The sequence below is a fragment of the Zingiber officinale genome, chromosome 2A, assembly GCF_018446385.1.
Source record: "Zingiber officinale cultivar Zhangliang chromosome 2A, Zo_v1.1, whole genome shotgun sequence".
Taxonomy (NCBI): Eukaryota; Viridiplantae; Streptophyta; class Magnoliopsida; order Zingiberales; family Zingiberaceae; genus Zingiber; species Zingiber officinale.
The window spans coordinates 148,034,047-148,095,111 of record NC_055988.1 but is presented as its reverse complement, the minus strand read 5'-3'; the positions used below and the strand labels follow the sequence as shown (position 1 = coordinate 148,095,111).

The window sequence follows — 61,065 nt, the reverse complement described above, 5'->3', positions numbered from 1 at the left end:
GACCTGACTCGAGTTGTATTTTGATATTTGACGAGAATAGAAAAGTTCTATTCTGATGTTTGACGAGAGTAGAAAAGTTGTATTACGATGTTTGACAGAATACAAACTTGGGAGATTGTGGGTGCAATCTTTGGTCAAGGTTGACCTAGTTGACCCAAAGTGAGTCGACCTGATTCGGGAAATCCTGGTGAGTGAAGCCAGGTGAAAGTCCTGGTGAGTGAAGCCAGGCAAGGGAAATCCAGATAGGTCAAGGTTGACCAGACATCTGGTGAAAAGTCCAAGCAGGGAGCTTGGCACGAGTAAAGTCCAAGTATGGAGACTTGGCACGGAAAAGTCCAAGCAAGGAGCTTGGCACGGGAGAAGTCCAAGTATGGAAGCTTGGCATGCGAAGTCGGAGAGGGCTCGGCAGCTCGTTCTCCGGAATAGGTCAGAGAGGGCTCGGGAGCTCGTTCTCTGGACCGGACGTGGAAGTCGGAGAGGGCTCGGTAGCTCGTTCTCCGAACTAGGTCAGAAAGGGCTCGGTAGCTCGTTCTCTCGACCGGACGAAGTCGGAGAGGGCTCGGCAGCTCGTTCTCCGGACTAGGTCAGAGAGGGCTCGGTAGCTCGTTCTCTGGACCGGACGAAGTCGAAGAGGGCTCAGTAGCTCGTTCTCCGGACTAGGTAGGGTTTAGGGCTGGGAGCTCTAAACCTGGATCGGTCTGGTGACCGATCCAGTGATACGCTGGTTGACTGATCGATCTGGTGACCGATCAGTAACTAAACAGTGTGTTTCTGTGAATTACCTGATCGGTCTGGTGACCGATCAGAAGCGAAGAAGATAGGGAGAAGAAAGAGGGGGGATCGGTCTGTGGACCGATCCACCTGAGTCCTGATCGATCCACAGACCGATCAGAGACGAGGCTAACTCTCACAGAGAGTTGGCTGATCGGTCTGGGGACCGATCAGCCTAAGGCCTGATCGGTCCCAAGACCGATCAGAACACTCCTGGACCGATCAGGAGTGTGCCTGATCAGTCCATGCCCTAGCCGTTGCGACACAACGGCTAGTTTATCTGTCTTCTTCTTCGCAGGTTATATATCAAGGTCGAGGGCCTCTACAGAAACAACTCTTCTTCCTCCTAACTGCGACTTGAGCTTTGCTGAGCTCTCGGTTTGCTGAAGCTTCGCGTGAGCTTCGTGCTGGTTTTCTAGCTGCTGGAGCCGTGAAGCTGCTGCTTCATCAACGGACTCCGACGAGAATGCAAGCAAGTGTGTTTACAATTTCTATTGTTCTTGTTTGTTTCCTCTATTGTTGTACTCCTCTGTTTTGCTGTTGCAAAGACTTTGTGGTGAGGTTTCTCCACCCAGAAGGAGTTCATATTAGCCGGTTATCCGGGGTTTCATCCACCGACGGATTGATAGGCTTCGTCCACCTTACGGACACGCCGAGGAGTAGGAGTTTCATCTCCGAACCTCGTTACATCGCTGTGCTTGAGGTTTGATTTCTCCATTTAAGTTTCTGTTGTTATTTTTCCGCTGCGCTAACTTGATTTGTAGAAAGAAACGCAAATTTGAGGTCGGCTATTCACACCCCCCTCTCTAGCCGCCATCCGTCGATCCTAACAAGTGGTATCAGAGCGAGGTTGCTCTTCGTCGGATTAACACCCGGGGGAGCACAAGCTAGAGAATGGATCAACTCGGAGAAGACATCACGATTCCACCCTTCTACGAGTGCTGTGACTTCGCGTATTGGAAGGTAAGAATGAAGTATTTTCTTATGACTAACCTAGCAAATTGGAAGTGTGTACAAGTAGGTTTTATTCCTCCGGTGGATAGAAAGGGAGAACTTCTCAAGGAAAAGAAGTGGACGAAAGAACAAATCAACCAATCCACAATCAACGATGAGGTAACGAAAATCCTTGAATTTTCATTACCTAGTGATATCTTATGTAAGATAGGTAGATACAACAATGCCAAGGAGTTGTGGAACAACTTGGCTAAGTTCCATGAGGAGAGCTCCAATTCAAGTCATGAAGAGGAGTCAAGTGAGCCAAGTAGCTCACATCATGGAGGTAAGGAATTAGAAGTTGAGGGCTACTCAACATCTATGGAAGAAGAGGAGGAGAGTTCTTCTTCAAGATTGGTGCAAGAAGAAGCTTCTACCTCCGGAAGGGATGAAGAAGAGAGATTATATCCATCCTCAACCCTAGGTAACTCAAGCGATTTAATTTCAAGTAAATTACATATAATGTGCTTTGAGTGTAGCGAATATGGGCATTACAAGAGTAAATGTCCAAAGAGGATTAGGAAGACTCCACCGGCACCAAAGGTCAAGGAAGCCGGAGTCCCGAAACGCAAGGGCAAGGAGCACGTGGTGTGCTTCCAAGCGAAGGGGACATTATAGAAGTCAATGTCCGAGGGGGAGGCAACCTCACAAGGACAAGAGACCAAGTACATCTATAGGGGGAGCTAAGGCAAACCCTAAGGTATCCTCTAAGGTACATTCTTGCAATTCTAGTAGGATGCATGCTAGTAGCCTTATTGCTATTGTCAATAATAATAAGCATGATAACGATAGTAACCGATACACGTGCTTAGGTGCCAAACATGTTAGCCTAGATAAGGACAATACTAGGAAAACCAACCCTAGAATTAACTCATCTAAGATTAAGGAAAACCTAGGTAGGAATCCCAAAACAACTAGACATATGCCTAGGTATACCTCAAAGAAAAATGACAAATTAAAACTTGAGGTATTAGAAAAGGAAAATCAAGTCTTGAGGTCAAGACTTGACACCTTAAAAAAGACCCTTAAGAATTTGGAGAAGTCAACTCTAGGGTCTAAGGGTCAAAAGCAAAAGCCCAAGGACATGAGAGGTTTGAGTCACAAACCTAAGTCTCAAGTGGTCAAGCCCACTTATCATAATGTTCTATTCGATTATGGAACAAGACCTAGGGTTAGGAAGACCATCACCAAGGTCACGAGGGGAGTCACCCCTAGAGTTGATCTTGATGAGTCCCAAATGGCCAAGGCTTTAAAGCCTAAGAGGGTCATTAGGAGGGTTGCTAGGGAAGTCATCCCTAGTGAATATTTAGTGAACCCAATGAGCTCAAATAGGTATTGGGTTCCTAAGAGCGTGATTCCATCACGCTAGATGGTTTAGGGTGTGCCAACCTTACTTGAATAGGTAGTTAACCTAATCATGGCAAAAGGTGGCACTTTAGGAATTTTCAAGGTGTAATCAAGCCTTGAAAATGAAATGGAAAGTTATTCCTAAGGTGATTAGGATGTGCCAATCACATTTGAGGAGTTTCCTAGAGTCAATCTAATTGGCACATAGTGATCTAAAAATCTTTAGTATATGATTTTAGGTCTATTACACTTAGGAATATGGAATTTATGGCAAAATGATCAAAATTATCAAAAATGGCAACTAAGGCTAGAATTAGGTATTTTCTATACCTTTATATATTATTTGCCATGTATTGTTTGTCATATGCCATGTCATGACATCATATTTAATTTATTATCATTTGAAATGTCATGATAATACTTAGGTTAGCTATATGTCATGCCTTATTTAAGTTTCATACTTTATGACATGACATCATGACATTGGCACATGTTTTTACTTATGATATTATTTTATGTCATGTCATCATCTCTTGCATTTATCAATTAAATTGATTTAAGGATAAAAACTCAATTTGATATGGAGATCAAATTGTTGTTTAGAAAATGCATGAAAACTTAGATTAAGATATCTCACATCAAAATTGACTTGGATGTGTTTGATACACCTTAGATGTGTGTGAGATATTAGGATCATGAGTTAGGATCAAGGTGCATAGTTCTTGTACCTAGATGAACCTAATTCAAAATGGAGGATCATAGGGAAAGCTTGTGTACAAGTCATGTACACTTAGCCCTAAGATTGTGGTCCTAAATTAAATGGTTTAAAATCATTTCAAAATTGATTTGAAAAACATTGATGAAGCTTTTCTAGTGATAACATTCATCATTGAGCAAGTTGATACAAAGTTTTTGAAACTTTGAGCTATTTCAAAACTTTTCGAACTTTGTATCAAGATTTGAAAATGGAAGTTATTTTCATAGAAAACTATTTTTCCATGATAGTATATGTTATGAGGAATGTATCCTCAAAATTTTATAATTTTTTGGAATTTTCTGTAATTTTGTAGGGGTTTCTGAATTTCGGAAGGAAGAAATTCAGAAATTCAGAAATCAGAAATCAGATATGTGTGACCGATCAGGAGGTTCCCTGATCGGTCCAGGGGATGCTAGATCGGTCACTGGACCGATCCAGGGAAGTGTGGATCGGTCCGGTGACCGATCCAGTAAAGGCTGGGCGTGCCAAAATGCTGATTTTTGACTGTGTTGTCTGAAATTTCAGCTGAAAGTTAAAACACAGTTTGTGTTTTGGATTTCTAAAGGTTTGAAACTCTCCAAGACATTGTTGGTGCAATGGTCAAGGGGGAGTTGACCTTTAGGGGGAATTTTTACTCTAAAGACTTGAGTGATATGGGATTATTACTAAGTTGATTGTTGACTTTAGTATCAAGGGGGAATTTAAGGGTTTCAATGAAAGGTATGAGACTTTCATTAGGAAGAAACTCTTGACCTTGATTCACTCTTTTTGATGTGTGTCAAAAAGGGGGAGAATGGGAGAATGTCCAGAGAATGTTCAAGGAAGAACATTGGAAAACCTAAGTTAGGTTATCGGATTAACCTAACTTGATTATGGTTTTTGTCAAACATCAAAAAGGGGGAGATTGTTGGTGCAACCTTAGGTCAAAGTTGACCTGGTTGACCTAACTCGAGTTGACCTGACTCGAGTTGTATTTTGATGTTTGACGAGAATAGAAAAGTTCTATTCTGATGTTTGACGAGAGTAGAAAAGTTGTATTATGATGTTTGATAGAATACAAACTTGGGAGATTGTGGGTGCAATCTTTGGTCAAGGTTGACCTAGTTGACCCAAAGTGAGTCGACCTGATTCGGGAAATCCTGGTGAGTGAAGCTAGGTGAAAGTCCTGGTGAGTGAAGCCAGGCAAGGGAAATCCAGATAGGTCAAGGTTGACCAGACATCTGGTGAAAGGTCCAAGCAGGGAGCTTGGCACAAGTAAAGTCCAAGTATGGAGACTTGGCACGGAAAAGTCCAAGCAAGGAGCTTGGCACGGGAGAAGTCCAAGTATGGAAGCTTGGCATGCGAAGTCGGAGAGGGCTCGGCAGCTCGTTCTCCGGACTAGGTCAGAGAGGGCTCGGGAGCTCGTTCTCTGGACCGGACGTGGAAGTCGGAGAGGGCTCGGTAGCTCGTTCTCCGAACTAGGTCAGAGAGGGCTCGGTAGCTCGTTCTCTGGACCGGACGAAGTCGGAGAGGGCTCGGCAGCTCGTTCTCCGGACTAGGTCAGAGAGGGCTCGGTAGCTCGTTCTCTGGACCGGACGAAGTCGGAGAGGGCTCGGTAGCTCATTCTTCGGACTAGGTAGGGTTTAGGGTTGGGAGCTCTAAACCTGGATCGGTCTGGTGACCGATCCAGTGATACGCTGGTTGACTGATCGGTCTGGTGACCGATCAGTAACCAAACAGTGTGTTTCTGTGAATTACCTGATCGTTCTGGTGACCGATCAGAAGCGAAGAGAGGGAGATCAGGTCCATGACCGATCCACTGAGTCTGATCGGTCCACGGATCGATCAGAGACGAGCCAACTCTCAGAGAGTTGGCTGATCGGTCTGGGGACCGATCGGCAGGCACTGATCGGTCCCAAGACCGATCGAACACTCTGGACCGATCGAGTGTGCGATCGATCCATGCCCTGGCGTTGCGACACAACGGCTAGTTTATCTGTCTTCTTCGCAGGTTATATATCAAGGTCGAGGGCCTCTGAAACAACTCTTCTTCCTCCTAACTGCGACTTGAGCTTTGCTGGAGTTTCTTTGAAGCTTCGTGTGAGCTTCGTCGGCTGGTTTCCTGCTGTTGGAGCCGTGCTTCATCAACGGACTCTGACGAGAAGGCAAGCAAGTGTGTTTACAATTTCTAGTGTTCTTGTTTGTTTCCTCTATTGTTGTACTCCTCTGTTTTGCTGTTGCAAAGACTTTGTGGTGAGGTTTCTCCACCCAGAAGGAGTTCATATTAGCCGGTTATCCGGGGTTTCATCCACCGACGGATTGATAGGCTTCGTCCACCTTACGGACACGCCGAGGAGTAGGAGTTTCATCTCCGAACCTCGTTACATCGCTGTGCTTGAGGTTTGATTTCTCCATTTAAGTTTCTGTTGTTATTTTTTCGCTGCGCTAACTTGATTTGTAGAAAGAAACGTAAATTTGAGGTCGGCTATTCACACCCCCCTCTCTAGCTGCCATCCGTCGATCCTAACATTCATGACCCAATTTCGACTCTCAAGTAAAACCCACTTGAGATCCATTTACCATGGGTTACAAATTGACTCTTTGACCTCCCCCTAGAGCTCTTAGCCTTAGTTACCTCCCTAGGTGACTCTTCCACAATTGCTAGGCCACATCGGTGCACCTCCGGTGACACTTGGCCTATAAACCTAACCTTCTTAACCTTGGACACCTTGTCCTTGGTTAATTTCTCCTTACCTTTAAATGACTTTCCCTTGTCATTTATTGGCTTCTCCTTGCTATAGTCATATGCAACCCCAGCATAAGACTTTCCCTTAGCCTTGGAGATATTAGATCGGTATCCTAAACCCGATCTATCATTGTTGGGTCTTTGACTACCCAACACCATACCTAAACCCTTAGATCCAACATTGAATCTATCTAGGATTTTCTCCAAACGATCAAACTTTGCATTTAAAGCTTGATTCTCCCTTTCTAGGTTTCTAAACCTAGAGTCAACATGTCCATAATGGACATTCCTAGACCTACCATTCCTAGGCATGTGTCTTCCCTTTTTGGGATTAATGTCTTGGTTCTCCATTACCTTATTCTCCTTAGGTAATGAGAATTTAATTTGCTTAGGTCTATCATGCATAGGTCTCCTAGGGTTATGATCGACATTTACCCTATTCCTATCATGATATCTAAATCCGAAATTTTGCATGGGTAAATAATGACAATTATTCCTAGCATGAATGAGAGTATAAGAATTTAAATTTGAATTACACTTTAAATTAGGGTATACCTCCCTTACCCTTGAAGCTCCCCCTTGACTTAAGCTCATCTTCTTCTTCTTCCATTTCTTCAAATGCTTCAACTTCTTAAGTTCTCCCTTCTTGGGGCATTTGGTGTGGTAGTGGGCCTTCTCCCCATACATGAAGCACACAATGTGCATCCTCCTTCCTTGGGTTTCTTCATTTCTACAACCCATGTTGGTATTTAAATTAATTTGAATGAGTTTAGGAGTTACCTTCTTCTTACCCAACGGACACCTACTCTTGTAGTGTCCCTTCACATTGCACCCGAAGCACACAATGTGATCCTTTGACTTGTCTTCGGTGGAGATGCTCACCAGGTTGACTACTTCCAAGACTTCTTCATCCATCTTGGCTTTTTATTCAACCTTTGAGGATGTTTCCTCATCCACACTTGCGGATGATATTTCTTCATCCTTCTCCTTCTCGGAAGTTAACACACGTCATCTTCCGGTTGCTCCTCCTCCATTTGAGCCACTTCATTCCTTTCTTCGGATTTCTCCTCTTCATGTGTAGGCATGAGTTCTTCACTTAAAGCCATTTTTACCTTGCTCCACAACTCGTGGGCGTTCTTGTATTCACCTACATGACTTATCACGTTAGAAAGCAAAATATCTACCAAAATTGATATTACCTTTGAGTTTGTCTCTGATCGTGAGGTTTGCTCTTCCGTCTAATTTCATGGTCAGAGTCTCTTTCCTTTCTTGTCTTTTAGGACTTCAAATGACTCCTTGATCATCATTATGGCATCCCAATCTGTGTCGAAGAAGACCTCCATCTTCCTTATCCAAATTGTGATGTCTCCTAGGCTTCCTCCTTCAAACTTTGGAGATGCTATCAAGTCGGTCATCTTCTTGCTTCCTCAACAATTAGTCCGAAGGAGAGCGTCCTCGCTCTGATACCACTTGTTGGGAATCTTTGTATAGCTGGTTAGAAGGGGGGTTGGATAGACGACGCCCCCAATTCGATAGCTTCCTACAATGGTTAGCTTGCGTAACGAAAATCTAATACTAAATACAAATATGAAAACTAAACTAAAGACAAGAAGAGAAATACAAACCAATACACGTCGATGTAACATGGTTCAAAGATTAGGGCTCCTACTCTACGGTTGTTCGTAAGGTGGACGATCCCTCAATTCGTCGGTGGATTAATCCCCGAAAACTCCGGCTAGTACAATCTTCCTTGTCGGTGGAGAAACCTCGCCACAACTCGACCAAGAGCACTCGGATTGCTAGGGCATTAGTTGACTACTAATTAGGGTTAACCACAACTAATTTCATCAACCTTAACCAAGCTTCCAAGCCTTAGTTATATAGGTCACGGGTTGGGAAACCCTGCCTATCAATCGACTGGTGAAAGTAGCAGTCGACTGCCCTCTATGGAGATTCGACTATTACAATCCAACTGCTCGATATCAGTCGACTGGTGAAAGTACCAGTCGGCTGCTCTACACTGGTCGTGCAAACAGAAGCATTCTTTTCACTCCCAGTTGACTATACCAGTCGACTGCCATTTCCATCAGTCGACTGTCATTTCAATCAGTCGACTGCTATTTCCATCAGTCGACTGGTAACTCAAGTACAGTCTCTCAGCACTCGGACCCTCACCCTTACGGCTCACTTGACTCTTCGTTGCAGCCTTGACCTCTTGCCTTCAAGCCTACTTCCTTTGACTCTCGTCCCTTGGATGCACCCAAGCCCGCGGCTCATCCCAATGTCATCCTTCTCGTATGCCTCGAAATCACTTCCCTCAACGTTTGTCCTTGCTGTCTTGTCCACGGTCCCTCGGATACTCCATCCTTCACCGGACCCGAAACCATCAACCTAAGTCATATGTGTATCCTACAAACCTACACAACTCAAATACACATATCAAATACAAGGGTGAACCTAACTTAAACCCTTTGCTCAAATACCAAAACGCATGATCGCACGGACCATTGGGATTGCTGCAACAAGTAATACATGTTACGTTAATGAACCTTCCCTCCCTCCTAAACAAGGAGAATATAAATATTTTACTTCCCTTCCCTTTCCCTTCATTCTCCTCCTTTCCCCTTCTGTTAATGAACATTCGCTCACTCCATCCAAACAGAGGGTAAAGTAGGTACGATAATAGAGAGCCTCCTTTTTATGGAGTCGAATATCTCTTTGTCCCTGTCCCACTACTTCAACGACAATAGAAAAATCTCTCCTTATTTTGGATGAAATTTCCTAATTCTTTCTTCCCTTCCTGAATAACTTTGACATTCCATCAGTTTTCCTCCCAGTTCTGATCTCTTCCCTCCATCGACTTCTCATCCCCTCCCTTCGTCAACTCCAGCAGCTCTTGCTTTGTCAACTCCAGCTCCAAAATCTCAAAGGTACCATAAAAGACTGATTTCACCCAATGACGACGCTCCACCGAAAAGAAGACCATTCCATTTACCTGATTCGTTCCGACAACAGTTAGTTGTAGCTCCGCCATCGTGATCCTCCGCTGTCATCACTCCAGCTCCATAATCTTGTAGAAGGTGCCCTAAAGTTGGATTTCATCACTCTAGCTCCAACGGTCGTCGCATCTCCAAGGTTCACCATTGTCACAACTCCGTTGTAACAATTAGCAGGCATGGTATTATTTTAGGACAGCCTTTTAGGGTTTTTATTGAATGGTTGTAATTATATTTGTTATAAGTTTTTTATCCCTAATTGGCATTGGTTTTAATTAAATTTGTTGAATTTAAGTATTATTATTTTTGCAAATGTAGATATAAGCATGATGCTCTCTTTGTCTAAATTGGTACTGTTTAAGTGAATTTAGGTATTTAATGTAAGTTGGGTCTACTTTGAGTGAATTTTGTCAATTTTTTTTTTTATAAAACATGAGTGATTTTCCATTACTTATGCAAATTACTACTATTTAACTTAATTTTATCGAATTTTACTTTTTTTTAGTATTAGGTTGCTATTCAATGACATAATTAAGTAATAGTACCATCAACCATTCCAAATTTGAAACTGTACGATGCAGGGATTATGGACTAAGAGCATTGATGTTAATCTTTAGATCGACCAAGAATCCAGGAAAACTATATTATGGATGTAAGTAGCATGGATGGTTGAAGTAGGCGAGTTCCAATACTAGACTAAATGAAAACACTAGTGATATACATTTTAGGATATTGCCAAGAGTGGAGTCAAAGGTATGAAGTGAACACATTGGTTATCCTGGACATTATCCTGGACACTACAAGAAAAAAGCTAATAGACAACGCTTTTAAAGCATTGTCTTTGTGCCTGAAAAAGCGTTGTTAAAGGCACTATTGTTAAAAGTTTGCTCAACGACAATACTTTTAAAGCGTTGTCGTTTGTAGCGAAGACAACGCTTTAAAAGCGTTGTGTATTTTTTTTTTTGCAAAAACATCATCTTTGCAAAGTTTTAAAAGCGTTGTTGTTTTTGGCAAAGACAACACTTGTGCAACGCTTTAAAAGCGTTGTCTTTTTTTTTAAAAAAATCTATTTACAAAATCATTTTTTTATATTTACAAAACTATTAATTTTCTTTTACCATGTCTAGATTTGAATTTGACATATAAAATAACATTAATTAGCTCAGCTAATGATTTCAAACTCGTACCAAAACAATAGAATTCAATTACAAAGTATTAGTATTTACAGGAGAATTCAACTACACACAAAGACTAAATAGTTCTGTTTCAAAGTAGATAGTGACATTCGAATTTAAAAAAAAAAAAAGCACAAAATAGCTAGTCGGCCTCGAAGACAACGATCTGCATGCTTACTTCTACTAGATATACTGATAAAAAAGGATTGTCGGCTTGAGACTGGGACAAAACACCTACCACTGTGTATCTGCCACAGAAAATAATACCATCAGTATTATGCAAAAGAAATTTTCACTCTTAAAGTTGAAAACAAAGGTCACAGTTCACACCATACAGCAATGAGAAAATTTGGATTGAGAAAGACAGAAGAAAGAAATGGATCTTTGGCAGGTAAATTAGTGCACAAGAAAAAAGGCAACCAAAGCCACACATGATTCTGTACATAGAACCTAGAATGATATCTTGGATTGGTTTTATATTTTACTAGCTACATTTCTTTAACATGCATATTAATGCTATAAATCACATAGATATATTCTTCTCGCATTACTGAAATTCCTTCTCATTGTCAAATGTTTGACATGATAATAAGTAGTCCTCATCTATTGAAAAAGCAACAGTAAGATACATCTATAGACTATATTATTTGTCATTCATTGCATATCATTCTTTGTTTGGCAAATCATATAGCATAAAACACATTATAGTACGTTCACCAGTCATGCTCACCAGGCATCCATCAATACAAATTATTCTGAACATATGGTAAGGTCTCACAATGCATAAAAAAGCGTTGTTTTCTTAGTAAAAGATAAGAAGTTTAAACTATTGTCTTTTAATACCAAAGACAAATAAAAGATAAATGAAAATAAATATATTTTCATTACAGATGAGATAATCATCCAATGACAAACTATATATGCATGTCAACAATTTGCAAGGAAAAGTAGGAAACTCACTGATTCGTAGTCTGGATTTTTGATTCAATCTAACCTAGAGCATGGAAAGTAAAAACACATCAAGTAAACATCTAGTGAAACAAAAACTAGAGCATGTAACAAAACCTAAACTAATTGCATTCAAATAAAGAGCAAACATCATAGGAACATAAATCACTAAACTAACAAGCATTACATGGAATTAAACTAAAAAAATGTATCAACTAAAATCTATATAATGGAAAAGACATTTAATCAAACACTTGATGGGCATGAGTCAATGAAATCATAATGTGTGCAAATTGAAACATAGGAGGTCAAATTAATTCAAGCACTTAACATTCACATAAAACATTACTCAATATGAAAGACAACATGAAGAAAAACATAGAACGAAACCTAAAGCATGAAATGAAATCTACATAAAGCTCTAAAATAGCAAAGACTCAATTAGAATCTAATGATTTTATCATTTTGAGTTCTCACTAAAAGAACTACATATGATACAAATCCAACTATCTAAGCTAAAAACATCCTGCTATTGTAATTTAGAAACGTGAATTCTATTGCAGGATCAAGAAGAACAGGAGCAAATCTCCTTCATTTAAAGCCAATAAGAATACAAACTAATTTTCGAATTACCATCATAAGAAAAACTTTACACTTCTCAATGTGTACTGAGTCAATGTCTCAGCAAGCAGTCAACTCAAGCACAATAAAATGAACGTCCTATAATAAACAAAGATTTCCTATGAGCACAGATGGTGTAGATAACTAACTTCCTAAGAAGCAAGATAACAAATATATCAGCATCAGGTGAACATGCATGGATTCTAATTCGCATAGCACATCTTACTATATCAAAGGAAACATTGCATAGTAGTCATTGTTATACCCCGAACACCAAAAGGTAGGGGAATTAGTTTTGACTTCACTTACCGAACAAGCAGGCATTAAAAATCATGGGTAAGATTCGCAAACACCAAAAATCAGTCTTGCTAATACCATAATTTAGAATATGTAATCACACAGACAGAGAACACACACCAAAGAAAGGAAAACAAAGGGAATGTCAAGTACCTTGCTCCATTATCACCTAGGCCATGAAGCCACACGACAATGGCCAAATGTCTTCCCTTGGGTCGAACCACATGGGTCCTTCCGAAATCAAATGCCCTGGCAGAAGCCTTAGCAGCTTGATTTCAATCCAAAAGCATAAGATCAATCAATCCCCACTGAAAACAAGAGATCGAAAGTGGAAGAAACATAGGGAAGCAAACATGAAGAAATCGAACTACTCCCGTAGTTCATCTCCCTGACAGCCCGAAAATCCCTCTCCCGCCAAGCACTCCCCAGATTCTATTAACAACGTCTGCACACCCAGCACACCCTACCTGCGAAAAGTAGCACCAAACACATATATCCATTAATTAAATTCATCGGTAGGGACTAGGCACACAGAAGCTGAATAAGAATCCACTAGGAGATGTTCCTTGTATCAACCAAAAAGCCAACTTTGAAGGAGACGGAAAGGACGGGGAATAGCGAAAAGGAAATAGCCTTTCGGACCTGAGGCAGAGAACCCGCATGATGCATCGATGTGCTTCAACCACATGGCGTATAGGTGAGGTGGATGCTCAGAGTCGTCGTCGGTGCTTGTTGTTGTCGCCGCTAGAATCAAGAAGAAGGGTGGGCTATAGAGGTCCGGCCGGCGACAGTGAAGAGAAGAAAGAGCTGTCGGTCGGTGGTGAGGAAGAAGAGACGACCGATGATGGGAGGTCGCGTGCCCTAGCCGAGTGAGAGGAGATGTCGCGAACAGAAAGGAATCACAGCACTGTGTCGTCGCATGGGTAAAAGGAAACAAATTTTTCTCCTCCTTTAATCTGGGCCGTCCATATTGTGATGAAGATGGATGAAGATCCAGCTGTCAGATCTTGAGATAAGCGGTATAGATCACTTAAGATTGAGATGATAACTTGACAGTAGACAACGCTTTTTAAAAATCGTTGTCGTAGACACTAAAAAAAGACTAATAGACAACATTTTTTACGAAGCGTTGTCTTTGATCCATAAAAATCACTAATAGACAACGGCTTTTAGAAAAGTGTTGTCTATTAATAACAAAATAATGAAATAGACAACACTTTTCACTAAAAACGTTGTTAAAAAAAAATAGACAATGCTTTTTAAAAAAAGCGTTGTCGTTTAAATGTTGTAAAATCCCAATTTTCTTGTAGTGATAATATAGAAAATTGGAATGTACTTCTCATGCTCTGGATATTAGTGATAGTGAACTTAATTCTTTTAGTTCTATACTTGATGTGTTTGTTAGTTGGTCGAGTTAAATAGTGCTAGTGTTATAATTTAATAAAGAAATATAATTATAGATAATGTCAACATTTATTTATTTTTTATTGATGGATAAAAGTTATGTATTATTATTTCAGTTAAGACATTCAATCTTTGACATTATTTCAGTTTCTGATTTGTATAATCTTTGTTATTATAATTCCAAGTAAGCCATGTTTTTAGCCTAAATTTACTCATGATCCATGTATCTTATTTGTTGACAAATGGATAATGTTCATTGATTGAACTTAACTCTTGTTCAAACTGTTGGAACCCCAGGTTATTTTTGGTGTGATCAACTAAATTAGATTAGGTCATGTTTTGTTGATCTCTGTGTCTAAGTGTGCAGGAGCTTAGGAGCACAGGAAGTCGAGCGGAAAACGCGGCTAGTGAGAAGGACGACACGGGAGAGAGCCGATGGGCTCGGTGCGTCCGAGGGGACGAAATGCTATGGAAGAGTACATCGGTGGGTGAGAAGCCGGAGAGGAAGGCTGCTCGAGGAGAATGCTAGAAATTGGATTCGGGTGATCCCTATTTCGGTTGGCCGCAATCACCTAGGCGATCGGAGCAGCAGGAGAGCGAAAGGAGCTGGAGAATACTGCTGGAGGCGCCCTCAACAAGGTGTTGAAGGCGCCTCCGAAGCGAACCAATGCCTCCGTAGCCTTCAGGCGGAGGGCACCCTCCATGCCTATTGAGGGCACCCTCGACCTGACCAAAGTGGTCGTTCACAGCGGATAAAGTTTTATCCGTACTGTCTCATTGGAGGCACCCTCCATACCCTTGGGAGGCACCCTCAAGCTATAGATAGAATTTCCATGAGCTATAAAAAGGCCCCTAGAGCTAGGAAATAATTAATCAACTCAAGCATTCAATTCCTAGCAATAGTCTGAGCGTTCAAAGATTGTAAGAGGCTTCTCCGCCTACACGAAGGAGTTTTCTAGTGTTATCATTGTCTTGGATTAACAACCACCCCAGTTGTAACCAAGTAAAATTCCGAGTCTCTTCTTTCAGTTCTTTTGTTGTTTATTTTTATGTTGTTGCTACTAATATGAGTCCAAAGTTCAAGAAAGGTCTTGATTTATTTTTTAGACTATTCAACCCCCCTTCTAGCCGACCTACCCGGACCTACACAAACTTTGAAGTTTCCTTGTAAAATAATGGTTGATGGCAAAGAATCATGTTTAAGTCCTTCAATATTTCCATATAGCATGATTTTTGAACTTTTATGGAGGTATGAATTCTTGAATAGAAGTTTATCATATTTGCAATATTGAACTTGTAACTAAAGTAAAATCAAGATACTACTTTATTTGTATTTTCTTTTCAGGTGACATAAGGACAATATAAAATGCATTGTTGGATTGAAGGAGGATTCAAAATGTAAAAACCTTGACCAACAACTTTAAAATCCTTAGCTAGCTAATACTTAATTATTCAATTATGTGTTGTATAACCAATAGGACTTTAAACCTGGTTGGTAAAATTATTCATAATTATTATGGGTTAGTACTGTGACCATGTCTTATGTTTCAAGCAATTTCAAATTGAACTATTAGAGAATTCAAGTTTACTTCAAAATGAATTGTTGGAGGCTTCAAGTTAATCTTATTACTTTATGATCCACCAATTATAGCAGTTAGTCATCAACCAAAATTTTAACTAGAAAAGACGTAATTTACACTGATTTAAGTCTGACACAATATAAATTCAACCTAATATGATCCATGAGGAAAATTACAATGGAAGAAGCTCCCTAAAATTTAATGCAAGCGATCATCATATTCATCTTATCTTGTTCTTTGCTTAGTCTGCTGTCTGAAGCTGAGACAGTTATCTAAAAGTTTAAAGCAGAGATAGTTGCCTAAAAATAACCAATATCATAGTGAACTTGAGACAATTACTTCAATTTATTAATAAATATTTAGTTTCGAAATCTTAAAACATGAGTGAACTTGAGATAGTTGTGTTGACAAAAACGGTGGAAATTGAGTTTTAGCCATACTCAAACCTTCAACATAGCTCTCAAGTGTTTGCATATGATTTGTAGGCTAAAACAATAAAATATAGTCTTAGATAGTAATAACATAATTATTTTAGTTTAACATATTAAAATAATCCTTAACCTGATTGATCATCTATTAAGATTCTATACAAGGCATGCTGGATATACTTTCATAATGCTCTTTTATACCCTATTATATATAAAAAATAGAATAATTTAATTCTATAAGCCTTTTCAAATCTAACGACAAAAAATAAATTCAAATATATAACACTTTAGTAAGGACGAAACCTTAACAATTGTTGAAGTTTGGTTGGTTTTCCTCGCTGCTTTCGTTTTCCTTGAAATCTTATCTAAGCCACCTTTCAACCTCTTACTTGAAACCATTTTCTTCTTCATTTTAATTCCTTTGACTCCAAGAGAGTTTCCTTCGCCAATTTTGTACTCTCTTTCATTCAAATGCCTTGTGCCATCTAGATATTGAACCAACTGACCAGCTTCTTGGGTTATCATTAAGTATTGGATAGTTGGTTCATTAACTTATAATCTCTCATCTACCATCATAAACATACTCAACAAACCATCTTTAACAAACTTGTAAGTGTCTTCCCTTTCCGTTGCTTTGGTAACCAATTGAACATACAACCCACACAAATCTTTATATCGCATATTGTGAAGTATTTTTAAATCTAAACTATCTTTGTTCGCAATTGAATCATTAACTCTAAAGTATCCATTTTTTACTTTTCGCGTTCACCTTTCAATATATACTTAGTTGGGATATTCATGATATTTTTCATCGTAAATTATTTCAAAATATGAGAACATAAAATTGTAGTAAATTCATATGTTCTATAGCTACAACTATACTCAATTTTTTCACATGATGAATCAAGTGTAATTATATGATGGTAACTCTTTTTATGAGAAGTGACTTTATATTTTGTATGTGATCCAACATCCTCACAAATTTCTACACTAGAATCATGAGATTAATATCACTCTTGTTTAAAACATTCTGTATGTCACAAGAGTATAAATACAACTTGTATATGCTTTAAAATTTCAATTGGATATGCTCCAAATTAAAATAAAATCTTCCTCTTTATCAAAATCACATATACAAGAGGTAAAATTTTTAGCAAACTCTTTGAATTGAGAAAAAAAAACTCCACTTAAATGTAGTGCGGCATTTTGAAAAATATGTAAAATACACAAATGATGATGTGTTTTAGGCCATCTAAAAGCTAAAATCTTTGTCATTGCTGCAGCTTAATATGTAAGAATAATTGTTAGTTTTTTCTCACACATAGCTCTAGTAAATTATCAAACAACTACTCAAATCTCAAAGAGGTTTCATCATATAATAAAGTTGCACCAAAATTTATGAATTGCTTATGATGATTAACACTTGCAAACAACAGAATTGGACGACCTTCATTGTTCTTCTTGTAGGTTCTGTCAAAGCAAACGCCATCTCCAAAATTTCTATAATCAACTCCCATTTTAGCATCAAACCAAAAAATTAGTTATCAAATCATCTTCATCAACTTGAATTTCATTAAAAAAAAATTATGATCATCAAACTCATTTTCTGTAAATATTCCAATACACCTCTCATATTTCTTATTTTTTTAGATCGCAAGTAATTTTTATAATATTTAGAAATAAAACCTAAATTCTCCCTCCCACCTACTTGTCTCACCATAAGATCATGAGATGCTTTAGGGGGGTTCCCACATCACTTGTCGTCTCAATCTGTATCGCTGCAAAAGAAGATATATTCCTATGATATCTGTAGAGGTGAGTTTTGTTTGGACTTGAAAGATAATGATTATGCTTTTTAACAAATTGCACCACACTAAACTTGTAATTTTTTCGACAACTAACCTTCATTTTAGCCTCAACCAAACCTTGTTTCAGGATGACTTAATTTCACATAAATATCTCGTTTGTCTTTTCTCCTTTTACCTTGCACACTACAATAAAAAAATCCTATCAACTAATTTACCCAATTTATCATTGGCTTTTAGTCTTTCCTATGCCAAATCTAACTTGTTTAGCATATTTTAAATAAAATTCATAGGCATTATCTTCTGTCTTAAAATCCATATTCATTTTCGACATCAATTCTTCTGTGATAGATGGGTGAGAACTCTTCATATCTTTTTCATTGTTCAAATCTTTAGAATCAATCAAATAATGCAAAAATTCCAATCAACAATACAGATATTCCATCAAACTATATAAAATTCAGGATATATAAAATTCAATATAGTCCCAATATGATTTTTATTACCTTCATCATCCCAAGAGTTTTTGTTTGCTCAAATTTCCAACGGTCTTCGTTTGCTTCAAAATTCAATCGACGACCTCATAGATTCACCCTCCATAATAATTACTTTGATCCTGAAAAAAACAACCAAGACATGTGAATTCTCGATTACAACAAATAAGAAAAAACCCAATAAACTCATATGAAAAACATTATATTTTGAAAACCTAAATCTAGAACCATTTCCATCATAGTTTTGTCGTACAACCGGCAAACCACACACACACAAAATAATGCAACATTCGACAACATTAACTTTGTCTTCGTTAGGTGAAATCAACTTTTTAGGACACCTTTGAGCTTATGGAGCTAGATTCGATGGAATTGGAGTCAACGAAGCAAGAGCTACGGGAGTTGACGAAGTAAGAGTTGCTGAGAAATCGACGGAGGGAGGAGATCCAAATTGAGAGGAAAGCCGATTGATCCTGTCCGAAGGCTGAGTCGGACGGAGGCTGGTCGCGGTGGCCTGGTTGTTGACGGAAAGTCGCGGGCGATTCGGCTCCCACGGGCGGCTGACGCTGCTGCAGGACCCTGCACACACTCAGACGATCTCCCTCCCTCACGTTAGAGACCAGAACCCAGGGAAAAAGTTCCCGGATCAGGCCCTCCGACGCTCAAGTCAGGTCCTTTTTCCCAAGAAAAAAGCAGAGAGACTAAAAACGAAAAGTTGTGGAAAAAGTGACGAGAGAGCGCGTACGAGGAATCTCCTCCTTTTTATGCACCCGCCTTGCTTCCAGAACCTGCTAACCTGTCAGAAAACATTAGACGCTTGGCTTTGTCGTATATCCCCGACACATGTTGTGCTGCTATTGGTCGTGAAGGCATCTTCTTGTTTAGGAACCTTCGCCTTTACACAGGGGTTTTGTCTCGTAGTGAAGGACATCTGTCAGACTGCCATTGGTTATGAGAGCATCCTCTTGCTTAGGAACCTCCGCCTCCGCACATCTCCCTGGTATGCAATGATTACCCTTGACGAACAGTTGTGATCCTCCGACTCCTGCACAGCTTAGCTCGTCCTATTTATCGCGGTCTGCATCTACCTCACACCCCTCGACCAGATCTTGCCTCTATGCGTTACTTGTTAGTCGGGCTAACCCTGAACAGCCCTGTCGATCACGGTCTGCATTCTGTACCCTGTATTTGCCGGCCCTCGACTGTAAGCCCGTAGATCGGGCTGTCTTTACACAGCCCTGTCGCTTTCGGCCTGTGACTGGTGACTCTCTCTTCCGGATCTTCGAGTCGCAGACCTGCAGACCGAGCCGTTTCTATACCGCCTTGCCGCTTCCGACCTTTGATTTGTGGCTTGCACTTCCGGGCCTTCGAGTCGCAGACCTGCAGACCGAGCCGTCTCTGCACAACCCTGCCGCTTCCACCCTTTGATTTGTTTCCTGTCCCTCGACCATAGGCCTGCAGCTTGCGCTGCCTTTGCCCAGCTTTGCCGATCCCGACCTGTATCCCAGGTTCCGCTCGCCGACTTCCTTTGTTTTCCCACGGCCTCGCCTGCTTGAACAACCAGTCTGCCTGACCTCTGCCTGTTCCATAGGCTAGCCTTTTGACTGCCTAGTCAGCTTGACTATTGACCGCCACGTCCTCTTGACTTTTGACCGCTAAATGACCGTGACCTTTCTCCCCCTTTCCTCTTGGGCCCCTCCACTGCTAACCGTATCACCGATGAAGCACCGAAGTTGTTTTAAGAGGGAGGAAAGAATTATGAAATTTTACTCAAAATGATGAGAAGATTTTGTTTTTTTTTTTATTATCATTTAGGTAGTGGAATAAGGGGGCAGAGAGAGAGACATCGGGATAGAAAATCCGAATCACCCATGAAGAAAAGTCCAAGGACGCATCTTACTAAAGGATACACTTCTTTGCAATTAGCACTATGGTAATCGTCAGGTGCAACTGTCTTCAGATAGAAAAACCTCCTGTATCCAAGTTCGGGATCACAACCCATTCAAACTTGGAGTGCTTGGGTGCGCGGTACTCAGCCACTTGATAGGTCGGGAGGTTGAATCAGTCGGAGATCGGGAGGTCGGACTAACGGCAACTCGGCCCATGTAGGAACTTCCTGTTATTCTAGAACAGGCTGGAGACGGACCGTATCATAACAGTTCTCGTTAGTTTTGAAAATATTCTTTAAAAACATACTTTAAAAAGTCAACGCAATCGCAATTCAATTAAAACGCCGTTGACCAAATTGCGTCAACGCAATTAAAAGTCAAAGAAAATTAAAAAGCTGAGGAAATAAGATAAATAAAGATATTAAAAAGGGAGAGCCAACCACGACGCGGAAGTCTCCGAGTCGGAAGGCGATGGAATCGGCGGTCTTCCTTCGTCTCCCGCTCTTAGTCCGTCGGAAACTCCTAAAATTAAGCCGCTTGGTCACTTAAATCGACCAAAATGTAAGCGGGACCATGAGGGCTCGTTCCGTTTCGCCGGCTATTCATGAGCGTCCTCCCTCCCTCCCTCTCCGAAGCCATCTTTTTACCTTGCGCAGCCATCGATCTGGGCCCATTCCTGACCGGTGCGGAGTAGAAGGTCAAATCTTTCTGTAGCTTGATCGGCCGTTCGGGGATCATTGGCTCTTGTTGCCGTAGATTCTTTTGGCGAGCGGGTAGTATTCTGATATATTTCGGGAATTTGGCAAAATGATGAATATGGTATGGAGAGATAGCGGGGTTCCGGCTGACTCTTTTTACGAGGCTCGGACTGAGTGCGCCGAGGGCCCTAAGAGCAAGTTCAAAATTAAGGTATGGTTTGGTCGATTTCTGTGTAATTTGTTCGCGGAATGGAATTCTTTTTTTCTCTAAATAATTCGATGTTTTAGCTCCTCCAAGGCGCAAATTTTCTACTTTGATAAGCATAAAAAGGTTATCTTGATTGGCTTTGTGTGGTAAGTGTCTTGTCATGTTGACTTAGCTGTCACATTCTAAGAATGTGAATCTGATCTGTAACCAAGAGATACAACAAATTTGTTGTTTTCTCAGAACTTTATGTAGTCTCTGCTTTCCTCTCTGTGCTTACTAAATCTCTCGATTTACTTTAAAGTCATGTGAGGAAATGAGAAGCATATAAGTGGAGTTGGAATGACATGAATCTTTCCCTTTTAAGTGAAGTTTGAGGGTGCCAATCAGCTCAGCTGGTAAGGGTTTTAGGTGTCATTACCAAGTCTTGGGTTCGGAACCTGCACAAGAGCTTGAGAGCTTCCATTATATCTTTCTTAAACAAATTAGTTTGCTTTCCAGGAGAGCGCATCTTCAGTTTAATTAGATTTCCTTGTGCATTGTTTCTGTTAAAATTCCCTCAAAAATGTTGTTCTAGCTTATTCATGTAGGCTGGAAAGACTCTAAGTGTTCGAAGATGGCAAGCTGCATTCAATCCAGAAGGTCAATTGGATATTGCTTCAGTTCTCAGCCGGATTCAAAGAGGGGTATGTTCATTGTTTTGCTTCATCTTTTAGCAGCAATAACTTTTCATGATAGACAGGGTGTTACAATTTTTTTTGCCCTTTCTATAAACATCTCGAGGGTCACATTCTAATACAATTTTCTTTTAATCTATAGGCACAAAACAAACATATAACACTTGATAAAATCCTTTCTCGTTTCCAATTTAATCATATAATGTTTTTCCTATTAATGATAGCCTTGTCATTTTCATATACTTATTGAATATTAGATGCAAGATATTTAAAACTCATAAGGATTCCTTGTCCCTCAGTCTTAAATATTCCGTGATTCATTTTCTCATTGTTGTAGCTCCGTTTGAAACATTAGGTTTCGCTCAAGGTCAATTCTGCAATTAGAGTTTTCTAGTTTATTGTAGTTGACACAATATTATTTTCATTTATTATGCTCCTAGTACTAGTAACTGCAGTATCATAACTTTGATTTCCTGAATCACATTAATAAAATAACTAAATATTTCTTGTTACTATCATCATAATCATGGCCAAAGTCTATATCTGCTTTTCGAAGTTAACAAAAATTATATGAAAATATTTCATTTTTCTCTGAATATTTTCTTAGTTGGGATAGGCCTATCATGGATTATTCTTCTATCTATTGACATTAGATTTTTAAAGATGCTATTCATTAATTCACAAGGTCTAACATGACCCTCAACCTTTTCATCAAATCTTGGGATCAACATTGGCTATTTTGGTCAATTTTATTGATATAATCTAATATTGATATGATATTGTCTCAGGTAGACTTCGTGATCAAATTACTTTGCCTTTTGAACATTCCTTTCACCATGAATAAAATAAATGGTGCATAGTGATTTTCTTGTATTTAAATAGTCCATCTTTCCACAACTAGTAGTTCTACAGATCAAAGAATTGTTTGTTATTTCAGTGACTTAGAAACATGACTAATTTATCCCAGTGGCTGGTCAATATCACTGATAATGCACGTTAATATTGATGTCGTTCATAGACTTCATAGAATCAACTTGACCTGGCTGTATGAACATTCTTCTTTCCATGGCTAGTAGTTTGACATCAGGGAATACTGCATAGTTATTTCTTCAAATCATGTGTTTTTTTTCTTGGTAACACAGTACCTTGGTTTCAATTTCACTTTTTTTTCTATGTAAAACAACAAGCAATGCACTTCAATACAGAATCATCTGACACTAAGTCCCCAAAAACTTGATCAGGGTGTTCATCCTTCTATAAGAGGACAGGTTTGGGAGTTCTTACTTGGATGCTTTGATCCCAAAAGCACCTTTGAAGAACGAGAAGAGCTGAGACAACAACGGAGGTATGTCATAACTGATGCAAGATATAGTTTATGTTGCAATTGCCATATTTCATGTTTCGTAAATGGAATTAGTATTTTTTTTTGGAATCAAGCTTCCACCTTTGCTTTGGGTGATGATAATCCATTTTATTATTTCATGTTGTTTCTATAAGGGATATAAATTTGTCATACAGAGTGCAATACGAAAGATGGAAGGATGTGTGCCATGAGTTGGATTCACATGTCGGCAGTGGAATAATTGTCACAGCTCCATTAGTCACTGAGGATGGTCAACCTATTCAGGACCCTTTAGTTCTCATGGAAGCCAGCCCTTGTCAAACTCCTCCCCACAGTGAACAAGTTAAGAGTTCTGCTGAAAGTGCGGATATTATGATGGATAAACAAGTGATTGAGTGGAAGCTTACACTACATCAAATTGGTACCTTTGTTGTCCTCTCTTCTATGCTTTTATATGTTTGTTCCCATCCTTTTTTGTCTTTCATGTCCTTTGTTAAGCTTAGATGCCAATCCATCTTCCCTGTGTGTGTTTGTCAACATACAATATGAGCCAATCAAAATAAGCAGGTTCTATGATATCTGCCTAACAATTTCTCTTTTAGAAATGAGCTGGCTAACCATCTGTCAAGAGAATTATTAGTTTTTTTTCATCGACTCATGTGGAAAATGTTTCAGATCAATCTAAGCATAGTGCCATCTCTAGATAGTAGCTATTCATGGACGGAGGTTTCATGACACAGATGAGAAAATTAGACTGACTGAGAAAACTATGAAGAAATTGTTCAGCCAATCACTTTAAGAGATGTATTGTAGCAGAACAGTTCCTTAACAATGATAATTTATTCAAAACTAAGCTATTTACTTTTATTTGTTATAGGTCTTGATGTGCTCCGGACTGATAGAGGTCTGGTATTTTATGAGAAGAAAGAAAATCTTTCGAAGCTTTGGGATATTCTAGCTGTCTATGCTTGGATTGACAAAGATGTTGGCTACTGTCAAGGTGGAAACAAACCTTATTCAGCAACAAACTCTAATTTGGTGTTTGATGTAGTCTCCCATATCATTTTACATGTTTCAGCTGTCTAAAGTATCTGTTATCTTCCTTTTAATTGCTTCTCTTGTTTTCATACTCACGAAGCATAATCATCACCCAGCATGAAGTGGTGGTAAAATCAGGAAAATTCACGTTGGCATGTTTTTTTCCCCATTGTATGTTAAATCAAAATCTAAATAGTTTGAATTATCAGGTATGAGTGATCTTTGCTCTCCACTGATAATTCTTCTCGAAGACGAAGCAGATGCATTTTGGTGCTTTGAGAGGTTGATGCGCAAACTGGTATATATTTCGTTGTCATCTCACTTTGTTTTTGTTTATTCTTTGAGATATCCTGCAGTTTCAAGCATTACATATGAGAACATTTAGCTCCTATTGTCTATTTAAGTGTTACTTATATCACTGTCTCATGGTCAAATTAGAGCTATGATTTATAAGAATATCCAAACCAAATTCCCTTGTGAAAGACTTTGGCTTTTCTTCACATGTTAGGAACAGCTAAAGTTATCAACTACAAATTACAGTGCCTTACTTGTTCTATCATTTTCATCCGAGCAATATACTTTTCAGTTTTCATCTAAGGAACAGATATATGAATGTCGCAATAGCAACTTTTTACGAATTGCAAACACCAGATATTATTGTCTGCTCCATAGTTGATTAAACTGGCTAAAAGTTAAATACTTTCCACTAATTAAAGTTCCTCCTTGATAGGAGTTTCTCTGTTGCTTCTATCTGATGTCTTTTAAACATTTGTTTTGACTTCTTAAAGCGAGGAAATTTCAGATGCACAGCGAGCTCCGTAGGGGTGGAGAACCAACTCCAAAGTTTAGCATCCATAACACAAATTTTGGACCCAAAACTTCACCAACACATAGGTATGTGACACAAGAAACTATGGTATGCTTGCATTCATAATGTTTTTTTGTGCATTAACATGCCTAGATACAGACGATAAGTCTGTTGGACATCTCAATTCTCACATCTCAGATATGGATTTGGGTGGGATAGTGTTAAAATGATATACTATATAAACTTGTTATTTCATAGAGGGTGCATCAGATGCATCGACATTAAAATAACAGTGTTCATGTTTTGTTTTGTTCTTTTTTTTTTCGAACATGAAAGGATACCTTCATCATTGAGCTATCTCACTGACCCAACTCTTTCTTCACTTACGTGTGTACTAATTTGGTTTACCTTTATTGTTGAACAGAAGCACTGGGTGGTGGTGATTACCTTTTCGCAGTTCGTATGTTCATGGTAATGTTTCGGCGAGAGTTATCCTTTGGTGATTCTTTGTATCTTTGGGAGGTATTGCCACTGTTACTAAACTTGATCCATGCACTCTATATGCCTATCCAGTTTCTTACCTATTGTTCCTACAACTTAAATTAAAATGGTTTTCTTATGCAACACGTAAGCTATAGTGAACAAACATCACAATTAGAGAACACTAAACCAATAAATGAACATGGAATAGACATCATATCAAACTTACTGATCGTCGGTCCTTGAGTCATAATTACAGATGTACATATATTTTACATGCTTGATGCTGTCTTACAGATGACATGGGCTTTAGAATATCACCCAGATATCTTCACCCTTTACGAAGAACCGGAGTTCTTAGAACAGAATGATGGGTCCAAAAAGAAAGTTAAGATTCGCCAATTCGGGAAATTTGAGAGGGACAATATCAAAAATGGAACTAAAACTTCTGAAGCTCCTTTGCCGATCACAGTTTTTCTTGTTGCTAGTGTTCTCAAGGACAAAAGCGCAAAGATACTGCAGGAAGCACGAGGTTTGGATGATGTCGTCAGGGTAAAGAATTGCAAACCTATCCACAACTCTTTTTGATTAGTGAGTTTATTCGATAAAAATTCAGATTTCTCTTATTGCCTTTCATTGTTGTTTCCCACAACTCAGATATTAAACGAGATATCAGATTTAGATGCAAAAAAAGCTTGCAGCCATGCAATAAAGCTCCACAAAAAATATTTGAAAATGGTGAGCATTTCATCAGAACAGAGTTCTCACCCTTTTTAAGTGAAGATGTGATGTCTAAAGCTGAAAAACACTTTCTGCAATCCCCCAAAAACTGCAGGCCAAGAATTCATAACTTCCGACGCGTATAGCCTTCTTCGAAGAGTCGATATCCAGCAGCGGCCAAGCACAAGGACTCCTGGGTGATTTCTGAGGGGAGGCAATCTCACTGGTATAATGTTTTTTCTAGCTGATTGTATTCTTTTAGAGGGGCAAAACTCTCTGCCCCTCTGGTTGTCAACCTTAATGCATGTAAAGCTCTTCACACATGTATTCTCCATCTAAACAAACAGTTGTGACTGTAAACTGTGATCACAATCACTATCACTTCGATCAAAACAAATTGTAAAAGGATTATTTAATTGTAATAAAATTAACTCTGCTGATATTAATAAGAAGGGATTGTTCATTCTGCATTTGGCTATATTGATTGTTTCTTCCATTCCTTACGCTAAGCCATTACATGCTTTTATTCGATGAATCTATTATTAATATTATGAATCAAACGTTGAGGAACGGGTACATCTCGTATCGGAAGTTGCAGCTCCCACTCAGCACTCTCCCGCCCCGCTTGCCGGCGCAGCAGCTCGGCAGCTGGCCGATGATGGCGCCGAGGCAGAGATCGCAGTCCGCCCGCGGTAGATCCCTCGTGCACTGCGCCAGTCCGTGCAGCTCCCGATCGCCTCCAGTCTGCGCGATCCCGGTCTCGCCCGCCGCGAAGTACAGGGACGACGCCGCCGCCTCCGCCCTCAGCTTCCCCAGCAGTTCCGCCACCTCGGCGTCGAACCTCGCCGGGTCCGACGAGACGTTGTTCACGTTGTATATGTAGATCTGGGGGTCCAAGTCGACTCTGCCGAAAAAGTCGGCGTCGGAGTACTTGAGCATGCAGTGGTCGAACCAGAGGACGGCCTGTTTATTGTGGGGGCAGAGCTCGCGGGCCCGGACGCCAGCCGTGGCGAGGCAGGCCCCGCACTCCGGGCTGGAGACGTCGCCGCGGCACATTGCGAGGCCGCTCACGTAGGCGTCGACGCCGCTGCCGAGCGAGCTGACCGCGAAGCCAGCGGCCGTCGGGGCGACGGCGGCGAGCAGGGACGTGAGCGTGCGCAGGTTTTTGTCGAAGGCGCCGTTGGCAGTGTAGTTGGCGGACGTGGAGCAGACGGAGTAGAGTGGGCTGTCGTCGCCGGCGACGGCAAGGAGGACGACGGCGAAGCAGACGAGGAGGCGAAGGGCGGAAGAGGCAGAGCGAGCCATCTTCTACGATTGCGAGCGAATGTGTTCAGTGTCGTTCGGTGAAATCCAATCGATCTGCGCGCGTCAATTTATAAGCGAAAGATCGACTGCGATTGCCGGGAAACGGATGCAGAACCGATCAACGAACAAAATTAATTAGTAAATCGCATTTCAATGGAAGCGATCAAGTCATGATTTGTGGATTGGTCAAAGAGAGGGTAGAAAACGACTGATGAATTAATTATTCAAATGATTCATGAAAATTTCTGATGGCTGACGTGATTGTTTGATCTTCATCTCCATCTCCATGGATTGAGTATTAATGTTTCCAGAAGGCCAGTTGATAGTAATGATCAAAGCAGCAGGAGTTTCACAGGTTTTCTCATCGGTTGAAAAATTCTATGGCCGAAGCTTGAAAAATACAAGGCTGAAAATTCTCGGGTTATCTACTATATTCTATGAACCAAATTTCAAAAAAAAAAAAAAAAATCTATTCTTAAGAAATAACTATGGCTTATTATGATTTTTCAAATGACGCTCCTTTTTTATTTAAAAATAAATAAATTCAAAACAATATCTTAGCATATTTTCCACTTCCAATATACTTGTATACAATAGTGTTCTAGTCTTTTCAGGACGGTCTAGTGACTAGCACATACAGTATTGTCACGATGAAATCTAGGGTTCAAATCTCGGCAAAGTCCGCCTCCCTTATGTACTAGTCACTATTCCAAAGGCTAGTAGCTGCTCGTGATTACCTCTTCTGTATTGACCCTGGGACGGGTTGATGGGTACGAACGTATTCGTCTTTTGCCACCATTATACAGTGGTGTTCTAATATATTTATGAGTATAACTACTATAACACATTAAACTGAATTAACTTAATTTAATTAAAACATTTATATATATAATAAAAAATAATTAATTAGGTCAGGTAACGTTGAATCACAGAAAAAAAAATAATTTTACCGATGAAAAATTCCATCATAATTTCGTCGATATAAGGGTTTAGTGAAGGAAGATATTTTATCAGGAGATAATTCGTTGGGAAATACTTTACCGATGGAAAATAAACACTACCGGTATTTACCAATGGAAAATTATTTTCTATAGCATCACAAACAAAATAATATATTCCGTCGGTATATTTATAAAAGGTTTACCGACGGAATCACGTATTCCATCGATAGTCACCAACAGAATAGATGATTCCGTCAGTAATCTATTAAGGAATTACCGACGGAATATAGTATTCCATCGATGATATATTAAGAAGTTACCGATGGAATACTATATTCCGTCGGTAAACCCTTTGAAATTTACCAATATAATAAGATATTTCATTGTTAAATATTTTGATAATTACTAACATAATAGGATATTCCATTGGTAAATGTTTCGGTATTTACTAATGGAATACCTATTCCGTCGGTAATGTAAAAAAAATAGACCCAGCGGACCTAAATTAGGCTCTGCCCTGGATACAATTTTCATATACAAGTAAAATCATCAAAAACGATGATATTCACAATCCACACAAACATATTTTACATTCATTCATATATTCACATTTCACAATTGACACATCAAACACATTTTCATAATGCAAATACATTTCACAATTCATAGTAGAAACAAACAACATCTAAACATAATCCGATAATTGAACATCCATACAAACAATTTAATAGAAAAAAAATTATACTATCCATAATTCGAATAGTACATCCATATATAAAATAGAAATAAAAAACCTAAATACAATAGATTTATATAATATTTATGTATAAATAAAAATATTGTATATATGTATAACTACATTTAATACCTAGATAAAAGAAACAAGCAAATGATAATCATCAATTAAGACCTAGACTCCTATAGTAATATAATGTTTAGAAATTAACTAATTTCTGTATGATAAATATATTTTGCATGATTAATGTAGGATAAAAAAATAAGATTTAGTGGAACAAACCTCAGAAAAAATTAATCAATAGGATTTGATAGATCCTAAGTCTCTTGTGAATCAAAATCAAATGAAACGGGTGGTGGAGGTAAATTAGCTATGAACTACCGCATATGAGTCATGAGAGCATCATAATCCTTACGTCGCTTCTTATCCTCATCACCTCTCCTCTGTGTCTCAGCATCCACCACTGTTCCATCTCCTTATCCATTGAGACAATTTGAGTGTGCAATTCTTAATTTTCCTGTCTTAAAGACTGCATCTCAAAAGAAGAGGAAGATGATCCATTACGACCCCTAGGAGTTTTCAAACGATCAAATGTGACTTTGGTCTGGGAGCCACGGTCGTAGAGGGTGAAGTTTTTTGTTTTGGAACCCCAAGGTTGTTTTGGTGTGATCAAACAAGTTAAGTTAGGTCCTGTGTGTTTCTAACCTTGTGTCTAAGTGTGCAGGAGCTTAGGAGCACAGGTAGTCGAGCGGAAGACGCAGCTAGCGAGAAGGACAGCACGCGGTGCGTCCGAGGGACGAGGCGCTGCGGAAGAGTACACCGGCGGACGAGAAGGAAGCGTGCGGTGGTTCCGAGGGACGAAAGCCGGAGCGGAAGATTGCACGAGGAGCAAGAGACGCAGCTAGCGAGAAGGACAGCACACGATGCGTCCGAGGGATGAATACTGCCGATTAGTACACCGGCGGACGAGAAGGAAACACACGACGATTCCGAGGGACGAGAAGCCGAAGCGGAAGCCCGCTCGAGAAGACCGGAAGTTGGGTTCGGGTGAGCCCTTTTCCGGATGGTCGAGATCACCCAAGCGAGCGGATCCGGAGTTGAAGACCCAGACCGAGGCGACCAGAGCCGGAGCAGAGGACCCGGACCGAAAAAGTCAACTAGAGTTGACTTTTGGTCCGGGGCGCCCGGAACATACCAAGGGGCCCGGAGTTGACTTTTTCATAGGATCGAGCTTTGACTCGATCTGAACATTGGGGATAAAGTTTTATCCCCCCAAGGGCGCCTGGAACCCTTCCAAACGCCCCGACCAAAGCTATAAATATAGCCTTGATCCAGAAGCTTGAAAACAACTCAGAACAATTCATTTCCAACGCTTGTACGCTTCAATTTTAGATTAGCTTCTTTGTTTTGCGCTTTCACTGCTGTAATAGGCTTCTCCGCCCAAAGGAGATACTAGTGTGGCATTCCTTGGATTAACAACCTCCTTGGTTGTAACCAAGTAAATCCTTTTGCCTCTTCCTTTCTTTAGTTTCTGTTCAATTTATTTTATGCAAGTGTTCTGTTGAGAGTTCGAGAAGGGCATTTTTTGTTTTTGTTTTACAGGGCTATTCAACCCCCCTTCTAGCCGGTCGCAACGGTCGTACAAGTGGTATCAGAGCCAAGGCGCTTCAGGAGGACTAACCGTCGAACGAAGCAACGAGATGGCCGGACCAAGCATCCACCCACCGAAATTCGAAGGGGATTTCGCTACTTGGAAAAAGCTGATGCAGGTATTCTTTACCACCAACTTTGAATTAATGCTTATAATGGAAATTGGGTTTACAGCACCGGAAGGTAAGGAGAAATACAATTGGACGAAAAAGGAGCAGGCCGACTTCGTGGTGAACGACAAAGGCAGAATACCATCTGCTAAGCGTTCTTCCACCTTAAGAAGTCAACAGGATCGGGAACTACGACTCGACAAAGGAACTTTGGGAGAAGTTCCTCGAGCAGCACAAAGGGGTGTCCGAAGCCAAGCTCGCCAGAAGAGATCTACTTCGCAATCAGCTCACCAGCTTGCGACTTGGGGAAGACGAGACAGTTGCGCACCTGCACTCGAGAATCAAAGAGATCATCACCGGACTGTCAAATTTCAGAGAAAAGGTAAGTAACCGAGATTCGCTAAGGTATGCGTTAAATTCATTTCCGAGAAATTCAAAATGGACATCACTAGTAGATGCCTTTTACATTTCAAAAGATTTAGAAAAAATTTCATTAGAAGAATTTTTCTCGACTTTTGAAGTGCACGAATCAAGATGTGCAGGTTCGAAGGAGCCCAAGAACAACGTCGCCCTCAAAGCTTCGAGAGATGAACCTGAGTCGGAATCTTCTCTCGATGACGAGGAAATGGTAATGATGGTAAGAAGATTCAAGAAACTTTGTAAATCTAGATCTACTAATCATCCGCAGGGGAAAAAGAAAAGGACGATCCGCTGCTACCATTGCGACGAAGAAGGGAACGTCAAGGATAACTGTCCCAAGCTGAAGAACAAGGACAAAGAGAAGGATAAGAAGCCTACCCAAAAGCGAAAGACCCTAAAGATGACGTGGGAATATACGTCGTCGGAGTCGAAAGTCGAAGCATTCTCCGGACTTGCTCTAATGGCAAGTCATCAAGATGACGATTGCGAGTCAAGCTCTTTCGAGATGAGCATCGATGAAGGGGGAGCCACGTTGGAAGAAAGCAGCAGTTCAGGGGGAGAAACGGACAACGAAATCGACAAGGTAAGTGACGTACGATCACTTCCTCCCGATAAACTCTTTAAGTTTGTTAAACTATTAACAAAAGACTGTTGCAAATTAGAAAAGGAGATTAAAAATTTAAAAATAATTTTGGCTAAATCTTGTCCCTTAAAAGAATTAGACAAATCAAAAATATAAAATGAGAAATTGAAATCAGAAAATAAAGATCTAAAAATTCAAGTAGATAATTTGAAAAACCATGCATGCTCATCTAATTTTAGAAAATTTAAAAATTTAAACTGGTATTATAGATATCACCAGGGACAAATTAGGAATATTTCAAGAAAATATGTACCTAAGAAATATTTAGTTAATCCAGTAGGCTGGAACCTATATTGGGTTCATAAATCTTGCTTAGTCTAAATTTTAAACGAAATTAATGCTTTCAGTGATAAAATTAAACAGTGAATTTCTCTATGAGGCTTTGTCTAAGGAAGTGGTTGTTGCTCCAATAACCAAGAAGGCCTAGTGCCTCGCCACGACATGGAAGCCAAAATATTGAAATAAATGTTTAATTAACTTTCGGTCAAAGCATTAAAAGAATTAATTAATGCTTTTAAAGTTTTTCAAACATTTTTTCAAAATATTTTTATACTTAAAAAAAACTTTTATGTGAAATTTTTACTTAGAAAATTTTACTTAGAAAAATCTTAAGTTAAGTTTTTTTATTTTCCTTAAAAAAAATCTTCTCAAATACTTAAATTTTTTTTTAACTTAGAAAATTTATTTTGAGTATTTTTTTCTTAGAAAAATTCTCTTTTATATTTAGAAAAATTTTCAAAAAATGTTTTTGCAAAGCTGTCTAAGTTAGAATTTTTTTTCTTATAATTTCACTTTAAAAATCTTTTAAAATTTTACTTAAAATTAATTTTTATAGAGACTGTTTATTATTGCAAATTTTTTAAGGATCTCAAAGTTTTTACCCTTAGATTTTTTCTTAGAACTCCATTTTTTTATGTGATCAAAGGGGGAGAAAGAAAAGTATAAGTCTAGGGGGAGGTAGACCAAAATTTAACTTGTTTTATTTTTACACTTAATTGCAAATTTAGTTAAGTTTATTTTATGTCTATTTTTACCCTAGCTTAACTTGGGTTGCTCACACCAAAAAGGGGGAGATTGTTGGAACCCCAAGGTTGTTTTGGTATGATCAAACAAGTTAAGTTAGGTCCTGTGCGTTTCTAACCTTGTGTCTAAGTGTGCAGGAGCTTAGGAGCACAGGTAGTCGAGCGGAAGACGCAGCTAGTGAGAAGGACGGCACGCGATGCGTCCGAGGGATGAGGCGCTGCGGAAGATTACACCGGCAGACGAGAAGGAAGCGTGCAGTGGTTCTGAGGGACGAAAGCCGGAGCGGAAGACTGCTCGAGGAGCATGAGACGCAGCTAGCGAGAAGGACGACGCGCGGTGCGTTCGAGGGATGAAGACTGCGGATGAGTACGCCGGCGAATGAGAAGGAAACACAAGGCAATTCCGAGGGACGAGAAGCCGGAGCGGAAGCCTGCTCGAGAAGACCGGAAGTTGTGTTCTGGTGAGCCCTTTTTCGGATGGTCGAGATCACCCAAGCGAGCGTATCCGGAGTTGAAGACCCGGACCGAGGCGACCAGAGCCGGAGCAGAGGACCTGGACCAAAAAAGTCAACCAGAGTTGACTTTTGGGTCCGGGGTGCCCGGAGTTGACTAGGGCGCCCGAAGCGTACCGGGGCACCCGGAGTTGACTTTTTCATAGGATCGAGCTTTGACTCGATCTGAACGTTGGGGATAAAGTTTTATCCCCCCAAGGGCGCTCGGAACCCTTCCAGGCGCCCCGACCAAGGCTATAAATATAGCCTTGGTCCAGAAGCTTGAAAACAACTCAGAGCAATTCATTTCCAACGCTTGTACGCTTCAGTTTTAGATTAGCTTCTTTGTTTTACGCTTTCATTGCTGTAAGAGGCTTCTCCGCCGAAAGGAGATACTAGTGCGACATTCCTTGGATTAACAACCTCCTTGGTTGTAACCAAGTAAATCCTTTTGCCTCTTCCTTTCTTTAGTTTCTGTTCAATTTATTTTATGCAAGTATTCTATTGAGAGTTCGAGAAGAGCATTTTTTGTTTTTTTTACAGGGCTATTCAACCCTCCTTCTAGCTGACCGCAATGGTCCTACATTTTGTTCGTCCATCAACAACATCATAATAAATCTCATTTAGTGTCTCAGTGGATAGAGACTGTGACTCCCCCCTCTGCTGGTGGTTGAGATGTCTGAGCCACTCTATTTATTATTTGATCTTGTTTGGAAAAAATATAATATGAATATTATTAAATTTGATCACAATTATTAAAGTTAATCAAGATAGAAATAATTAAATGTAATAAATAAATAATCTTACTGGTATGGCCTTAGATCTAATATTGACAAATGTGTCATTCTTGTTCTTGTGGGTCTTAGGAAAGACCTCCATATAAGTAGGTTGGTGGGCTAGGTCATGTTCCTGCATTCACAAATAATTTAGTACAAAATTATACAAATTTAATAATAATACAAAATTTGCTTATTTAACTTTAAATTAGGCTCACCAGATCCATGACATGCTTAATAATAGATATGGAACCTGATGTATGTCGAGCCGTTCCTATGCTTGAGCCACTTGGCTCTGTATTTCTATTTGCTTTAGCCTTTTTAACATTTACTTTATACATTTTTGCAGACCAGGTGGCCATCCATGCACTCCAAATCTCAACTGGCACATACGTCGGCCTGGTGCCCTTCTTTCTCATATAATAAAAAAGGTCTCTATAAAGTTTGGAATAATAGCTATTCCAAGTATCTTTAAATTGTTGCTCTTGACCTTCCTCCCATATATATCTTTTCTATAATTATAAGTTAAATTAAATCTTTAGTATGATAAAGAATAAATATATTATAGAATACAAAGTATATTAAATATATACTTACCACAAATTTATTATAATAAAACAACTTGGTCTCCTGGTCTATATGCCTCCATGCAGTACTAGAAGGGAAGACTCATTCCTTGAATTTGCCTGTAATATATATTGCAACTCTATGGCCATCAGGGGTAAACCTGTAAGCAAAAATATTAAGGTATGAGAAATATTATAATGGAAGTGATATATAAACTTGAATTACTAATAAAAAATACTTACGAGTTCCCAACAACTCGTAGAACCTTGTAGCCACAGAGCGCTACTACTTGCTGCTCAGCCATAATAATGTCTGCAAAATTACATTACAACACATCATAATAAAGTTTACTAACATGATAATATAAATACAAAACAATATGGAAGCATAACTTACATGATGAACAATAATATTAATATTTAATCATCATTAACATCTGACTAATCCACATTAATGGTTTCTAAGTCTTCATCGCTAGACTCTGTTAGTTCAAAAAAATCCTCACCGTTAGACATCTTTCCATCATCTATCTCCTCGTAAGTGACATTAACATTTATAAGTAATTGAAAAGTAGATTGGAGTTGTGAATCAACTGAATGTCTCTTCACTTCATCATTTTGAAATGTATCATGGTTTCGAGCAGTGATTGTATTTAACATCTCTATGGTTGAGCGAGGCTTGATTCGACAAACAAACAACCATTCATAAGATCTTCTTCTCTTTGTAGGGTATTCAAAATAGAAATTTTAACCCACTTGTACCCTAAAAATGAAGAGTTCAAACTTGTTGAATCTTTTATTTACATTAACCTCAATTAAATTATAATTTGGATGTATTATAGTACATATTCTTGTGATTAGATCATACCATGAATATTTAAACAACACACATCTCTTTATAGATAATGTAGGATATTTAATTTTTATGATTTCGTTAAATCTACCATAGTAATCAAACTCAGTGTTATTATTGTCCATAAATCCTTTAACGCAGACACCAGAATTATAGGTTAGTCTTTGTGAATCTCCTTGTGCTACATGAAATTTGAGGTCATTAACATAGTAACCAGAGTATACCTTTATTTTACAAAGGGGTCTTGATGTAATATTCATTATCCTATCATCTTAGATATTTAATATTCTACGATTTTTTACCTATAAAAATAATTATGATATAAATTATGACACTTCTTAATAAACATAAACTAAAAAATTTCATAAATTCTTTAACTTACATATATTTAAAACCATAATGCAAATTCGGTCTCTAACTTTGCAGATACCTCACTTGTACAAATTGGTAGATTTTGTAGATATAGTTGTTGTTCATACCGTTGGGACCAAATATGTAGCTAGAGGGGGGGGGGGGGGGGGGAATAGCTCGACGCGATCTCATGCTCGTCGTTGCTTGCTTCTTTTGATGAAATGCAGCGGAAAATACAAAGAACACAAACACAACGCTAACACTAGGGATTTACTTGGTATCCACCTCAAGAAGAGGTGACTAATCCAAGGATCCACAAACTCACACACCCTCCACTATGTAAACACTCCTTTTCGGTAACTACCGAAGGCAGAGAAGCCCTACAATACTCTCAATACAACAAGAAACAAAGAGAAGTAAATACAAGGGAAAACTTACAAGATTTGTACAATGAAACCTTAACCCTAGCTTCTTCTTCTTGTGGTAGACACGCCTCTTGACTTGGATGTCTCTCCAAGATCCTTCAAGAACTGGCGGTGAGAGTGGAAGATGCTGTGGAGAAGCTATCGTGAAGATCGGAGCTGAACTGTGCGAGAGATAGTGAAGGAATCGCACGCCAACGGCTTTATCCAGCGCCAATGGTCGGATCCCGATCGATTGGATTGCTCCCAATCGATCGGGGAGGCTTTGGATCGATCGGTCGATCCATCCAGAGCGCCTCTGTGCTCTCGGGAAATGCCTGGATTGATTCACTGATCGATCCAGGGCTTATTGTGCAGAATCGCACCTCCCAATCGATCGCTCGATTGATTGGGAGTTCTAGATCGATCGGCTGATCGATCCAGCGCTGTTCTGTGCGATTGCGAGCCTCTCCCAATCGATCCACCGATCGATTGGGAGAAAGCTTGTTGTGGGGACTCACCCAATCGATCGGCCGATCGATTGGGCATGAGCCAATCGATCGACTGATCGATCCAGCTCATTGATTTCGCCCAAAATCAAGTCCAATGCCCCCTAAACCAACATCCGGTCACCTATGACTAGTTGGTACATCATGCCTAGCATTCGGTCACCCTTGACCTGCTAGAACTCGCTCACCAAGTGTCCGGTCAATCCCTTTGACCCACTTGGACTTTTCTTCGTGCTAAGTATCCGGTTAATCCCTTTGACCTACTTGGACTTTTCCTCCTCGTGCCAAGTATCCAGTCAATCCCTTTGACCTACTTGGACTTTCACCACCAGGTGTCCGATCAACCTTGTGTTAGGATCTTCGGATGGCTAGAGAGGGGGGGTGTGAATAGCCTCCACTAAAAACTCAATCAATTCCTCACAAAAGCTTGTTAGCACAGCGGAAATAAACAAAAAGAAAACTGATGCAAGGAAAGAAACACAACCCACAGCTTACACAAGTATGTACGAGGTTCGGGGATAACTTGCCCCTACTCCTCGGCGTGTCCGTAAGGTGGACGATCCCTTGATCTTTCGGTAGATCACACCCCGGACAAATTCCGGCTAAGTATTTCTCCTTCTCGGTGGAGTAACCTCTCCACAAAGTCACAGAAAAGATTTGAAATGAAGCACAGGACTTACAGAATTCAGTGGCCAAAAGAAATGAACAATGAAACTTACAGCCACGGAGCAGAACGCAAAGACAGAAGGGATTCCTCAGCCAAGAGCTCAACAACACAGCACCCTTGCTTCGGTCGACAGAGAGTTTCAAAAATCTTACCAAACCTCTCTTCTGCCTTCTTCTTATTCTGCTTCTTTCTCACTGTCTTCAGAGTCGAATCACTGTCACCTGTATCGAATCACTGCGACCAACTCAGGCATCGCCAATCACCCTTCCTCCTCATCTGGTTCTCTGAACTCACACCAATACCATCCATGGTCTTCACTGGTGTCTCTGAGCTCGAACCAATAAGCAAGAGTCAATCGCAGCCAGTGAACGTTGACGCTCCAATTGCACCATTTGCAGTGAAACACAGCAGAAAGAGCACTTGGCCTTATTCTTCTGATGGAGCTTAATTTGAAATTAAGCATTGGCACGACACCTGCAACCTGTAACTCAAAAAGCTTGCAGCAGATGGTTAAATCAGGTGAATCAGAAATCTCAGAGAAACAGCAGAAGACAAACGACATCGTTGTGGATCGGTTAACAGACCGATCCATAGCCTTCCGGACCGATCAGGACACATCCTAATCGGTCTGGGATGATTCTGATCGGTCTGTGGACCGATCAGCCTATAGGTGGATCGGTCCACAGACCGATCCCCCCTATCGCTCTGAGTCCCATCGCATCTCATCTCTTCTTACCGATCGGTCACTAGACCGATCAGATAACCTCACAGATTGTGTGGTTACTGATCGGTCACGAGACCGATCAGATGACTAATGTATCACTGGATCGGTCTACACACCGATCCAGACCGATCCAATGCTTCTGTTGGTTTTAGAGCTTCCCAGCCCTAAACCCTAACGTCTTCCTGGTCCAGAGAACGAGCTACCGAGCCCTCTCTGACCTAGCCCGGAGAACGAGCTGCCGAGCCCTCTCCGACTTCGTCCGGTCCAAAGAACGAGCTACCGAGCCCTCTTTGACCTAGTCCGGAGAACGAGCTATCGAGCCCTCTCCGACTTCGTCCGGTCTAGAGAACGAGCTACCGAGCCCTCTCTGACCTAGTCCGGAGAACGAGCTACCGAGCCCTCTCCGACTTCGCGTGCCAAGTATCCGTACTTGGACTTTTCCTCTCCACATGATCAACCTTGATCATTAATCAGTCTGAGTTTAATTAATATCTGATACAAACTTAAATCAGTGTCAACATCAAAACAACAGCCAGGTCAGACTGTATTAACAATCTCCCTCTTTTTGTTGTTTGACAACACGATTTAAGTTTAGATCAGAAATGTTCATATTTCCCTAATTTTAGGGGAATCAAGATCCTCCCCTAAGACAGACACAACGCCATGTAAGGATAGAGGAATCAAGATCCTCCCCCTAAAGCCAAATCTTTAAACTTAGTTATCTTCTCCCCCTTTGTCAAACACCGAAAAGGTACGAATTAGGTAAGAAAACGTTAAAGGACTCCCCCTTAACACATACTGTCTTTTTCTTAATCCACCTAAAATGCCCTCTAAGTGTATTATAAGACAGTAATAAAGAAATAAGAGACATACAAGACATGGCATATGAACAGCAAATTAATAGCCAATAGGAAGTGAAACATAAAGAAAAATAAGAAAATGAGCAGCATAAATATATGAAATCAGCAAGTATCTAGGTCAGACATAAGTATCCAACAAACAGTATCCAAAACATAGATACTCAAAATGACATCATAGAACAATGTGTATCAATCAGCCTCCTCATCATGAGGAGCATCAGCATCATCAACGGGAGGAGTGCGTCCCTGAGGTGGCATGCCGCTGCTCGAGGATGGATAGCCCGGGAAATCCTGCGGAGGTGAGTATCTGGCCATCCATCCCATAATTGCCTGATGTGTCGTAGATCATCGTAGCGCTGGTCAATCCGAACGCGCAGCCCGTGGAGCTCAGCAACCAGCAGCTCATCGTGCCGATCAATGCGACTCTCCAGCTCGGCGATCTGCCAGTGCAGATCAGGATCTGCCTCTCCATCGTCAGCAGCAGTAGCAGGAGGAGCAGCAACAAGAGAAGCCGCAACCTGTCGTGGGGGTCCCCGTGGTAACTCACCTAGAGCTCTCCCATCCTTCCACCGAACCTCCCCATTTTGTCCTATGATGCCAGACTTGGAAAATGCCCGTTTCCCAAGTCTGCAGTCCTGCCTGACCATCTTGACTATTCTACCCTTGGAGACATCAATCTGAAGGGTCTCGAGCCAATTTGTAATTATATGCCCATAAGACATATAAACAGTGAAGCTGTTTGGCTCGCTATAGGAGATGATCGAAGAATAGATGCTAGACATGATGTCAAAGTCGAGACGCCGACGCAGTCCATAAAGCATCAGGCAATGATATGGTCGGATCTCAGATAAGGGTTTAGATGTGATTGGCAGAAGACAGTTTGTTACAATTTTAAAGAGAATGTAATCTGGGGCAGATAATCTCAAGGCTGCAAAAGTAGGAAAATCAACATCTAATTCATCTAGTCCACCCGGTCTAGGATGTCCAAAGAAATACTCATAAATGGAGTCAGATGAAATATCAAAAGGAGAAGGTAAGGGGTCTGGTAAGTCAGGATATATAGAAAAGACATTTCCTGAACACTTATGACAAGCAAGGTAATCAAAGAAGGCTGAGAAACTGAAATCAAGAGTCTGTTTAGCAACTTTTGTTTTATAACTTACATCATTAGTTTGATGAAGATTGTTATAAAACTCAGATACTAAGTCATAATTGATATCTCGCTCTAAATAGACAAGTGAATCAAGTTTGTAATAGGCAATGATCTCAGATACAGATGAACAAAATTCGTCCATGAATTTTTGATCCACGGACCTACAAGGGAGCAATTTGAAGGTCCGTTGTTTAAAGGCTTGTTCAAAATGGTGATTTGGGAATCTCCCGGAGACAGATGGTTGGGGTCGGGAGGGAACCTTAGACTTAAACTTCTCAGGCGACTTAGAGGTCCCTTCACCCACTTGTTTCTTCCTAAGGTTTAACAATGTGATACAATGGGGCAAATAAGTGAGCACCGGAGCCACCAACACCCGAAAGCCAAAACAAAATGCACAGATACGGTGAGAAACGAAACTGAAATGCCAAGGTGAGTAGTTCTAGAGAAGTATGGAGTTACCTTGGTGCCATTGAAGTATCTTTTGGCTAGGGCTTTGGCTAGGGCTTCGACGTCCAAAGAGAAGAGAAGAGTTGAGGTTTAGGGAAGAGTCGGCTAGGGCTTCCGCGTGAAAGGGGAAAAGAAAGGATCGGGAAGATTTAAGGGAGATGGGTGTACAGGTGTTGAAATGATCAGACGGCTGTCCGATCAGGAGACATCAGGAACCTCCTGATCGGTCCCTGGACCGATCCAGGAACCTCCTGATCGGTCTGTAGACCGATCAGTAGACTGCTGATCGATCCCTGGACCGATCAGGGAACCTTCTGATCGGTCTGTAGACCGATCAGAAGGCGATCAGTAGCCCTCTGCGTACCAGACTGACCTGATTGATCCCCGGCCCGATCAGGGAACTCCTGATCGGTGTGTAGACCGATCAGAAAATGATCAGTAGGCTTCCTGGATGAACCTGATCGGTCCTTGGACAGATCCAAGAATCTCCTGATTGGTCTGTAGACCGATCAGTGTCTGATACTGAAATTTCTCCAGCAATTTCAGTAACTGAAATTCGTAGAGGTGTTCAATAATTCATATAAGTTTCTCCAGTGAAACTTCCAAATCTAGTACCTAGACTCTGAAGAATCTACAAGCATAACTATTTCCTAAAGATCATGGTCTGAAATTGATTATAGCCCGAAGGTTTCAGACATTTAGAAAAACAGACAACTCAAGGCCTGAAACACTGAAATTTCTGACCTTGTTATGTTCAGTTTCAAGTTTGTCAAAATATAACCAAATTGCTATCATTATTTCAAGTACTTGTCCTAGTTTTAATCAAAATCATGAAAAGTATCGGTCAAAGGTATCAAACAGTCCATCAACCAGAGTTACATAATTTCTAGGCAAATGTCCAACCAAGTTTCCTTGGTTGGAATATATGAGCAAGATTTAGGAACCAAATACACATGAATTATGTAATGGTCTTCCCCATACTCAATTTATGTTTCGTCAACCTAATTATTCAAGGGATGCATGATACATTTTGAATAATTTGGTTGATCCTAGCATCTCACCTCATTTCTAGCAAACAAAAATAATTTGTTAAACCTTATAGTTTGTGTGAGATGTTCCCAAGTTGCCCAAATTAATTTCCCAATTCCTCTTTTCGTTTTAATGTCCTTATCGATCATGATGGGGTCCTAATGGCTTATTGAGCCAAACACATTCCCAATTCTCTCCTCAAATGACTAAATTCATTTTCCGGAAGAGGTTTGGTGAAAATATCGGCTAGGTTCGATTTCTGAGATCAAGGCGACCTCATTAGACTCATTTCTAAAGAATGATCTAGTCCTAACCCCTTGTTGAATGTCTCCCACAATCTGGTCTTGGGGGTGACTAGAGGATATCCTAGATTGCCTTAGTGTTGGCGGTGCCTCATGAGTGGTCTCACTAGACACAGGCAAGGGCTCAGTATTAGGCAAAGGATCAGACTGAGCCCTCTCTTGCCCTTGCTCATCATCATCGGAGTCAATTTCGACTCTTTCTATGTTTTGATCATTTAAACTTAGATTTCTAAGTTCAAATTGAATTTCTCCTACATCCCTTGATTGATCATTTGATTTAGGAAGTTCTTCAAATGCTACATCCGAGGACTCTTCAATCAATTTAGTCCTATTGTTATAGACTCGATAGGCTTTGCTGGTGAGAGAGTACCCGACTAGTATCCCTTCGTCAGCCTTAGCTGTGAACTTTCCAAGATGATCATTGGTGTTCAAGATAAACACTTTATAACCAAACACCCTAAGATGTTTAATTGTAGGGGGTTTCCCAAACCAAAGTTCATAGGGAGTCTTTCCTAAAAACCTATGTATCAAGACTTGGTTTTGCACATAGCAAGCGGTATTCACAGCTTCAACCCATAAGTAGCTCAGTAGTGAGTACTCATTGAGCATGCTTCGTGCAGCCTCTTGCAAAACTCGGTTCTTTCTCTCCACAACTCCATTTTGTTGTGGGGTCCTTGGAGTAGAGAACTCATGCCTATATCCTTTTTCTTGACAAAATTCTAAAAATCTATGGTTTTGAAATTCTCTACCATGATCACTTCTAATTATTTTAATTGTTGTTGATTTTTCATTTTCAGTTCTTCTACAAAAAGAAACAAAAACATCTATGGTTTGATCCTTATTTTTCAAAAAGAAAGTCCATGTATATCTAGTAAAATCATCAATGATCACTAAGAAGTATCTACTTCCATTCAATGAAATAACATTACTGCAATCAAACAAATCCATATGCAATAAATCTAAAGCAGTAGATGTACTTACAGCACTTTTACCTTTATGAGATGCTTTTGTTTGCTTACCTTTTTGACATGCATCACATAATTTTATCTTTTGGTACTTGATGCTTGGTAAGTCTCGCACTAATCCTTTGTTGGCCAGCTTTCGAATATTCTTCATGTTTACGTGGGCCAACCTTCTATGCCACAGCCATGATTCTTCTTCTTTTGACATGAAACACTTAGCAGAGGCATTAGTAGCACTTTTAAAAGATACTTGGTAAATGTTGTCTACCCTTGCGCCTACTAGTACCGTGTCAAGTGTGTCAATGTGTTTGACCATACATTGACTTGAATGAAACTCAATTGTGTAACCCGTATCACACAATTGGCTGACACTTAGGAGATTAAAGGTCATCCCCTTGACTAGAATGACATTTTTGATTTGGAGACATTCGGATATATGAATATCTCCAACTCCTATAACCTTAAGGCTACCATTATTACCAAAGGACACATTACCTCTATTTTTGTTTTGAAGGGTAGTAAAGAGTGACTTGTCCCCGGTCATGTTCTTGGAGCATCCACTATCAACAAACCAAGTTGATAGATGCTCCCCCTTGACAAATGCCTCTTCATCATCCGAAGATGATGAAGCCGCGGTTGATGTATCACTTCCGGAGTCCGATTCCTCCCTTGCCATGAGTGCTAATTGACGAGTGCTTTTCTCCTTCTTCTCTTCCTCCGATGAGCTTGAGGAGGATTCATCCCAAGTAGCTTTGAGAGCTTTCTTCTTCTTGGCTCTTTCCTCCTTCTTCTTGAGTTTTGGACACTCGCTCCGATAGTGTCCTTTCTTGCTACACTCATAACATGTAACATTAGTCTTATCAACATTTTGATCAATAGACTTACCTTTCCCTTTGTATCTCCGGCTCCTTCTCATGATTCTTCTCACGAAGTTGGCCATCTCGCTTGATGATGATCCACCTTCATCATCGGACTCGGAGGAGGATGAGGATGTAGGAATTTCTTTCTCCTTCTTCTTTTCTTTCTTCCTTCTTCCATCCTTGCTCTTTTCTCTTGCAACTAAGGCAATACCTTTCTCTTTTTGACCCTTGTTAGCAAGTTCATGAAGTTCCATTTCATAAAAGAATTCATCTAATTTAACAATTGAAAGGTCCTTGGAGACCTTGTGGGCATCTACCATAGATGACCACAAAGCATTCCTCGGAAAGGCTTTGAGAGCGTACCTTATAAGATCGCGATTCTCTACGCGTTCATCTACGGAATGAAGACCATTGATGATCTCTTTGAACCTTCCGTGTAGTTCACTTACCGTTTCGTTTTCCTTCATGGTGAGATTTTGTAGTTGGTTTAGGAACAAGTCTCTCTTGGCGATCCGAGAGTCTCGGGTTCCTTCTTGGAGCTCGATGAGCTTGTTCCACAAATCTTTTGCACTCACAAAAGGACCTACCTTGACTAGTTGATCTTTGGCTATCCCACATTGTAGAGTGACCACCGCCTTGGCATCGGCTTGTCCTTTGCGAGTTTGCTCGGCGGACCACCTTGACGATTCTAGTTCCTTACCTTCTTCGTCCTTCGGAGGTGTGAATCCTTCCTTGACCGAGAACCACATGGAGATGTCGGTCTTGAGATAGTACTCCATACGGCTCTTCCAATATTGGAAGTCCGCTCCGTCGAAGTAGGGTGGACGATTGGTGCTAAAACCTTCCTTCATGGCCATCTTCTTGCTCTTTAGGGTGTTAATCCGGATGAAGAGCGCCTTGCTCTGATACCACTTGTTAGGATCTTCGGATGGCTAGAGAGGGGGGGTGTGAATAGCCTCCACTAAAAACTCAATCAATTCCTCACAAAAGCTTGTTAGCACAGCGGAAATAAATAAAAAAAAGAAAACTGATGCAAGGAAAGAAACACAACCCACAGCTTACACAAGTATGTACGAGGTTCGGGGATAACTTGCGCCTACTCCTCGGCGTGTCCGTAAGGTGGACGATCCCTTGATCTTTCGGTAGATCACACCCCGGACAAATTCCGGCTAAGTATTTCTCCTTCTCGGTGGAGTAACCTCTCCACAAAGTCACAGAAAAGATTTGAAATGAAGCACAAGACTTACAGAGTTCAGTGGCCAAAAGAAATTAACAATGAATCTTACAGCCACGAAGCAGAGCGCAAAGACAGAAGGGATTCCTCAGCCAAGAGCTCAACAACACAGCACCCTTGCTTCGGTCGACAGAGAGTTTCAAAAATCTTACCAAACCTCTCTTCTGCCTTCTTCTTATTCTGCTTCTTTCTCACTGTCTTCAGAGTTGAATCACTGTCACCTGTATCGAATCACTGCGACCAACTCAGGCATCGCCAATCACCCTTCCTCCTCATCTGGTTCTCTGAACTCACACCAATACCATCCATGGTCTTCACTGGTGTCTCTGAGCTCGAACCAATAAGCAAGAGTCAAGCTGTTGCCAACTGATCGCAGCCAGTGAACGTTGATGCTCCAATTGCACCATTTGCAGTGAAACACAGCAGAAAGAGCACTTGGCCTTATTCTTCTGATGGAGCTTAATTTGAAATTAAGCATTGGCACGACACCTGCAACCTGTAACTCAAAAAGCTTGCAGCAGATGGTTAGATCAGGTGAATCAGAAATCTCAGAGAAATAGCAGAAGACAAACGACATCGTTGTGGATCGGTCAACAGACCGATCCATAGCCTTCCGGATCGATCAGGACACATCCTGATCGGTCTGGGATGATTCTGATCGGTCTGTGGACCGATCAGCCTATAGGTGGATCGGTCCACAGACCGATCCCCCCTATCGCTCTGAGTCCCATCGCATCCCATCTCTTCTTACTGATCGGTCACCAGACCGATCAGATAACCTCACAGATTGCTTTTGTGTGGTTATTGATCGGTCACGAGACCGATCAGATGACTAATGTATCACTGAATCGGTCTACACACCGATCCATACCGATCCAATGCTTCTGTTGGTTTTAGAGCTTCCCAGCCCTAAACCCTAACGTCTTCCTGGTCCATAGAACGAGCTACCGAGCCCTCTCTGACTTCCACATCCGGTCCAGAGAATGAGCTACCGAGCCCTCTCTGACCTAGTCCGGAGAACGAGCTACCGAGCCCTCTCTGACCTAGTCCGGAGAACGAGCTACCGAGCCCTCTCCGACTTCGCGTGCCAAGTATCCGTACTTGGACTTTTCCTCTCCACATGATCAACCTTGATCATTAATCAGTCTGAGTTTAATTAATATCTGATACAAACTTAAATCAGTGTCAACATCAAAACAACAGCCAGGTCAGACTGTATTAACACCTTGATCCACCTGGATTTCCTCGTGCCAAGTATCCGGTCAAAACTTTGACCTACTTGGACTTTTCTTAATTGTCTGGCTTCACTCACCAGGACTTTCAATATGCCTAGCTTCACTCACCAGGACTTTCAATCTGCTTGGCTTCACTCACTAGGACTTCCAATCTGCCTGACTTCACTCACCAGGACTTTCCAGTCAAGTATCCAGTCAATCTTGACCTACCTGACTCTTCTTCACAATCTCCCCACATGAACAATTGCACCTGTAATCTCCATGTGTTGTTTACATGTATTGTCAAATATTGAAACTCAAACATCAAGACTCGAGCTTGACTCAGTCCAAACTCAATCAACTTGGTCAACCTTGACCTTGGGAATATTTCACCAACAATCTCCCCCTTTTTGATGTTTGACAATACCATATTTAAGTTAGGCTAATCCCATAGCCTCAACTCCCTTCATGCCACTAGGTAATGAAGACGTAAGTTAAACCCTACGTTCTCCCCCTAAGAGGGAAAACTCCCTCTTGGATAATGAAAGCCTAACTTAAACCCTTTCATTCTCCCCCTATTGGCACACATCAAAAAAAACAAACTCTCCTCCTGAAGAGTTACCCAACGTTGTTCACAACTTCACTCGTTGCTCACAACCCGATAACGAAGGTCCCATACCCTTCATTATCATTAAATGCTCATCTTTGAGCAGACACCACTTTAATAATGAAAATATCCACTCTCCATTATATTCAAATGCCCAACCTTGAGCATTTTTACAAAAAAAAAATTAGCCACCTTCCAAGGTGTATGAAAAATATTTTTCATGCCATTAAAGAGTAACTCCCCCTAAAGACATGTACGAAACTTCTGTCATTGCACCAACAATAACTTGGAATCCATAAACCTTTAGGAAACCCAAAATTAGAAGTTTTGAGGTTCATAAATTCAATAATAAAATCAAACCTCAACCTAAACTTCGACTTAGTCTTCCTTAACCAATCCATCCTTGTTTTCATCATGAAAACTCCCCTTAAATGTGTATAAATATGTTTTGAGGGGTTAGGAATGGTTACCTAGACTAAAGATGGTCCAAACTGCTAAAATCAGGCTTTACCAGCCAAAATCAGCATTCCCAATCGATTAGAGTTGGGTCCCAATCGATTGAACCTGCTTGAATCGATCCACTGATCGATTCAGGAGGGCTAGATCGATCGGTGGATCGATCCAGGAAGCTTCTGTTTGCGAGAATCTTGCTCTCAATCAATCGCCCGATCGATTGAGACCCTTCAATCGATCGATTGATCGATTGAAACTCTGAAAAAGCTGAAATTCCATTTCAGTCAATTTCAGAAACCCCTAGAAAAATCGACAAAATTTCAAAAATCATAAAAATCGTTGTAGACATTATTTAGGGCATATAGTATTATGAAAAAATAGTTTTCTAAGAAAATACTTCATATTTTCAAAGATTGACACAAACTTGAAAACTTGTAAACACTTTAGTGTTTTTTTCAAGTTTGTGCTCAACTATTCGATGATGATTACTATCAAAAGATAGCCTTCACCAAGGTTTCCAAAAGCATTTTAAAATGATTTTCAAAACCAATATCCAACCATGTTCCTTGGGCTCAATGCACATGACCTGAACATTAGCTTTCCCAATGATTGGAAAACACATAACTATGTGTTTTAAGGAACCTAAAACTCAAAAGAATGCACTAAATCACATCTTGAGTTTTGTTCATCATCCTAACATCTCACATGCATCTAATGTGTACAAAAACACATACAAGTCACCTTATAGTTCTTTGTGAGATGTAAGTCTTGGTTTTGCCCTAATCTAGGGATCATGCATATCTACCTAGACATTTTGAGGTTATGAACATCCACCAAGGATGTTACTTGTTAATAAATATCATTAGTCCTTAATTGCAAGAAATAACCTAATGCATGATAATGTTATGACATACATCAAAGAAAAATAATTTTCAAAAGAAAATTTCCTATGACTATATGATGTATGTATGACATGACATGGTATTTTTGTATTTTTCATAATAAGGTATGAATGCCAAAGTAAATAAATATGATGTCATGACATATAAAAGGCAAACAATCATGACAAGTTTTAGCATAAATAAAATATCTAGATTACCTATCTAAGTATCCTAAAACCTTCGCTAACTTAAAATTTAAGTCCTAGATTGCCCTTAAGTCCCTAATAAAATGCCAAACTCCCAACTTGACATTTTTTTTACTCTTAATTTGTTGTGCCAATTGAAATTAACTATATTCCTCAAATTTTGGCACAATCTACTCTTCCAAGAGTAACCATTTGAGTTAAGGCATAGATTGCCTTTAATCCCTTAAGAAACTACCAAAATATCAACTTGGTAGTTCTTATTATTATCCCAATTGTGCCAATTTAATTTAGAAACACAATTCCTCAAGGTTTGGCATATTTTACTCTTACAAGAGTAACCATTTAAAAATAAGGCCTAAATTGCCCTTAACTTTCTAAGACAATGCCAAAATCCCAAATTTGCATTTCTTTTACTCATATTTTATTTTGCCATTGAAAATACATCAAAACTTCTCAACTCATAGCACATATTAGTCCAATTGAGAGTAAATGATAATCCTTTTCATTTTCAAATGTTAATAATAACCTTAAAAATGCTCCTTGAGTGTCAACTTCATCATGATTAGGTTAGCTACCCTTTCAATTTGAGTTGACACTCTCTAACCCATCTATGGGATAGAGAAAATGCTCCTAGGAACCCAAAACCTATTGGTACTCCTTGGATGCTCTAGGTACTCGCTAGGAGTAACCTCCCTAGATACTTTCCTAATGACTTTGTTTGGCTTCTTAGAAGCCTTGGTCACCTTTTTTAGGTCAACCCTAGGAATTGCTTCCCTTGTGACATTCTTAGTGACTTTCTTAGACTTCTTAGAAGTCTTAGTCACATTTGTTACAAAAATACTCTTAGGGATGACCTCCCTAGTATTTTTGACTTGATCATTTGACCTAGGGTTGGTTCCATAACTATATGCAACCCTATGATAAGAAGGTACATCCTTCTTAGCCTTAGGTTTGTATCCCAAACCTCTATGACCATTGGATGATCCTTGTTGTCCTAGACCTAGATTTTGACTCTTGAATCCATGTGTATTATTTGTGATTTTTCTAAGAGTCCTCTCCAATTTATCAAGTCTTGACCTTAAGACTTGATTTTCTCTCCATAATGCCTTAACCTTGGATTTTTCACTAAAACCTTGATTTTTCTTTTTTCTTAGGTAAATACCAAAAATCCTTAGGATTACTTCCTAATTGGTTATCTACCTTCTTAGCCCTAGATTGAGTAGTTTTAGCATGAAGAGTCATATGTTTTTCTTTAATGCCATCATGCTCCCTATTTTTATGGTAAATAGCATTAAAATGATAAAAATTTGAATTAGCATGCTTTTTACCATAATTTAAAGGAGTAGGCTCAACAAATGATACCTTTCGTTTTACCTTGGAGGCTCCCCCTTGACTCATGCCTCCTCCTTGAGCCTTGACCGCTTTCTTCCCCTTAAGACATTGACTCCGGTAATGTCCTTTTTGATTGCAAGAGAAACACACAATGTGCTCCTTGCTCTTCTTTGTTCCGGGAGCGGTCTCTTTGGGCTTCACCTTGCCCTTTAGTGCCACTTGGCCATTCTTCTTGGCCAATTTGGGGCACTTGCTCTTGTAGTGCCCATGTTCCCTACACTCAAAACATATAATATAATATTTATTATTAATTGGAACATTTATACCTTCATGTGTAGGGATGACACTTGATCCTCCATTTGATTTAGCTTGACTTGTGGAGGTGGAAGTTTCTTCATCCTCTTCTTCTCTTGACCTGGATGTGGAGGCTTCTGTTGGAACCCCAAGGGTGTTTTGGTGTGATCAACAAGTTATGTTAGGTCCTGCGTTGTATTTAACCTTGTGTCTAAGTGTGCAGGAGCTTAGGAGCACAGGTACTCGAGCGGAAGACGCAGCTAGCGAGAAGGACGGCACGCTGTGCGTCCGAGGGATGAGGTGCTGCGGAAGAGTACACCGGCGGACGAGAAGGAAGTGCGCGCGGTGGTTCCGAGGTGCGAAAGTCGGAGCGGAAGATTGCTCGGGGAGCAAGAGACGCAGCTAGCGCGAAGGTCGGCACGGGGTGCGACCGAGGGACGAAGTCTGCGGATGAGTACGCTGGTGGACGAGAAGGGACACGCGGTAATTCCGAGGGACGAGAAGCCGGAGGGAAGCACGCTCGAGAAGACCGGAAGATGGGTTCGGGTGAGCCCTATTCCGGATGTCAGAGATCACCCAAGCAAGCGGAGCCGGAGCAGAAAGACCCGGACCAGAGGCAAGCTGAACCAGAGAAGAGAGCACGGACCAAAAGTCAACTGGGTTGACTTTTGGCTCCGGGGCGCCCGGAACTGTTCGGGGCGCCCGGAGCCATCCAGGGCGCAAGTTTGACTTGAACGGATCTAAGGCGTTCTGGACGTTGGGGGATAAAGTTTTATCCCCCCAGGGCGCCCGGAACCCTTCCAGGTGCCCCGACCAAGGCTATAAATATAGCCTTGGTCCAGAAGCTTTTCAACAATCACGATCATTCTATTTCCAAACACTTGTATGCTTTAGTTGTAGTTAAGCTTCTATTTTCTGTGCCTAAACGCTGTAAGAGACTTCTCCGCCTGAAGGAGTTTTTGAGCTTAATCTTCCTTGGATTAACAACCACATCGGTTGTAACCAAGTAAACATCTGGTGCCTCGTCTTTTCTTTTATGCTCTTATTTATCTGCTTAATTCATTTTACAAGTGTTAGCTTAATCGTTCGAGGAAGGGTTGTCTGTTTTTAATTGACAGGTTATTTACCAACCCTTCTAACCGGCCCAACGGTCCTACAAGTGGTATCAGAGCCGAGTACGCCTCAGAAGGACTAACCGCCGTCTGACGCAACAAAAACGATGGCCGGAGCTAGCGACTACCCACCTGCATTCGAGGGGGAGTTTTCCATTTGGAAACAAAACATGGAGGTATACCTTAACTCAGATTCCGGTATTTCTTTAATAATGAAATTTGGTTATGAAGAACCAAAGAACACGAACGGAGAAAGACTCGATCTACGCCTCTGGAACGAAAAGCAACGTGAGGAGTCTATGGCAAATGGGCGGGCAAAATATTATCTTCTGAATGTAATACCAGAGGAAGATTTCAAAAAAGTTGCAGATTATGAAAGCGCAAAAGAACTTTGGGAAAAGTTCTTGCAGCTCTACGAAGAACCTTCAGATGCTGACACCTCAATAGACACCGAGCCACCGACAGAAGAGTCCAAAATCGAGGTAAGTACTACAACAGCCGAAGTACATCCCGAGATCGATGAAAGGGGAGAATCTTCGGAAGAAAGCAACTCGATAGGGGGAGAATCAATTACTGACAAGGTAAGTCAGGTATGGACTCGAACCTCTGATCAATTGAATGATTCAATCGAAGAATTGCCTGAAAATTTTTGCGAATCATCGAAAGAGTTTTTTATATTAGAAAATCAATTGTCAAACTTATCTTGCAAATTTGAAATATTATCGAAAGAGTTCTTCGAATTTCAAAATATCTTAACAAAAGAATTTTGCAAGTTGGAAACTTTGCTAAAAAACTTTTGTGAATCACAAAGAAGTTTTTCGAAAGAATTATGCAACTTAGAAATATTATCGAAAACTTTTTCTGGTCCTAAAAATTTGGAATTACAAATTACTTTACTGAAAAAGTTTTATGAATTAGAAATTAATTCATCGAAAAATATTTTCGGATTAAGAAATCTATTATTAATAGATTCCGGCAAATTCTTATTGTTAAAAAATTCTGGCAAATTACAAAATATTCTTTCAAACGAATTTTACACATTGTCGAAAGAATTTTTTATAGCATCGAAAAATTTCATCAAGTTAGAATTAATGCTATTGAAATATTTTTGTGAACTTGAAATTCAAAAAATAATAGAAATTAACATGATACAAATTGTTGTATGTTTAATATTTTTTGCTTTAAATCTGAAAAAGTATGACTTAAGAATTTCTGATAAATTAAAATGGAAATTTAAACCTTCTGATTAAAGCATAAAATATATAAATAAATAAATGCATAGAAAATTTCTTTTTATGTTATTAATTCTCTGAAATTTTCTTGCATAAAGCTTTCTGTTTAGAAACTTCTTAATCTTGATGTCGAATGACTTAGAAATTTGTCTCGACTTAGAAATATTTCCCTGAAAATTATTGAAATATAGTTTCAAAATTTTTTTTATGTTAACCCTTAGATTTCGTTTGTACCCCATTTTTATTGTGATCAAAGGGGGAGAAGGGAAAGTATAAGTCTAGGGGGAGGTAGACAAAATTGAAAATTAAAATGTTTGAAATTTAATTTTTTCTATCATGTTGCATGTTATTGCAATAAACTGTTTAATTTCATATCTATTGTTGACCCTAGCAACTTGGGTTGATCACACCAAAAGGGAGATTGTTGGAACCCCAAGGGTGTTTTGGTGTGATCAACAAGTTATATTAGGTCTGCGTTATTTAACCTTGTGTCTAAGTGTGCAGGAGCTTAGGAGCACAGTACTCGAGCGGAAGACGCAGCTAGCGAGAAGGACTGTAGTCCGAGGGACGAGGTGTCATGCGGAAGAGTACACCGGACGAGAAGGAAGTGCGGTGGTTCCGAGTCTGGCCGGGCGGAAGATTGCTCGGGAGTAAGAGCTAGCGCGAAGGTCGGCGGGTGCACCAGGGAAAGTCTGCGGATGAGTACGCTGGTGGACGAGAAGGGACACGCGGTAATTCCGAGGGACGAGAAGCCGGAGGGAAGCACGCTCGAGAAGACCGGAAGATGGGTTCGGGTGAGCCCTATTCCGGATGTCAGAGATCACCCAAGCAAGCGGAGCCGGAGCAGAAAGACCCGGACCAGAGGCGAGCTGAACCAGAGAAGAGAGCACGGACCAAAAGTCAACTGGGTTGACTTTTGGCTCCGGGGCGCCCGGAACTATCCGGGGCGCCCGGAGCTGTCCGGGGCGCCCGGAACCATCCGGGGCGCCCGGAAGGGACTTTTTCACAGGATCGAGCTTTGACTCGATCCAACCATTGGGGGATAAATTTTATCCCCCCAGGGCGCCCGGAACCCATCCAGGCGCCCCGACCAAGGCTATAAATATAGCCTTGGTCCAGAAGCTTTTCAACAATCATGATCATTCTATTTCCAAACACTTGTGTGCTTTAGTTATAGTTAAGCTTCTATTTTCTGTGCCTAAACGCTGTAAGAGGCTTCTCCGCCTGAAGGAGTTTTTGAGCTTAATCTTCCTTGGATTAACAACCACATCGGTTGTAACCAAGTAAACATCTGGTGCCTCGTCTTTTTCTTTTATGCTTGTATTTATCTGCTTAATTCATTTTACAAGTGTTAGCTTAATCGTTCGAGGAAGGGTTGTCTGTTTTTAATTGACAGGTTATTTACCAACCCTTCTAACCGGCCCAACGGTCCTACAGCTTCTTCTTGCTCCGGTGTCAATGATCTACACTCCCCCTCAATCCTAGAGGTGGAGACTTCTTCACCTTCGTCTTGTATATGGAACAAGGAGTATGCCCTCTCCTTGCTCTCTTCATTGCATTCCTTTGAAGATGAAGCTTCTTGGACTTCTTCTTCGGAAGATGAGCATCTCTCACCTTCGGAATTCTTCTCCTCTTGGTCTTGCTCCACTGAGTCACCCTCTTTGAATTTTTCTTGGATTGGTACAGTGGAGGGGATCTCATGAATCTTGGCCAATTTGCTCCATAGCTCTTTGGCATTTTCAAAATCTCCAATTTGCTCCAAGATGTTGCTCGACAATAAATTGACCAAAAGCTTGGTCACTTTATCATTGGCCTCACATATTTGGATTTGGTCTTGGCTCCACTTGATCCTCTTGATAATTTTGCCCCTTGAATTCTTTGGAGCTTCGAAGCCTTCCATTAGAGCAAACCATTGCTCTATTTCCACCATTAAGAAATTCTCGATCCTTGATCTCCAAAGAACAAAGCTCATCATTGTGAATGGTGGAGGCACCCTTGTGTCGAACCCAAGACCATCTTGGAATTCCATTTGAAGTTGAGTTTGATGATGAAGTCTTTGACTTGATAGAATTTGCTCCAACTTTTACACCCTCTAGCTTTGTTGCCCCTTCCGGCGATGATTCCGGTGAAGAGCGGCCTCACTCTAATATCACTTTTTGGGACCAAATATGTAGCTAGGGGGGTGAATAGCTCGGCGCGATCTCGTGCTCGTCGTTGCTTGCTTCTTTTGATGAAATGCAGCGGAAAATACAAAGAACACAAACACAACGCTAACACTAGGGATTTACTTGGTATCCACCTCAAGAAGATGTGACTAATACAAGATTCCACACACTCACACACCCTCCACTATATAAACACTCCTTTTCGGTAACTACCGAAGGCGGAGAAGCCCTACAATACTCTCAATACAACAAGAAACAAAGAGAAGTAAATACAAGGGAAAACTTACAAGATTTGTACAATGAAACCCTAACCCCTAGCTTCTTCTTCTTCTTGTAGACACGCCTCTTGACTTGGATGTCTCTCCAAGATCCTTCAAGAACTGGCGGTGAGAGTGGAAGATGCTGTGGAGAAGCTGTCGTGAAGATCGGAGCTGAACTGTGCGAGAGATAGTGAAGGAATCGCACGCCAATGGCTTTATCCAGCGCCAATGGTCGGATCCTGATCGATTGGATTGCTCCCAATCGATCGAGGAGGCTTTGGATCGATCGGTCGATCGATCCAGAGCGCCTCTGTGCTCTCGTAAAATGCCTGGATTGATTCACTGATCGATCCAGGGTTTATTGTGCAGAATCACACCTCCCAATCGATCGCCCGATCGATTGGGAGTTCTAGATCGATCGGCTGATCGATCCAGCATTGTTCTGTGCGATTGCGAGCCTCTCCCAATCGATCCACCGATCAATTGGGAGAAAGCTTGTCGTGGGGACTCACCCAATCGATCGGTCGATCGATTGGGCATGAGCCAATCGATCGGCTGATCGATCCAACTTATTGATTTCACCCAAAATCAACTCCAAAGACCCCTAAACCAACATCCGGTCACCTATGACCAGTTGATACATCATGCCTAGCATCCGGTCACCCTTGACCTGCTAGAACTCGCTCACCAAGTGTCCGGTCAATCCCTTTGACCCACTTGGACTTTTCTTCATGCCAAGTATCTGGTTAATCCCTTTGACCTACTTGGACTTTTCCTCCTCATGCCAAGTATCCAATCAATTCCTTTGACCTACTTGGACTTTCACCACCAGGTGTCCGATTAACCTTGATCCACCTGGATTTTCTTGTGCCAAGTATCCGGTCAAAACTTTGACCTACTTAGACTTTTCTTAATTGTCTGGCTTCACTCACCAGGACTTTCAATCTGTCTGGTTCACTCACCAGGACTTTCAATCTGCCTGGCTTCACTCACCAGGACTTCCAATCTGCTTGGCTTCACTCACCAGGACTTCCAATCTACATGGCTTCACTCACCAGGACTTTCCAGTCAAGTATCCAGTCAATCTTGACCTACCTGACTCTTCATAGTTTGATCTCTTCATAGTTTAAGAGTATATATGTTCTTGTAGTATAGTTTTTTTCTTTAGTTAACCATCTAGAAAGTGATGTACCCATTGATTTACTAGGAAACTTGAAAATAGAAAGCTTCGATGGATCTATCGGGTGAGGAGTATCATTAGAATTTTTAGGATACTTGTGGTGGCTTGTTTGCATATTATCAATAAAATAATAGGAGCAGAAAGAAGATGCTTCTTCAACCAGATAAGCATTACATATTGACCCCTTAACTCTTGCTTTATTATGAATATTATTCGTTAATTTTCTCAAAAACCGTTCGAATAGATACATCCATATGTATTGCACAGGACCTGCTATTTGTGCCTCGTATGGTAAATGTACTGGTAAATGTTTCATTGAATAAAAAAATTAGGTGAAAATATGCGCTCGAGCTTACATAATATGAGAGGAATGTTTGTTTTTGTTGGTGCGGATTGCACTAATAATATGGTTTTGATGTATGTCAAATAGTTTAAAGTTAGATATGATATTTGTCTAATCTTTTCTACTAAGTGTGCAGGAGTTTACTGGTCTAAGAGACCTGGCACCAGACTAAAATTCATCTAGGTCTGCGAGCCTGATAGCTGGTGGGAAGTCCAGATAGATCTGCAGGGCTGATATATGGCGGGAAGTCCGGTTGGGTCCATGGGACCTGACAATCGACCGAAGTCCAGTTGGATTAGCAGACCTGACAACTAGCGGAAAGACTAGGTGGGTCAGAGGCAAGTCAAGTAATTGCAGTTGGTAAGTGAAGGTAAACAACTGGAGGAGAGATCCAGTGAGGACACGTTCTCCGTTGAGGGAATTATAGGCGTCGATCCAACTTAGGTCCATTTGGGAAGCCTAAGTTGAGATCTTGACTAGATCCTGGTCTCAAGGAGATAGGATCTAATTATTACCCTATCTGCTATGTTATGCTAACTCTGTTTTACAAGGTAGATATAACCTTTGATTGCCCAGACTAACCTTTTCTTATAGGGAGAAGATTGCTGAAGAAAAGGACTCCGGGCGCCCGGAGCAGGCTGACCCAGGCGGGCCGCAGGCGCCCAGACTCGGTCCAGGCCCTCAGACCCGAAAAATCATCCATAAGCTGACGTGGAGCGCGTCGATTGGTCGAGCTATGTGGTCCAGGCACCCAAAATGGACCTATTTAAAGGCCTTCGACCCGGAGCTTCAAAACAACAATTGCGACAACTTTCCTTCTTGCTCGGTGCTCCAAAAAAGCTCCTGCGACGCTATGAAGCTCCTCTGACAACCGACGACTCAGATTTTTCATATTTTTTTATTGTCAGTAACCTTGTTTTTTAGTTCTTACACTTATCTTATAACACATTTTTGTGAACTATTAGTGGATTGTCCAAAAAAAGTACTCGATGAGTGCGGGCCTTGAAGTAGAAGTCGTCGAAGGCTCCGAACCAAGTAAAACCAACTTGTGTTAGCGTTGTTTGTTTTTTCCATTTTTCCGCTGCATAACTTAGTTTTAATTCTAATTTTTTGACAATCACTATTCACCCCCCCCTCCCTCTAGCGTTCTTTCTTATCCTACAGTTTTAAGCCGAATAATATCATCCATCATAATACATCTCGCCGTCAAATTTTTAAAATGTAAACTCAATTCAATGAGTGCTTGCCAAACATTTTGAGGAAGTAAGTCATGGAAAGCTACTGGAATAAGTTTTTGCATGAATACATGATAGTCATGACTTTTCATTTCAAACATCTTTAACCTGTTCATATCCACTCATAGAGCCATATTTGAGGCATACCCATATGGAAATTTGATTGCTTTCAACCAATTATATAAAACATGCTTACTATTTTTGTCCAATGTATAACAAGCCTTTAGAAATCTATTGGTTGTTCATCCTGATGTAACTCAAGTATGTTGACTAGTTCTTTGAATTCCTCACGTGATTTTATAGTGTCTTTAGTTCTTCCAGACACATTCATCACAGTGTTAAAGATATTATAGAAGAAATTTTTCTCAATATGTATGACATCTAAATTATGTTGAATAAGTAGATACTTCTAATATGGTAACTCCTAAAAAATACTCCTTTTCTTCCAACCACACTTGAACATCCTAACAATATATTTATTTATCTCATAGGAACCAGATTGAGATACTGGTAGTGTTGGTGCAAGTTGCACTAGAATCAAACCTAAGTTTTGATGTTGTCAAAGGTTCAAGTTAAGTCTTGTTATGATCTAATAAGTTGACTGAGTGTGCAGGATGTTTACTCAACCAGGAAAGACTTAGTTGGAGGCTAGGCAGGAGAAATCTTAGCAGATCGTGGAACCTAGGTGCAAGTCCAAGTAGGTAGAGGGAACCCGAAGCTTGGCAATGTGATCAAGAGGTCTGGAGGGCCGAAGATCAAGAGAAAAGTCCTGGGGAGCCGATGAAGGCTGAGTGAAAAGTTCAAACTAGATCTAGAGGATCAAAGCTTGGCAGGTAGGTTGAGATAAACAAACTAGAGGAGCGACAGTGAGGTCATGTTCCCGAAGGGAGCAACCTAAGGTCACTGATCCAACAGAAGAAACTGGAAAGGTTTGAAAGTTGAGATCAAGACAGTTCTACTGTCTTTCATATTACTCCTACATTATAATATTATTGTTCTAACATCTGTTTTGTAGGAGATTTTTGCTTAACACTATTTTGTAGGTACAACTGGATTGGTCAACCGAACCACTATATCGCTCGACCGAACAAGGCAAAATCAGTGCAGTATTCAGACTAGACCAGAACAGAGTCCAAGTCTGATCAAATACTGATCGGTCGACCGAACCTTATGATCGGTCGACCGAACCCAGATGACTCAGCACAGGCAACAACAATCAGAGCATAAGGAAAGCACACTGATCGGTCGACTGAACCCATGGATCGGTCGACCGAACCAATTAACATTAAAGTTGCATTAACTGTTGATCTTGGCAAATCACGACGAACAGGGAAGGAAGCTGTTCGATCGACCGAAAAAAGGGTTCGGTCGACCGAACCCTTAAAGAGCATTGATTGTCGAAGATTGAGTCAGCGTCAGACTCCAGCTAGAAAGGAGGAGAGCATGTTCAGTCGACTGAACAGGAGGATCGGTCGATCGAACGTCCAGTACACCTATAAAAGAAGGCTCGAAGTCTGAGGCCAAATGGAACACTACTGATAATCTAAAAGCTTTTCTCTGTAAACGGATCGTGCTACAAGTCATCATCAGCTGTGCAAGATACTCCATCCGGAAGTACCGACCGCGCTTCAACCTTCAATTAGTACTGCATGTATACTTTACTTGTATTGCATTTAAATACAAATAAGATAGTAGGATTGTTTCTATCTTATATTTTATATCTGTACGATCTACTTCTTTCCGAAGGATTTCGGAAAGAAGAGTTATAGTGATTGCCTATTGGTGCGGTCAAGGACCGCGGGCCTTCGAGTAGGAGTCAAGCTAGGCTCCGAACGAAATAAAAGATTCTGTCTCTCATTTTATTTTCCGCTGCACAATTCTGATTTTAAAGAAAAAGATAAGTTTTAAAAAGAGCGTGATATTCACCCACCCCCACCCCCTCTATCGCTCGCATCCGATCTATCAGGTAGAAATCCATAATGGTCTATTTGCTCAATAATTTGTTCGCCTAAAGTATGGACTGGAGGAGACTTTCTGACTATAATGTTTTTTTAAAAAAAATTTCTTATTTTGCTTGAAAGGGTCATCAAGTGGTAAAAATATATGGTGATTATCAAATCAAAGATACATTCCCACTGTAATATAATAAAAATGCATCAGACTCTATCATGTAGTGTGGACATGCCAATTTACTAATCATGCTCTATCCCGACAATATTGAGTATGTTGGAAAATCATTAATCGTCCATAATAATACAACATGCAATATAAAATTAGTTTTACTTATAACATCATAAGTCACCAACCCTACATTCTATAATTCATTTAACTCGGCAATCAGAGGTATAAGAAAACATCTATCTTCTCTTTACAATTGGTTGGACCAGGAATAAGCACTGTAAGGAACATAAATTCATTTTTCATGCTCATCCATGATGGCAAATTTTACAGTGTTAATATAACTGGCCAAGATAAATATTGTTGCCTTGACTGACCAAATTACTGAAATTCATCTGCGAAAAGTCTCAATTTCACATTACGTAGTTACATTACAAAAGAGAAAAATACATTATAAAGATGTTTCTATATAGGAGAATCATAAGAATGACACATTATACCTCCATCGTGCTCATGCTCATGATGACATATCATGTGGTAAGTTGTAGCAGCAGATGCATACAAACGTTGAAGTCTAACAGTTAACAGAATATAATACATCACTTTCCAAGCAATTTTTTTTCTTCTTCTGCCCTAGTATGCGAGTACCATGCTTATAACGAGGGTGTGTACAAATTTTGCATTTACTTTAGATTGTTGTCTTCATTCTAAAATATCATGTAGTTGTTTATATAACAATCAATCTTCTCCATAAGCAAGCCTAAACCTCTAACCAATTTCTTTATATTGTAAAAACTATCAGTCATTATGTTATCAGCGGAAAGCAATTTTGACATCAATTGACATATGTCATCGTAACATCTTTTTAAAAAATAATGTTCTGCTTTCATATTCAATAATCTTGCAGTAGCTGATAGTTGGGAATAAACAGAGGGAATACCTTCCCACACTTCTCTTTCACTAGCTTTTAACATTTCATATAATTGCTAATATTCAGGTGTTGATGCTTCATCTATATTAGAATAATTAATTGTAGCATTCATCACATCATGAACTATTGATTGCATGCAATATCATTAGTTGATGATTCAGGCATAGTAAAAGTTGTGGCAGATGACGAACCACCAGAAGGCCCAATTGGTTCATATAAATAAGGCTCTCTGAGATAATACCAATTGTAGTAATTTGACACAAAACTATTTCTACATATATATACTTTCATG

The 61,065-nt window shown here is 40.4% G+C and overlaps 2 protein-coding genes across 2 annotated transcripts; one reads left to right on the top strand and one right to left on the bottom strand.

Moving 5' to 3' along the window:
- Positions 1-20,658: 20,658 nt before the first annotated feature.
- LOC122042592 (rab GTPase-activating protein 22-like) lies at positions 20,659-26,651 on the top strand. The gene is made up of 11 exons (XM_042602769.1): positions 20,659-21,139; positions 21,724-21,819; positions 23,052-23,155; positions 23,329-23,573; positions 24,030-24,152; positions 24,400-24,488; positions 24,979-25,084; positions 25,423-25,520; positions 25,776-26,030; positions 26,136-26,216; positions 26,314-26,651. The coding sequence occupies exons 1-11, from the start codon at positions 21,038-21,040 to the stop codon at positions 26,326-26,328; spliced, it is 1,314 nt and encodes a 437-aa protein (XP_042458703.1). The 5' UTR covers positions 20,659-21,037; the 3' UTR covers positions 26,329-26,651.
- A 102-nt stretch (positions 26,652-26,753) lies between these two features.
- Positions 26,754-27,503, bottom strand: LOC122044106 (cysteine-rich repeat secretory protein 38-like). The gene has a single exon (XM_042604645.1). It carries the CDS (start codon positions 27,501-27,503, stop codon positions 26,754-26,756), a length of 750 nt encoding a protein of 249 aa, XP_042460579.1.
- Between the last annotated feature and the right edge of the window lie 33,562 nt (positions 27,504-61,065).

What these genes read in the sequence shown, in the direction of transcription:
- LOC122042592 (XM_042602769.1), top strand. Translation starts at nt 21,038, where the DNA reads ATGATGAATATGGTATGGAGAGATAGCGGGGTTCCGGCTGACTCTTTT. An exon ending in AAAACTTCACCAACACATAG is followed by an intron (nt 25,085 to 25,422) that starts GTATGTGACACA and finishes ATTGTTGAACAG; the next exon opens with AAGCACTGGGTGGTGGTGAT. An exon ending in GTTTGGATGATGTCGTCAGG is followed by an intron (nt 26,031 to 26,135) that starts GTAAAGAATTGC and finishes CCCACAACTCAG; the next exon opens with ATATTAAACGAGATATCAGA.
- LOC122044106 (XM_042604645.1), bottom strand. Translation starts at nt 27,503, where the DNA reads ATGGCTCGCTCTGCCTCTTCCGCCCTTCGCCTCCTCGTCTGCTTCGCC.